General features: G+C 37.7%; 1 protein-coding gene, 1 long non-coding RNA gene and 1 pseudogene across 3 annotated transcripts in view; all 3 read left to right on the forward strand.

Moving 5' to 3' along the window:
• LOC118806037 overlaps positions 1-2160 on the forward strand; it is a 3030-nt gene extending 870 nt beyond the window's left edge. Inside the window, exon 3 of the long non-coding RNA XR_005007078.1 lies at positions 2061-2160. This is a non-coding gene — a long non-coding RNA (uncharacterized LOC118806037). The remainder of the gene's footprint in view (positions 1-2060) is intronic.
• Positions 2161-17359: 15199 nt separating this feature from the next.
• On the forward strand, positions 17360-43071 carry LOC118804944 (annotated as a pseudogene).
• Positions 43072-70033: 26962 nt separating this feature from the next.
• The window catches only part of LOC118806034 (cytosolic phospholipase A2 gamma-like), a 17437-nt gene continuing 15381 nt past the window's right edge, over positions 70034-72089 (forward strand). For both annotated transcript variants that reach the window (XM_036567297.1, XM_036567298.1), the window contains exon 1: positions 70034-70099. The gene's annotated coding sequence lies outside the window, so the exon portion shown is untranslated. The remainder of the gene's footprint in view (positions 70100-72089) is intronic.

A 72089-nucleotide genomic window follows, 5' to 3' on the forward strand; every position in this document is an offset into this window, starting at 1 on the left:
TCCTCTGAGAAGGGTCGCTTGGGAACCGGCTGGAGCTCACACGCTGGCGTTCCGTCGCTGGACCAAGAGGCTCGGTGGGGCTTCGCACAGGCGATGCACCGCGGTCGATGACCAGCTCAAGGCGGCTCGACCATCCGATGATGGAGCTTGGAACCTGGGCGGTCGTTTGGTGTTGACCCGCTCGGCGGTTGATGTGTAGCTCAGGAAGGGATTCCGGATCCTGGCTTGCTTCTTGAGGCTGTACAGCGAGGCGGCACTTCGGGTCAATCTGCCTGCAGATTGAGGTGTGGCTCGAAGGGAATCTCAGTGCGCCCTACCAGGGAACTCCCTCCTTTGTTCCTTCTAGGTTTAAAAGTTTAATTCGATTAAACAAAACAGTTTTCAGATCAATTAGGTTACTAAAATCCATAACCTACAAACGTAACATTTAGGTATCTACGTGCAGTTTCTACCCACATTATCTGAGAACAACTATGGCAAAGGCAGAAACAATTTTATAGATAATCCTTGGGTGTCTTTTCATTGCAGGAACTTTCAACACAGTAAAATCATTACTTCAAATGAGTAAATCAAGTAAACGAGAAGAGTAAAAATAGAAGGCTAAATAAAACAAGTGAAAAGAAAACCTAGGTGCATACTTAGTGTTCTAAAATCACTACTTTAAATGGTTATTTCGGTAACTTTCAGACAGTTATCCCACACATTCCTAACGTCTGGTAAAAGAAAGGATGAATACACACTAAGTAACTGAGTATATAAATACAAGCATCATCACTTGTAAATTAGATAAGGTTGATAGTCAAACATGCATTTCAATGAGTTTTCCTGGGGTCCTTTGTGAGTAACAGTCCTTAGGTGGTGGCGTGGTAATTCTCGTTTTTCACCCCTTGGGGGGGTGCTGTGGGTCCATGCTTGAGATCCTCAGGGAATTTAGGAAATTTAAATTTTCAGTCCAGATTGTCGTATCAGTTCCGTTCTTGGTATGTCTAGTTTAGTTGAAAAGAGTTCTAACGAATGGTTACAGTTTGGATTGGATGTATATATTAGAAATGTACTTTCTGTCACTTCGAGTTGTCCACAGGATTTTGGAGAGCTATGCAGCTGCATTCCAGTGAAGGGTCCTGGTGCCCCCTAGGTCGAGGGAGAAGGGTGCAGGCTCTTGATTCAGCCGTAAATCTGACTGAGCTTGGGGTTGGGGGTGTTAAGCTGACAGATTTACACCTTCACTTCCAGACTCGCTGGAGCCAAAAGGCTCTTAGCTTTTGGTTGTTGATGAGTTTAAGTAAACACTCAACTTGAAGTAACGTTTCAGCCAGTGTTTGCTACAAAGTTTAATCCTCTGGAAGTTGATCCAAGAAAAGGTTAAATTAAGAACTTGATCACTATAACAAGGCCGCTGACTGCCTTTCACAAGCTTGATGGTGGTCAGCTGCTCAGGATGCAGTCACTAGTAACTGTAGTAGTAAGATTGACCTACTGGTAGTTTCTTTGTTCTCTGTTGCACTGTCCATGTGGTGCTGGAAATCCAAAAAGGCCAAATGGAGGAGGGGTTCTCTGCTAGAAGTCTAACCCTTTTTATAAGGGAAAGGTCAGAGAGAAAGAAGTTGTAGGAACCTTCTTTCGACCTTTTCCCTCATAAAAAGTGTTGGGAGTGGTCTTTCAACACCTGGGTATGTTTGCTACTAGACACACCCCCTTTCCTTCTTTGAGGGAAACTTGCTTTGAGCATTTCCAGTGGTACTGACACCTACTGGTTGGCAACTGGTTCCTACAACATTTAATTCTTTTCACTTTTTATTGTGCTGAAGTATTTAAAATGTATTTGTGCATACAACGACATTTACAATGACCATAACTAGGTCGAACTCTTTTCAGTTCAGAAAAGAAGTTCACTTCTTCTCAGTCAAGATAGTCAGTTATTCTACAGGTGTAGAAAACTGAGAATGAAAGGCTTGAATCTCATTACATGCAGGTATTCTAAATTAATTAAAGGTATTACCTGTTTATTACTGTTATAACACACTTCTAGTACTAAAACCACTCCTGTGTAATGTGTGTAGCTGCGAGGTGAGAATTGGTCACTCTCTGAGTGAAGTGGAGAGGCAGCATTTGGCCAGAAGGACAGAGACTGTTCTACAGTGCCTGAAGCAGCATGGCATACAGCATGTACTAAAATTTAGTGAGTGCAGCTGGCTCTAGTTTGTGTTTGAGTTAGTGTAACTTGCCATTTAAAAGATTTTACCCTCAAATTGGCTAATGTGAAATGGAGAGATGCTAATATACAGAGGCACTTAGAGCACAATTCAAATGGATGTTGACAGAAGAAAAGAGAGAAAGAAGGAATTCTCTCTAAAAGAGGGGGAAATTTTGATGATGGAGATCCCGGCTGCTAACAGATAAGCACTTCCATTAAAATTTGTAGTTCCTATAATTCTCACTTACAACTTTAGAGTGGCAGCACTTTTCAGAGTAGTTGTGTGTCCTTCACTCTGCAGTTCACATTAGTAAATTGCTCGAAGATGTTAATTTTCATAATCTTCTCCCTTAAAATGTATATCCATTGAGTCAGGTGTGCTAAAACCTGCAGCTCAGTGGCGACCTCATTGGCAGATGAGGCTTTGGTGCTTTTGTCTGTGCAAAATTCATTAGGGACATCGCAAACATTTAGTAAAACTGGGCTTTACCTAGAAAACTATACTACAATAAACTGTACTGCAGTATAAACTGTATTTTAGTGTAATGCTATCATTATTGTCATAGATAATTTCTTATTTGAGTATTTAAGATTACACAATACCAGATGTATTATGAACAACTGCATTATTGTTTGTATCTAACAACACATTTAATCATACGTCAAGTTTCAGTGATGCAATAGAAATACAACTGTTTTTTTTCAAGTGTTTATGATTTGTGTTTCAATGATGGCAGGATGACATGCCCAACATTGCCATTTTGGACTCTGGTGGAGGTTTGAGAGCTATGGTTGGACTGCTGGGGTCACTGAGTCAGCTGAAAGAAAAGGGACTGCTGGACTGCATCATGTACCTGTGTGGAGTTTCAGGATCTACCTGGTACTGATCTAGAGCACATCAGATATTTAATGTACTTATTTAGGTCCAGACATTTAGACTAAACACATTTATATTCATAAGCAAAATATCTAGGCTTTATGATGTGGCATACGTGCTTTATGGTGCAGGGATGATAGAAGGTAATAACAATAAAAAGGCTAGAAAGTACAAACCCAGGATGTACATTCTGAACAATTTTGATATTCAAGTATCTAGAAAAGCATGGTAAAGTCTGTTAAAAACATGCTCCTTCAGAAGAGCTAACGAGCTAACACTAATACTAGAGCTAACCAGAGCTGTGATGATGAGAATTAGTGCTTGCCATATTTAAAGAATAGACTAAAAGTACCACATAAACCATTTTTCATCTAATCATGCGATCTGATTTCCCTCGAAATACTTTGCATGTGAGAGCGAGCCTCAAACTCCCATGTCTCTTTTGTCCAGGCATTTGGTTCATACTGATTGGCTGCTTAAGAATAGTCAAGTGCCCTGTTGTTCTTTGTTATAAGCTGTAAAGAGGCAAATGTTGCCTCTAAAGCATCATTTAAGGTGGACTGGAAAGTTTGAAAAAGCATGGAAGTTGTAACCTGCATGGGAGTTTTAATGCAGTTTACTAGTATTGCATAAATCTCTAAGAAGATGGCTCATCCATTACTCGTAGGTTCTTGTTGTAGCATGTGTTTTGTAAAGATTTATGGCAGCACAGCATGTTTTTTTCCCCACAATACGATAACCTAGTGGCACAGGTCACTAACCAGATTCTGCCACATTTTCTAAGATGAGCAGACAAAAATGGGGATGCAGTGATGTGGTGTGGGAGGGGGTCTTACAAAATAACTGACGAAAAGTCAGTCTAAACACAGAATAAACACAGACTGAACATCTGCTCCACCTGCAGACTTCAAATGTCAGAGTTTAAACTAGTGCTGCCATCAGTGCTTTACCCAATGTGGGAAAGCCAATGTACACCACCATTAGCTTGGTATTTGTCTTTACTTTACGCTCTCCAAGCTGGGACTGACTTCTTTGGCACTGACATTATAACATGTTATCAACACTACTTATAATGCATTATATTAACTCTGTCCCTTTTTCACTAGGTGTCAATGACCTTCTGATTCTACCAGTATCTGAGCTTAGGACTGACTTTCTCTCTAACCTATCGGTAGCTAGCGAAGATTCTTTCTCTGGATAGACAAAGCACTTTTTGTAAGTCGCTCTGGATAAGAGCGTCTGCTAAATGATGTAAATGTAAATGTAAATGTAATTCATAATGTATAATAAACATGGCTATAAAATGTAATCCAGTGTAATTCATTTTTATAAATGTTTATATTCATGTTTATAATGCCGTATGAAGGCATTATAACATGTTATAAATGTGTTTATAGATGCTTACAAACATGACATTCATAGAAAGTGTTACCGTAGTTTCTTGTGTTCAGATCTGGCAAGAGAGGGGCAAAGTTAATGTCTCTATACTTCTTTCATAATTTTTTCAGACAAAATAGGAAGCAAAGAAGAAAGTCAAACATCACCAGATGTGCACAGCAGTTACCAGGTCCTCTTACAACTTGTGGAACTGAACCTTTGCATGTTAAGAAAGGAGGATCCTACAGAATACCTCCAAACAATGAAGGACCTACTGAAAGGTAGTATTCACTAACATATCCCATAATCTAAAGAACACATGACTGTTCAACTACGCCAACATTAAATAGACTGTTTTGTAATAATATATTTTTTAGTATTAACTAACTTTTATCACTTGTTTGTGCCAGTAAATACATGCATATATAGTCAAATCCAGAATTTTTGGCACCTTTCATAAAAATGAATATATTAAATAAACCACACATGCAATGACTGATATTTCGGGCTTCAACAAATGAGTAACTTTTTTTTTTTAATATTAATTTATTTTCCAAAAAAATAAATGTGAAAAATATTGGCAACCCATTATTACTTTTTTAATTTTTGTGCAAAATGTGACCTAAGAATTTTTTTGTGTGTGTGCAGATCTACAATGTTCTGTCCCATTTGAGTTGACAGCTGTTTGTTTTTATCCGTGTTGATGGATGTTCAAGAGATTTTAAAGGGGGTTACCTCATGTTTAAAGCACAGGGAAACAGGAAATGGTAACAGACAACAGTTCCTGGAAACTAGAAGCAATAAAAAGATGTTTTTCCCCAAAAGTTGTTTTGAATAAACATCACTAAAATTAAACAACACTCTTGTAGGAAAGATTTCTGTTACATAAATCGTGCAGAATTTCTCCAAACATCTTTGAGAAACTTTTGAATCATTATCTGTTTTGTTTATTTTATATGATTGTATTTGCCTGGTTTCTTGAGGGGTGCCAATAATTCTGTATGTGTGTGTATGTGTATATATACTGAAGAAAATCTCTTTCATTAGATAGGCATGATGAAATAGAAAGGATGACTGTTCATCTGGAGAAGGTGATTTCAGAAAGGACGATCTCCAAGGAAGAGTTAAATGAATACACCCTGCAAGTATGCAGTTACATTACTGACATGTTCACGGTGCAGGATTTTTGGGATGGTGAGTAGAACCATTCTACTGAAGCATTTTTAAAACAATGCACCTCAGATTCTTCTGCTGATTTAATTATACTGAAATTAATTTTAGTATTAGTATTAATACTATAATACCAGTATTAATTTAGTAATTAATACTAAATCGTCTGCGTGTGCCTTTTCCTGAAATAGATTTATACATCTCACAATCTTTTCATTGACTTTACCAGTTATTGTAGTCTAATCACAGACTGTATTAGAAATCTGGAGTCAATCTATTTTTTTATTTTAATCTTATTTTGTCAGAAATTTGGATTGCCATTGTGAGATCCATAGAGAGGATTGTGGGCTGGATCTGGGGAACAACTTATGACTTCCTCTACAGAATGACAGGTGGGAAATGAAGTATAATTAAATGTTAGGTGTGGGATAGATCACATGATTGCCTGCTTGACAAACAATTGGCTAAATTTTTCAGGCCATTTATTTAAGCTGCTACTGTCCGGTAGTTTGCCTGGCATGGTCATTTTGGTGGTCTTTCTATGAATATTACATAAGTAATAGGTCCTGCTTCTAGATTATTCAGGGTAAGTACACTACTTTAGTATATACAGTAGCCTGCTGCCTCAGAGAGTAGTAGTAACATGGCTACGCATAGTAGTTTGAGTTTAGCAAAGCTTGTGCAGCTGGCTCAGCAGGATAACTATGCCTTCATGATGCAAAAGAAAGTAATTAAGGGTTTTATTTCATTTGAGTGTAAAATTGGTGTCCTTTTTAATTTGTTTGCATCTCTAGAAACATGTAAAGTCAAGTTGGCTGCCTGAGTGAGTTTTAAACAGAGAATATGTCTGTGGTTTGGTAGTGCTATACAGAGGGGAGCCATGATAGCATCTGGCTGGTGGTGAATTCATCCAATTGGAGTGTTGCATGTTTGGCATCCAGTGACATGGGGGAACGAGCGTATGTCACTGTTTTACTGCTCCGATGAATTCTTAAAACTGAAGTGAAAGTTGTTGATAGAGTGGTTCATATCGGTTCTGTGATGCTGTAAGCTTAAATTTGAGGTTCAATAATTAAAAGCTATTCCAATTCACAGAGTAGCTCTTTATGCCTCTCAGGGGAAACCTGTGTTTCACTGTCTAAACCTGTACACATGCATTGGCCTGCCTGTGCTTGCTGCTTTCTCTGTAATCCTCTATGCAACGTCCTGCTGGCTTGAAGTTGCCTGGTATGGTTGTTGTTTGGGTCTTGCTGCTGTTCACCCTGCTTTAGGCTTTCCATGTATGTAAATGGAAGAGCAGAGAAATACCAAAACTGAGCCATACTGCAAATAGAAACAAAGTATTTTCTTTTACGAAGTGGTCTTTACTGAAATTGAGCACAGATTTAGTTCAGGCAGGCCACAAAATCAAGCTCAAGCCCCAATCACAAATCATGCTGAGCTATACACAACAGTGGAATGATGACCACAACCCTGAGCTGAGTCAACCAACCAATGATAAGATAGTCTTATCATTTGGATATAGAATCAATACCCAGAAAATGGCTCTTTTATCACAGATGAGAATATTCTAGGTTGCCCAACTCATCACAGATTTCTTTCGAAAAACACAAGGAATTACATTAAGATAAAAAAATAAAGAGTGAAATATGTGTACTTGAATATATTATAAAGTACTGTTTGACCTTGTTATCAGTGAAAGACATCGCCCCAAGTGTCCTTGACTCAGAGATGAGAGAATACGAAGACGCTGGAGCGTTAATCAACTCACCCTATTTCTCAGTGCTGAGACAAGAACGAAAGATCGACCTCATCATTTCCCTTGACTTCAGTGCAGGAAATCCCTTCGAGGTACTACATATACATACATACATACATACATACACACACACACACACACACACACACACACACACACACACACACACTGTAAAAAAGTAGAAGCCAGGTAACTGATAACACTGCTGTTCTTAAGTTTACATAAGGGCAATAAAGTTTTCCCAACTTAAAATTATTAGAGTAGTCAAAGGTTCTCCTAACTCCTAATATTATTTAATTCTGCATCTCTGTTAGGTAAACAATATGAAATGCATGTTTTTTTTACTCAGTGTCCCCACTAGCCATGACTCTTTCCATCAAACAATCCCACCAGGCATTTTCTCCTCTTAGACTCCCAGTTATAGATGGCTATGGCATCATTTGGGGTTTAAACTCACAAGCTGCAGGAGCTCACAAACTCCTGAATTACTTTTGAATTAACTTTCAAAAGTATTGTGGCGCAATGAATTCACCACAACATCAGGAGATTGTGAGTTTGAATCCCAGCGATCCCACAGCTGTCCATATTGGGAGCCCAAGAAGAGAAAATGCTTGCTTTGGTTGTGTGATAAAAGTCCCAGCTAGTGGGAAACAGAGTAACAAACCAACTCTTTGTTGTTTGCTTAACTGAGAAACTAGAAATAAGAGTTAGGAGAACTTTTGACTAAACTAAGACGCTTTTTATACAGTACACAGAGAAAGTATCATTTTGCGTGATCTTATTCATATATGGTTGGGAATGTGATGTCATGACGCAGTGTCTTATGGGTTAGTCTGAGATGGTTCAGGAATAGTTTGAATAATGTTTCTTTTTGACATTCTTTCCTTGATTTTGGCTGATCTGCAGGTTACATGTAGACATGTACTGATCCCAGTTTTTCTCTTACAATATTGATTCAGATACCTGAACTCTGGGTATCTGCCAGAGTACCAAACTGATATCAGTAAATTTTATTTCAATTCTGTATACCTCATGTGTCTAACACGAGGCTGCAACTAGAGCAAAAGAGTAATAAAAGTAAAAACTAATAAAAATGAAAAACTTGACTGAAGTATTACAAAAAGCTTTACTATTAATATAGAATTCTGGATAATGCACCAGCAAAATAAACCATAATTATAATTTCAGAGTAAACTTTCCAGTGCAACAATTAAGCTGCAAAATCTAAATATTCAAAGAAATCTAGAATTTTGCCCTTCAAAACTTTACCTTTGCAAATATTACAAGTTGCTGCACGACTAGCAGCTGTATCCAGTGTAGCCTCCAAATTGCCAATTTTTTATGAGCCTGCATGAATCGTGCTGCTTGTCATGTTAGCTGATGTTTAAATTGAGGACTTTTAAAATGAAAAACAAAAAAAATCAACATCTGGTTTACTCCACCACTGTGGTTGATAGCAAAAGTTGGAAAAATTGATCTGTAGATGGATCATTCTGCTCTCTGCTGCCACCATTGCTGCTGGGGTGGCAGAATTTTCCATTGCAGCTATTTTGAAAAATAGGCAATATCTGGTTTGCCATCATCTGTCTACCGCAAATGTATGAACACACACTCTATTGATGTATATCAGATCTGGCCGACATCACATTTATTTAATAAGGTCAGTTTCGGAGTTGAACCGATCCAGAGTGTCGGATTGGTGCCTCACTAGTCACGTGACTGTCAGATCAAAGATCACAGCTAATTCTCAAATTCTCAGCATCATGAAGAGGAAGACATTCAAACTTAAGTTGCAAAGCTCTACAACAGAAGTTGTAAAAGCTTTTATGATTTTAAACTTGTCATAATTTGGTATTTACAAAATAAAAAACAAACAGTATTTTCATGAGAAATTACTGATTTTCTCCCAAGATGATCAAATACATATTATAAATTAACATTAATATTATTAATATTAATTTATAATATTATTAATATAAATTAATATTAAGTTTATTTAATATGTATTCCCACCACATGTATATTATGAAAAAAGTGCCTATCCCTTACAGGAACCTTTCAGGAATAGAGGGTTGATTTGTCATTATGCCCACACTTAGTATCATTTCAACTGCTTTTCATATTAAGCTATATATCACTAAAATTACAGTGAACTTATGCAAGTTGTCAATAGAAACGTTAATGGACTACACAGTGCACAGCAATATCAACAAATCAGTCACTTAATGATAACAGTAAAAAACAGTTTCAGACAGTTTAACCTAAAACAATTACTTCATGTGGTAATAAGCAATTTAACTGGTTTTATTCAACAAAAATGAAACTTAGATGAACAAAAGCAATACTTTACACTTCAACAACACTGCAAATCAACTTCTGCCCTGTTCCACTTTTGGGTAAACTTGCAGATAATCTTTTACAGAAAGAGGAGTCAATATATTACATCAATTCAAACCTTAAAAAACTTCCAAACTTCCTCCTTGTTCCACTTTTCACAGTGTTCTTTATGTTGTCAGTTAAAGAATGATAAACTTATTACAGTTACAAAACAAAACTACATTGTAAATCATTCTTTACTACTTTACACATGTACATAAAATAGTAGATCTACATTAATGACACCAGTTATTGCTGTTTCTGAGGTTTCTGTGCTGCGATTGACAAAGTATTCTTATTGTAAGTATGCTAGTGTTAATGTTTTGATGGGGTGCGTTTATTTTGAGATGTTTCTGCAGCTGTGTTTGTAGCTGTATTTTAAAAAGCATGTAAAAATCACTTAAAGTTGGAAAAGCATGAAGATATGTGTTTTTGCTGAGAGGTGTGTGAAGAGTTAAGTAATAAACCTGGTCCTTTAAATTGTGATTTCCTATTCGTATTCTTGCTGGTAAGTGTTTTTTTGGCTGGCTTTAATTAACCTTATTTGCCTTCTCTAAGCAATTTTTCCTTTACCATTTTTTCCCCTTCTCAGGATCACAGTGGATACTGACAGCTCTATTCCTGTAGGAGGTAAGGTAAGTATACGTATCTCTTTTTTATGCATGCATTTGTTTTATTATATAACCCGTGTCTATTTAGAGTCTTTGGGGTGTGTTGCACTAAAAACATGTTTGGATGATTAGTCAGCATCCTCTGCCACAATATGTTCCAATATTTCAGTTGAATAATCCATGGGTTCAAAAAAAAGGTGCCATATTTTAAGTTGTGTAACATACCTACATGTAAATATAAAAAAAATAAAAGCTAAAATTGAGATCTATTATCTCATACTGATTTCATAAACACCTTCAGTGTGAAGCAAAAACAAAAGAATTGGCCTTGCCATTCCAATATTTTCAGAGGAGTCTGTATTGTCTTACGTTGCTGCCCATGTCACACACCCACTAATACAGGTGCTATACATTCATATGAAACGCTTTCATTAGTTTGCTTATGGACTTCAGCATCCACAACTAAAGGTGTGTACTTCAGCTCAACTTCATTACATGCCAGCACCAGCAATTACTGTAAGTTTGACAACACTGTAAAAAGCAGAACAGGGCAGAAGTTGATTTGAAATGTTTATAAGGATTAAATTGATGTAAATATTGCTTTTATTTATCCAAATCAAAATGGTATTTAAAGTAAGTGTTATATTTAAGTATTTATTTGATTTGAATTTAACCAGTCAAGCTGCTTGTTACCAGAGAAAGTTTTTTTTTGGTTGAACTGCTAAACCATTTTTGTTAATACTAGCTACAAATAAGGGAAGATGCAGAAGATGAACTTCTAAACTGTATTACTGTACCCAACTAGCAGTTGTGGCAACACTGGCTGATTAGATATCTTGTCTGCCTTATCTTACGAGTAAACATTAAGTTGTGCTGAGATTAAATTACAGAGGGTGTACCAAGCAATAGTTTTTTGGTAAATGCGGACACTCATAATCAAAGATATACTAAAGCTTTTCTTTTCTTTTCTTTCATTTTCTTTACTTTTCTTTTCTTTTCTTTTCTTTTCTTTTCTTTTCTTTTCTTTTCTTCACTTGCTTCCTCTACATCCTCATCACACCTAATGTCCTCTCTTACTTATACATGTACCAATCAGAAGTTGGTTATTATGTGCTGGGCTCATAACACCAGGAGTGCTCCCTTTCATAGATGGTCAATACCTACATAGGACTTCAGTTCAGGTGGAAATTAGTTGTTATTGGCCTGTTTACATACATTCAATCAGCAGTTTGTCTCTATAAATATATTTTTGGGGGGCTCAGTGTAACAACTGTGCAATAGTGTTTGCAAGCATTTGCAGCTTGAGCTACAGAAACACACAGTATTGTTAAAAACTGACACTGAGTGAGAAGCAATTAAAAAAAAATGGAAATTGCGTTCACTGAATGGACTGTATGTTTGTTAGCATTGCTTGTTAGTACTGATTTTGTTCATCTAAAGTAAAATTTTGTTTCATTGAAAGTATTCACTTAGTCGAATAAAAAACAGTTAAATCTCGTGTTACCACAATATTTTTTTTATTAAGGTTGAACATCCATTGTGAACCAAATAACTCCAGAAATGGCCATTTTTGTAAACTGTCACACCTGAATAGTCTTGGGCAGTGAGCAGAGCCGACAGCAAATTAACTTCATAGATTGATTTAGAAATGGAGAAATGGTGGGAGTACTGGTGAGAGCGGAGTGTCTGGCAGGAGAAGGAGAGTATGGCAATAGAAGATTTTTCTCAAGACACTATATACACTACAGACAATATATAATTAAATAATTATAATACATTTTATAATAAAGTATTTAATAAGTATTTATTATTTACTATTTCCAGAAAAGTTGGGACGCTGTTCATTTAAACCTGATGCTAATCATTCAAACCTTATATTTCATTGAAAATAGTACAAAGACAACATATCACATGTTGAAATTGAGAATTTGTAATAATTTTTGAAAAATATTTGCCTATTTTGAATTTGATGTCAATAACACGTTCCAAAAAAGTTGGGACGGGGCAACAAAAGACTGGTAAAGTTGTGTAATGCTAAAAAAAAAAATAATAATTGGCTACAGGTCAATAACATGAATATATAATATAAGAGGTATAAAAGGCATAAAAGAGCATCCCAGAGAGGCTGAGTCTTTCAGAATAAAGATGAGGAGGCGTTCACCACTCTGTGAAAGACTGCACAATCAAATAGTGCAACAATTCAAGAATAACGTTTCTCAACATAAAAGAGCAAAGAACTTTTGCTTTTCATTATCTATAGTACATAATAACATTAACAGACTCAGAGAATCTGGAGAAATCTCTGTATGCAGGGGACAAGGCAAAAAAACAGTATTTGCTGGTTGTGATCTTTGGGCCCTCAGGTGACACTGCATTAAAAACAGACATGATTCTGTAGTGGAAATCACTGCTTGAGCTCAGAAACACTTCTGAAAACCACTGTCTGTGAAAACAGTTTGTCGCTGCATCCACAAATGCTAATTAAAACTCTAAAATGCAAAGAAGAAACCACATATAAACAGGATCCAGAAACACCACTGCCTTCTCTGGGCCCAGGCTCATTTAAAATGGACTGAGGTGAAGTGGAAGTGTGCTGTGGTCTGGCAAATCAAAATTTGAAATTTTTTTAGGAAATCATGGACACTGTGTCCTCTGGGCTAAAGACCACTTAGCTTGTTATCAGTGCACAGTTTAAAAGCTAGCATTCATGATAGTATAGGGGTGCATTAGTGCACATGGCCTGGGTGCCGTGCACATCTGTGAAGGCACCATTAGTGCTGAACAATATATACATGTTTTGGGAACATATGCTGTCATCCAGACAACGTCTTTTTCATGGAAGGCCTTGATTATTTCGGCAAGACGATGTCAAACCACATTCTGCATGTATTACAACAGCATTGCTCCGTATTAAAAGAGTCTGGATGCTAAAGTGCCCTGCCTGCAGTCCAGACCTGTCACTACTGAGAACGTATGGTGAATTATGAAATGAGAAATACAACAAAGGAGTCCCTGAACTGTTGAGCAGCTGAGATCCTACATCAAACAAGAATGGGAAAACATTTCACTTTCAAAACTACAGCAGTGTCTCCTCAGTTCCCAAACGCTTACAGAGTGTTGTTAAAAAAGAAGAGGTGATGAAACACAGTGGTAAACATGCCCCCGTCCCAACTTTTTTGGAATGTGTTGTTGGCATCAAATTCAAAATATGCATATATTTTTCAAAAAACACAATTATTCAGTTTCAGTTATGTTGTCTTTGTAGTATTTTCCTTTTAAAATATGGTTTACCTGATTTGCATATCATTGCATTCTATTTTTATTTACATTCTGCACAGAAGATGTGAACTGTCCAAATCAAATTCTGAAAAAAACATTAACATTGTTTAGGCCCATCAAAATGTACAGAGCCTCTGAAAGGACCTGCTATTTTTTGTTTTTGTTTTTTGCTTTGTTTTACAAATATAGTGAACACCAGATACCATCAGGTAAGCATTAGATACTATAAAGTGAACACCAGATACTCTCAGGTGAAGACCAGATACAATGTGTTGAGCACCAGATACTATCTTGCAAAGTGGTTCTTGCAAAGTAGAAAAAGCGCACACAGACACACACACACACACACACACACACACACACACACACACACACACACACACACAGACACAGACACACACACACACAGACACTTCAAGAACAGAAAATGCAGAAGTAGTTTGCAGAAGCTCAATTCTGGATTCATAGGGGCTGCGGGTCATAGACCATATATACATGACTAAGCATGATACACATATATTTACAAGTTAGAAGAGATAAATTTAGTATATACCTTGTAATCCCAACACATTTCTTCACTGTCTACACTAAGAGTTGATAAAGCATCATACATACCCATAGCACTGAATATGGTGTATAAAGTGAACCAACAAATTCGGGAGCCGGTAACATGCGTTGCATATACATGTTTCATAGATATATTATTGGAAAGGGGTCATTTTCCATGTCAGGTGCCTGTTCATAGACATAGTTGTGTCTAAGGTCAGCAGTAGGGACTTTCTGAACTAATTACCATGTATGCTACCTACAGTGTACTTCAATCAAAGGTATAGAAGTCTGTGTCTTAGGAGCTTCACATTAGACAGCAGGTGATGACTACCTGATCATCTATCTTGATTGGGTGATTTGTATTGCCTACACCAGGTATTGTGCTGTTTTACTGACAACTTCAAATTGCTGCAAATTAAAGACAACTTTAAACTTTATTTCTTTTATGTGTGTTCTTCATAAATGAACAAGGTTCTGCTTGTTGATTGGGGATCAAAATTTATTTTCCTATCAGAGCATTTCATAATATTTTTCCTGCCTTTCTCTCTATGTTTGACAGATGCAAATTCATCTTCCAGACTCATACCCATTATACCCATTATAGATTAAATGTGTGCAAATCAAATGCAATCATAACGTGACTTACCACATACTGTTTACTGTTCACAAGCTTTCTTTATCTGGTCTGTATTCTGCATTCTCTGTACTGTTCTGGCCTCATTATGCTGAACAGGTTAGTAGATAGCTAACTGACTTCCCCTCAGAGACAAGGTTTAATGCAAAACCGTTTCTGAAGGACTCATTATAAAACAAATAATAAGTAAAATATTACCTGCATTTCTGTTAAAAGCTTATAATATCTGTGTTTAAGCTAGTTCTTACATAATAATGCACTGCTTACAGCTTGCAACTAACATAACACTGCAAGTTCCATAGGGGCAGAAATTAGCATTACCATTAAGAAGTCAATCTGCTGAACAAAGGCTACTGTAAAGTAAGTGATGAGGTACAATAAACATTGCTGTGTAATGATGTGCAGCTAGAACATACTGTGTGACTGTATTCTGTGATCTCTTAAACTTAACCAGGCTTTCCTCTAATTAGTTAATGAAAAATACTGTCACAGGGAAAATGAACTGTATTACGTTCCACCTCTGACCCAAACTAACAATGTATTTTCTTCCTTCAAGATATGTATCAAACTGTCTTAGGACAGTCCCTGGCAGACCAACCCAATTTTAAAGGTGGAGGACAGTATGATCTCTTGTCAAATGCAGCACTTAAATCTAGAAGTGCAGAAACTGAAACCATATTTGACTCTCAAATCAATTATTATTTTTGGCTGTGCTATTTCTATGCTATGATCTGACCAAGATCTAAATCATGTAATTATGTAAATATTACTTTTTCTAGTATTTTACATTTTTTAGAGTAGTAGATTTTAAAAAACCTCAGAGAAGACGTGACATAAACATAACGTAAAACTGTAAAAAAAAAAAATAATAATAAAAAAATAATCGCACCACTTTAGCTGAAAATATGAACAACATGCATCATCCAGAAGATGAAGAATATTTAAATCATTTCGCTAACCATGTAGATGGTTTCAGCATCGCTCCAAAAATGTTTTGCTGCCATCTCGCGGCAACGCTGCATGCTTATTTCCGGTACTGCGGTCTGTTTTTCAATCTGAAAGAAATCAAGTAAGTAAGAGTAAACATGTACTGAGAAATCAGATTACTGAGCTAAAATCCACTGATTTTCTATCTCAACATGGCAGAAGTAATTGACTCTTACATCAAAACAAAGAGTCAAACGTGCTACAAAATAACACATTTCAAAGCTAAAATTTCTAAGTTTTCTTTATTTGCCAGACAGGATGCAAGGATGAAGTAAAAACAAGTCAGCAAATGTTTCAACAGGCTTTCGCCAGAAACATATTATTATTAAGTGCCGTCAAATCGTTTCTGACTCCTGGTGACCATGGATAGTATTTCTCCAGAATATCCTGCCTTCTGTTTGAGTTTTCGTTTTTTTTAGTAACATGATTCATGATTCCTCTGTTTCTATCTATCTATCTATCTATCTATCTATCTATCTATCTATAGATCTATCTTGTAGCTGGTCGTCCTCTTCCTCTTTTACCTTCCACTCTTCCAAGCAAAATGGTCTTTTCCAGTGAATTTTTCCAGAATGTGTCCAAAGTAAGATAGCTTCAGTTTGGTTATCTGGGCTTCCAGTGAGAGGTAAGGCTTGATTTGGTCTAGGATCCCTTCCTTGTCTTAGTAAAATCTGGAAACAATCAGAGGTATTAGAGGGGAGAAAAAGGTTAATTGACATGGTAAACAAGGTTCAGGGAACCCAAAAGGTATGCTGACATGAACAGTGCAGACATCTGTTGAATTGATCTTCAATTTGACAAACCACCCTTTGAATCAGCTTTGAATAAAGGACTTTCATTTATTCCCACACCCATCCCAGATTCTTCCCAGCCTAAGGGGGGTTTTTTCAAGTTCTACAGCATTAAGCTGAAACACGCAAACAAGCTTTCCAGATCCACCTATCCATGAACTGATTTGCACATGTATGTTCCCAGCAATAAACACTCAGAGGGAGAGGAAAGAGTGTAGCGCAGTGCGTTAATTCATCTCTTCAAGATGAATGAATGAATGAATGAATGAATGAATACATAATATTTGCTGTGCAGTCTGCAGTAGTAGCCTTATTTGCATGTACACTGTTTAATCATTCTCTTTTGCATGATTTGCAGTGGAAGTATTAGACTTCTATCTGTAAGAAGCACGTTCACGGATTGTGCAGTCACAGCACACTGTCAGAAGTAAAGGTTCTGTGCAGGAACATTTTTTGTTCATTAAAGTACAAACAATGTAAATGTACCCTCACGGATAACAATGGTATAACAATGGTATAACAATGGTTTTAAGGTCCAACTGTGTATCTGAAATACTTTTTCATTAGGGAAAGGGTGTCTATTTGTACATTTTCAAAACATGTTTTAAAACAGAACAATTAAATACAAAGCCTGCAGTCAAGACAAAGTGTGTGGAGTCAATACAACTTAAAAAAAATATATATAATTTGATTGAATATGGTGACAAGAGGGATACTACCCCAGTGACAGTTCATTACTTTTTTTTCCTGAGAGTTCAGGCCTGGTGGAGTGGCACATGGGGGCAGTCAGCTGCCTGATGCTGTCTCATTCATTTACTGTGAGTAATGTAATGTCCTGACTTTATTTTAAAGGTCTAACTTACAGCAATCCAATAGGCCTACATCAGTGAAAGAAAAAGGCAGTTTACCACATGAGAAAAAAAATGATTTAGCCCCATCAGTAATAACTTACTCCTATACTATTCTTACAGAAAATGTTCATTATGAGGCTTTTTTCTCTTTGGTGAGAGTTCATTGCTCGCCACTGTGTGCTGTCTCCCTTCAGCGGAGCAACATGAAGTATTTCATGGCAAGATGTGTCCCCAAAATACATGCATAGGCTGTATTTCCGATAAGGTAAATCTAGTGAAATAAGCCAGGGTTCAGGGGGTCATGTACTTGCTATCTCTGGGTGATGTCATTTGAAAACATAATATAAATTTTCATAGCTATGCTGATGATCAAGACTCTGTAGACACACTGACCAGCTGTGTGTCAGATATTTCTCAGTGGATGTCGCAAAACTTTCTACATTTAAATCACAAAAAATAACAAATACTGATTGTTGGTACAAAAACTCAGGGAAAGCTGCTTTATGAGAAACTTGGTTCTTTAGCTTCATATACCAAACCTGAAGGATGAAACCTGGGTGTGATCTTAGACTCTGAGCTCTGTTTTATCCTGCATATAAACGCAGTCACTAAAGTAGCTTTTTATCATCTGAGAAATATCGCCAAAGTTCTGCCTTTTCTATGTCAGAGTGATGCAGAGAAACTTGTTCATGTATTTGTTATAAGCAGACTTTATTACTATAATGCTCTTCTTACTGGACTTCTTAAGAATACAATCCATTCTCTGCAACTCGTACGAAACACAACAGCACAGATCCTAACAAAAACATAAAAAGAGAGATCAGATCACTCCTGTTTTAAAAGAACTGCACTGGCTACCTGTATCAGTCAGGACAGCTTAGAGCTGTGCTCTGTTTTCTCTTTGTTTTCTCTTGTTATCCTTTTCGTCTCTCTCTGTCTCTCTCTATCTCTCAGATTAGAGCTTTGCTCTGTTTTATCTTTTTATCCTTTTCTTCTCTCTCTCTCTCAGCTTAGAGCTGTGCTCTGTTGTCTCTTTTTTCTCCTTTTACCCATTTCTCTCTCCCTCGCTCTCTCTCTCTCTCTCTCTCTCTCTCTCTCTCTGAGGAGGAGGTTGAGGTGTGTGGTGAGAGGGTTTCTGGGCTTTGATCCTGTTCTTTTTCTCTCTTATCCGTATTATACTGTTATTAAAGTGGGTATTATTGGTCGTGTTATTGTACAGTGTGTCAGTGTCGGATAGTGAACGATACTTGGGCTTCCCGCCGTCTCTGTCACTCTGTCATGGGTCAGGTGTGAGCCGGGGTCGGGAGAGACAGTGGAGGAGGTTCTGCTGGGAGTCGGGGAGCTAAAAGCTGAACAAAGATGAACAAAGCTGTGGTGATCTTCCTTAAGGAGCAGAGCTTAGTGAACCGCTTGGTTGAGAGTGGGGTGGGATTTGCAGAAGGGAGTTATAATAGACGCCCCTGTAGAAGATGTAGCAACTGGTGAAGAGGAATTGGATGATGAGGATACGTGCTCGGTGCTTTCTGGAATTTCTGAATTTGGATCTCAGTCAGAAGAAGCTGATCTTTATTCTCTCCAAGAATTTCTTGGACGAGACTTTTGGTAGGGCGGTTGATATAAAGGATTTTTTCCCGGATGTTGACAAATTTGTCTCTTCAGTAGTGCGAATTCAGCGGAATGTTGGATACGATGCCTTGAGTGAAAAGAGATTTCAGCTGAAAAAGTTCTTAACTAAATTACGGAGGGGTAAAGGCCCTGTTTCACTAAAAAAATAATATGCACACACTGCACAAGGTGTACTTCTTAACACTGGTCTTTTCTCTGGGTCTGTCCTTCCTCTTTACCTTTATTTGTATGGAGCTTCTCAGAGTGGGCTCTTTAAATATGAATGGGGGTAGGGATAGGAACAAGATAGAGATGCTCTCAGAGATGATTAGGATTAGGAAAATTTATATAATTTTTCTACAAGAAACCCATTCTGATAGTGAAAATGACACTGACTGGGGAATATCGTGGGCTCCTATACTCTTAGTCATGGGACTAACTCTAGTGCAGGGGTTGCTGTGCTGTTCTCCAGTTCACTAGATGTGACTTTGCAATCAACCACAGAACTTGTGAAGGGGAGGGTGCTTTTAATCAAAGCTGAGATCAGGGGGTTTTCCTTTCTTTTTGTGAATGTATATGCACCGACTAAGGGCACTGAGCGTTTAGAGGTCTTCTCAAATTTACACCATGCTCTTTCAGGATATAGTAATGCAGATGTGTGTGGTAATGGGAGGGGACTGGAACTGCACGACGCAGTTCACAATTGATAGGAATGGGGAGGAACCACATGTATAGAGAGATAAAAATGAGGGAGTGAGGCAGTACACATGGTTAAAGGTAGGTGATTCCAGAGTGTGTGGGGCTAGGTTGGACAAGTTTTATGTAAGCAAAGGTTTTAACAACAGGGTGGTGAGAGCAGGAGTAATTCCTGTGGGGTTTTCCGATCATCATATGGTCACTGTGGAAATATAGCGTAATGGCTACAACACGTGCAAATTGCTACTGGCATTTTAATGTTGAATTATTACAAGACAGTGTTTTTGTGGTAAATTTGCACTTTGTTGGTATAAGTGGAAAGCTCAGAAGCACTCTTTTGAAAACTTGAGTCAGTGGTGGGATGTAGGGAAGGTACAGATTAGACTTTTCTGCCAAAGTTACTCAGCACATACTGCCTCATCAGCACGCTCTGCTGTAAAGAAATTGCAACAAGACATTGAGAACCTGGAGAAACAAATAATTGGAAACAGCAGAATAGGGCTTCATAGGGAGCTAGCGGAAAAAAAAACAAAAAAAAACAAGAGTTGGGATTCCATCTACAAGAGCAGGTGAAAGGGGCTTTAATACGGGTGAGGATTAGCTCGATTAAGGACATTGATGCACCTAGTGCTTACTTTTTCAATCTAGAAAGAAAGACTGTACAACAGAAGCAGATAACTTTTTTAAAGTCTACCAATGAGACCTTGACGTCCGACCCTGCTAAGATGAGGAGGCTGGCGGTGCAGTATTATGCAGAACTGTATGGTGCTAAGGACTGTGACTCTGACAGCGCTGCAGACCTTCTTCAAGACCTTCCACAGTTGAGTCCAGGTCAGAGGAAGAAGCTGGATGCTGATATTATGCTTGAATAACTTACAGCCGCAGTGAAGCAACTGTCTGCTGGTCGATCCCCGGGGTTGGATGGATTACCAGCTGAATTTTATCAACATTTTTGGACAGATCTGGGACAGGATTTTTATGAGGTGGTACTGGAATGCTTGAAGACCGGTTTGCTCCCTACTAGTTGTCGGAGGGCAGTTTTGTCCCTACTACCTAAGAAGGGAGATCTAGGTCTTTTAAAGAACTGGAGACCTGTTTCACGGCTCTGTGTGGACTATACAATACTATCAAAGTGTCTGGCTAATAGATTGAAATGTTATTTAGACTCTGTGATTTGTAAAGATCAAACATATTGTGTACCAGAGAGAACGATTATGGATAATTTGTTTTTATTGAGGGATGTAATTGATTTGAGTTTAATGAATAATGATAGATTAGGGATTTTATCACTTGATCAAGATAAAGCTTTTAACAGAGTAGATCATGGTTATCTTTTTAAAACTTTGACAGCATTTGGATGTGGAGATAAGTTTGTATCTTGGCTTAAGCTTTTATATGCTGACGCATCTGTCATGGTAAAAGTGGGTGGGGCTTTGAGTGTGAAGGTGCCAGTACAGAGAGGTATACGGCAGGGCTGTCCCTTGTCAGGTCAGTTATATAGTATTGTGATTGTCATACAGGGGGAGAATGCTGGTGGTGAATAACTTGGCTGCCTCTACGTTGTGGCATAGGATAATGGTTTTAGAGCCTCCTGAGGAGCTGATTGGAAGGCTACAGAAGAACTACAGTCATGCAGAGTGGTCGCTAGACTGCTGGAAGAGGTAAAATCAGCCCTTCCTGGGTGTTATAGAGAACTGATGGCAAGAAGAGGGATACGGAGACAGCAAGCAAGAGGACTTTGGAGGTCACATTGGCGATTCCGGTGGATTCAGGGGAGGAGAGAGTCCCACCAGGAACGTTGTTTCACATTTCGGATTTGGGACAGTTTCGAGCGCTCTCAAGGAAGGCTCTGTACCATGCCTGTGTCAAAGTTGCACACCAGACTGATCTGCAGCATCAGAGAGTGGTAAGGTGGCTGGAGTTGTTCGAGCCAGACTTCCTCCTGAGGGACAGGTGGAGGTCCCTGTATAAACCCCCTATAAAAAAGCGTTCAGCCGGTCTACAGTGGAGGATTATTCACGGGGCAATAGCTACAGACAGACACGTGGCCCACCTGAATCCATCAGTGGGGGGGCAGTGTAGACGAGGAAGAATAAGGCCACAGGTGCTGGCTGTGTGAATCCTGAGCTGATGTTAAAGTGGCTGATGGCAGGGCGGATTAGAGTGGAATATGAGTATTATAGGCTGGTAGACCAGATAGAGGTATTCAGCAATGTGTGGGGACTGAGTGATGTACTGTGCTGTGTTGATGATGATTCTCACCTAGTCTTCAAGTTTTAACTGTGTTTTAACTTCATATATCTGGATGGATCTGTTGTGATAAAGGTGTAATTATATTGATGTAATAAAGATGTGTTAAAATCTCTCCCTCTCTCTCTCTCTCAGCTTAGAGCTGTGCTCTGTTGTCTCTTTGTTTTCTCTTTTTACCCTTTTCTTCTCTTTCTATTCTTTTCTCTCTTTTTCCCCCTTCTTCTTCTTCTTCTTTTTCTGTAGATACAAACCACCAAGTACCATACCGGTCACCCCTCTTCAAAGGTGTGATACGAGTGTGCTGTTTGCCACAGTCTTAAATGCTGGTAACAGGTGTGCCTGGTTGGCACTGATTCTGGGATTTTGAGTCTCCTGGAGTAACGGTGCCTCATCACTGTTGCCCTCTGCTGGCAGCCGGCAGCACAGGCTGACCCTTTCCACTCGTGAATAAAACTGGTTATATTGCAGAAATTAATAGGCAATTATTGAGTGTGTTTCAAACCAGTGCTGTACATATGACCTAAAGTTCCCTTGCACATGTAACAGGTACACCTATTGTTGCACTTGGTTCTTTAACTGAACTTTTATCTAATTATGTGGATACATGCATATGTCCTCTTGTGACACAATTGCATATATATACTTTAGACACATCACAGATTTTCTTGAACATGGTTTTGTTATTTTTGATGGTAAAATATATTTAGTTACATTAGATGTTGGTCAAACATTCATAAAATTATTGGTTTGGTTTGAAAGATCCTGAGCCATGGATAAATTATGGATAAATATTTATTTCAGTCTTTAAGATTACTTAAATGGTACTCCATCATAAATATCAGCATCCATGAACAAAGTGACGTCCTTGAACAACACAACTGCTCTTCAGTAGCAGCACAAGACAAAACTGAATGTTTACAGCAATGCAATTTCACACAACTTCACTGATGTAGCAGAGACACAGATGTTAGAGTATTTAAGATTTGTGTTTGAATGATGCAGGATGAGGTGCCGAACATCGCAGTGCTGGGCTCTGGTGGTGCTTTGAGAGCTATGGTTGGACTGCTGGGGTCACTGAGTCAGCTGAAAGAAGATGGACTGCTAGACTGATTCATGTACCTGTGTGGAGTTTCAGGATCTACTTGGTACTGATACAGAACACATCTGATGTCTGCATTAATTATGTATTATAAATTATTTAAGTGCAAACATTCAGACTAAATACATTTCATTTTGCACACACCCACATACCCACATACACCTGTAGGAAGAGACAGGTTTTATGTTGTGGTTTATGAGACTGAAAATACTGTCACTGGCCAAAGAAAAATAAGCACATTTCACCTCATTTGCTTTTACTACAAAATCTCTTAAATAGGTGGTCAACACCTGGGTAGGCTTTAGTTCAGGAGTAGATGATTGGCTTATTTACATACATTCAATCAACCGTTTATCTCAATAACTAGTATCATAATTTGTGCTTTGATTGATGTACAATATAGTATTTGTGATTTAGCAAATTGATTTACTTTTCATGTTAAGTTCTGGACATTAGTTTTGCAACAGTATACAAAATTTTGGAGGTTCTCATCACTGAATGCATTCTGCATTCGAGCAGGGACAAAGCTGTTCCTGATTTGATTGTGTTGTTGTACTAATTCTGTGAACAGTTTTGAAAAGGTGGACTAATTACTGAAAACTACTAGCAAAAACTATCAATCAAAACACTCACCCATCTGTTCTCTGAAGGTGCATGACATCACTATATAAAGAACCAGACTGGTCCACCAAACTGGAGACTGTGAAAGAAAACATCATCCGAAAGCTTGCTGATGGCAGAGTCAGCTGGTGGAAGATGGGTCAAAAACTGATGCAATACTATTCAGAAAAAGACAACTTCAGCCTGACAGATGTGTGGGCAGCACTGATTGTGTCTAACATGGTCAAAGAGGTAAGACTAGTGCGCTGTCGTCAGGGTTGCCAGATCCAGCAAAAATCCTCTGGCTAAACTGTGCTTAAAACCAAAAGTGAAAATCTATACCAAATTTTGAAGTATCCAATCACAAAAGAAAAGGATGAAAATAGATATAGGTGCCCTTAGTTAAAGTATGATTTATTGATTTCATGTGTGAAAATAAGTAAACATCCTCTATATGTGTACAACTATGGTTTTGCTGAATTTAATATATATGGGGAAAAAACAAACATCAAATAAATAAATAAATAAATAAATAAATAAATAAATAAGGCCATGCAAAATGCTTCATTCATTGCAATTTGATGTGTGCGAATGTGTTACATGAACCATTTCCACACTTCTCCTTGAGGAAGTCTGGTATATATAGTTTATATAGTATATATAATATATATAGTCCATCCAATACCTGCTTCAGCTAATCAATATTTCAGAAAATCAAGTGCTGCTGATGGAATTAAACAAATCCATGCAATGACTGGGATGCAGTGAGAAGTCAGGAAACAAACTTGTGCTCATCCAAAAGTTAGTTTGCACAGTACTCTTGTGAATGTGATGATGACTTATGAGTGAAGCAACATGTCCAGGTATGGTCTGTATTATGTTGTGCTGGTACCAGTGGATCAGACACAGCAGTTTTTAAACACTGTCCACTCACTGTCCACTCTATTAGACACTCCTACCTTGTTGGTCTATCTTGTAGATGTAAAGTCAGAAACAGTAGCTCCTCTGTTGCTCCACAGTTTGTGTTGGTCATTCTCTAGTCCTTCATCAGTGGTCACAGGACGCTGCCCACAGGACGAGTTAATAGAATCTTTCACACACAACAAAGCATCTACAGGGGACCATCCAAATAAAGTGTTACCTATTATTTATTACAGTGTGCTTTAAAATACTAATAAAAATTTGGAAAGATGACAAAGAGATGACTAAAACCTTAATAAAACTCGATGCAAAAAAACTTTTTTTTATTCAAAATATTTTTTATTTTTAAAAAGATTAATGCAGGTGATGGTTAAGGCTGTTTTACATTATAATGAGGGTACTGCAGTATTGTATTGGTCTTATTTGATCTAATATTTCCTATTTCACAGATCAATGAACACAGGATCTCAGAGCAGAGGAGCAAATACACCAATGAGGGGGGAATGGCAGGGTGCATTCTATAATCCTTTCTTTTGTTAACATTCTATAATCCAGTTTACAAAGTAATCTTTCATTTTTTTTTAGCTAGACAACAAATAATTTCGTGATAACATACTTCTTTACTTCTTTGACTATGGAAACTGCATCAGTAATCTACAACGTTCGACTCTTGTTGATTGTTTATTGAGAGTTTATTGACAGGTATAGACAATGCTAGCTTGAAGCTGGGGAGCTTGTTCCCATCTCTTTTCAAGAAGCCAATATTAATTACAAAATGCCAGACTAAGATGACAATGCTAGCTTGAAGCTGGGGAGCTTGTTCCCACCTCTTTTCAAGAAGCCAATATTAATTACAAAATGCCAGACTAAGATGACAATGCTAGCTTGAAGCTGGGGAGCTTGTTCCCATCTCTTTTCAAGAAGCCAATATTAATTACAAAATGCCAGACTAAGATGACAATGCTAGCTTGAAGCTGGGGAGCTTGTTCCCACCTCTTTTCAAGAAGCCAATATTAATTACAAAATGCCAGACTAAGATGAAAATGCGAGGATTACAAGAGTGAATTAACTTGTTAAACTGACTGCAAACACAGCCGTATAGTAATTTAGTTTTACTGGTTTTATTAAGAGACCAAAGAGACCAAGATGAAAGTCGCATTTGGTAGCACCCTTATCCTCCACATTGCAGACTCGGGGTTCAATTACCTGCCTTTAGTAACGGTTCTCCTTACTACGCAAACTAAACTATGCAAATAAAACACATTATTATATATATTATATAATATTTTATTATACTTTCCCTAAAGCATGACTGATCGCATCAAGTGTCACAACAATGTGCTACATTAGTCATTTTCTGTTATTTAGCTGCAATTTTGAGACTCATGGTGTATTTTATGCTGTTTGAAGGTTTTGTTGATATTCAATAGAGATAAAAAAGCTCAGTTTTTAATCACTTCAGATGGAGGCATCACACTCTGCTTACCCCAAGAACGAGACAAGACCAAATTTGCTGTCTTTATCTATGTACTCCTTAAAATTACTCAGTAACTGATTGTTCTACAACAACAACAACAATAATAATAATAATAATAATAATAATAATAATAATTAATAATACTAATAATAATAATTTTATTTATATAGCACTTTTCATGCCGGAGGCAGCTCAAAGTGCTTTAGAGACAGGTGATAAAACATAGTTATAGAAGAGATCATTAGTATTTATTTAGAATCAGAAGAAAATGAAGAAGATTAAATTACAAGATAAACACCACGAGACATTCAGTTTTAGTTAAATGCTAATTTAAAGAGATACATTTTTAGGTTCTTAAAAGTGAGCACTGAGCTTGACTGTCTAATAAAAGGTGGAATTGAGTTCCACAGTTTAGAAGCATAATAACTGAAAGAGGCCTCTCCATGTTTCCTGTATTTTACAGAGGGTATTTGCAGAAGGCCACTATCTGCAGGTCTTAGATTCCGGAACATAAACAGACACTCTGTGATGTAAGCAGGTGCTAGGTTGTTTTGAGCTTTAAAGACTAGTAGCAGAACCTTGAAATCTATCCTGAATGATACAGGCAGCCAGTGCAGTTCTTTCAAAATGGGAGTGATGTGATCTCTCTGTTTTGTTTTTGTTAGGATGCACGCTGCTGCATTTTGTACGAGTTGTAAGGGATGTTTAGTTTTCTTAGGAAGCCCAGTAAGAAGAGCATTACAGTAATCAAGTCTGCTTGTGCAAGAACAAGTTTCTCTGCGTTGCTCTGAGATGGAAAAGGCCGAACTTTAGCAATATTTCTTAAATGCTAAAAAGCTACTTTAGTGACCGTGTTTACATGCGGGGTAACACCCAGGTTTCATACTTCAGGTTTGGTATATGAAGCTAAAGAACGAAATTTCTCAAAAATCATTTTTCTCTGAGTTTCTGTACCAACGATCAGTAATTCAGTTTTTTCATGATTTAATTGTAGAAACTTTTGCGACATCCACTGAGAAATATCTGACACACAGCTGGTTAGTCAGAGTCTTGATCTTCAGAAGGAATAGAAATGTATAGCTGGGTGTTGCCAGCATAGCTATGAAAAGTTATACTATGCTTCCTAATAACATCACCTAGAGGTAGCATGTACAAAGAGAGAAGCAAAGGCCCTAAGACTGAACCTTGGGGGACTCCACAAGAAATGGCAAATCGTTTTGATGAATGATTTCCAAGTGAAACCATGAACTGCCTATTACTTAAATATGATTTAAACCATTCTAAAACTGTGCCCGAGAGGCCGACCCAGCATTCAAGACACTGGAGTAAAATCTTGTGGTCAATGGTATCAAAGGCTGCGTTAAGATCTAATAAAACCAAAACAGAAGGATTTTGTGCATCAGCGCTGAGCCTGAGGTCATTCATAACATGAATCAATGCTGTCTCAGTACTATGGTTAGAACGAAAACCTGACTGAAACTTCTCATATAAATTGTTTGATATTAGATACATATTTAGTTGTTTGAAAACAACTTTTTCTAAGACTTTACTTAGAAAAGGTAGGTTTGAAATTGGTCTACAATTATTTAGTAAGGATCCAGGCTTCACCAGGGCAGTTTTAAAAGCATCTGAAAAAACACCTGTTGACAGAGAACAATTTACAATAGTTAAAACATCATTGTGAACACAACCAAAAACCATCTTAAGGAATGAAGTAGGAACAGGGTGAAGATCACATGTGGATGAACTTTTTGTTTGTTTAAAATAGTTGTGAGCTCCTCATAGTTGATAACAGAAAAAGATGTCATTACTGATGTAGGTGGCTTATCAGGAACATTTATAGGAGCTTGTTTGAGTGTGCTGAGCTACACCCTGTTGTATCAGGTCTATTTTATTTTGGAAATGAATTGCGAACTCTTCACAGATTTTAGAAGATAAATCATCATTAAACGCACTAGCAGACAAGTTAGGGTTAATTAGTTGGTCTATGGTGGAAAAAAGGATTTTGGTATTAGTTTTGTGTCTATTGATTACACTGGAGAGATATGACTGTCTGGATATTTTCATTGCATTATTATAGACTGAGATCTGCTCTTTTTATAATAATAATAATAATAATAATAAGAATATTCCTTTCATTTATAGAGTACTTTCATATGACTCACATTAACAGTAACAGAAAGTGTTAATGTTAAGTTGCAATTATATATTATTTTGTAATTATGTATTATTTTGGAATTTTTACCTCACATTTACCTGGTTTTACCTTGAACTGTAAAAGAAAGAATTCCCAGTTCTCAGTGTTGTTAATAACTTTGGTTCTTTTTCAGGTAGCACTTTACAGATCAGTAATAAGTGGGTAATGTTATGGCAGCATCATAGTAACAAGTTGGATTTATCCATAAATCAAATGTCAATTGCGTAGTTGTTATGAAATAATAAAATAGTAATTGTAGCGGGAACAAGTCAGTAATAAAATGGTAAAATCATGGTAACAAGTTGTACTTACCAAAATATTACTTGCATACTTTCCAGTTCATAATGAATAATAAGCTGGTGTTTATAATGATAACAGATTTGTAATAAGATGGTAAAATAAAGGTAACAAGATTAAAAAATTACACGCTTATTTTCTGGTTGTTAAGGAATAATAGATGAGTAATTGTAGCAGTAACAAATTAATAATGAGTAAATAACAGTAACAAGTTGTATTTACCTAAAAATTACATGCACATTTGTTAGTCATTAAAAAATAAGTTGAAGTCATTGTAGCGGTGGTCAGTAATAAAATAGTTAAATAATGGTAACAAGTTGTACTTACTTAAAGTCAGTAACTGTAGTGAAGACTAGTTGATAAAGTGGAAAAATAATGGTAACAAACTTTAATTGCCCATCAATCAAAAGGGCAATAATATTATTATTAGCCCAAAAACAAAGCAGTAGTTTTGCTGAAATTATGTGGTTTCAGTGCTGTAAAATACTAATTCACTTGTTTCTACTTCGTTTCTTACCTGTTATGTCTTTAAGTGGTCAGGGGCAAAATGATGTTACAGGCTGTAATTACAGTTAAACTAAATGGTATCGGAGCTGTAAAATGCAAAAATGCTTCTTCCCATCTTTTTTCCCACTTACTACATCTCTCATCATGTAATAACATCAGCTCTGCAAAATAGTCTGGGTAACTGCACTGAATCTATGACTAAATTACTGCATTATAATCTCTCATGGTTGTTCTATTACTTTTCATGCAGGCCCACCTATAGACAAGTGTACTTACATAGGAATAGATGAGGTAAATGTACTGAGATTACACAGAATCAGGGCTGGAAAATGCAACATCACATGTTCCCTTTGTGTTACCTTTTAACAAAATACTGTTACTTTACTATAAAGCACAGATCTGACAAAATGCTCAGAAAATAGTTCACTGATGGAAAAAAATCACAGCCACACCACGCATATCTTTATACAACCTCTTTATCTTTCCTTGAAGATTTAAAATGGGACACTAGTAAATAAGAAAAAAGCAAATTTTTTTCAGTTTTACCTTTCGAATTTGGAAAAAGATATCCAATTTTAACATCATTTTTGGACATAATGACAAAGAAAGGGGGAAATAACAAAATAAAGGCAATCATCCCATTCGGTAAAATAAGGGCAAACCCTGTATGATCAAACAGCCTCCCTGGAAAAAGAGGGCAAACACTAAATAAGGGCAAACACCCTGTATGGTCAAACAGTCTTTTGGGAAAACAGGGCACAACACCCTCTAAGGCTAAATAAGGGCAAACACACAGTCTCCCTGGAAAAAAGGGCGAACATCCTACACATACCTGGCTAACATTTAACTTTTGACTTTGCAAGCTACAGGTAGCAGCTCTGCATTAGCTTTCATTTGTTTTATTTTTTCCTGAAGCTGTGGCTCATTATCAAGAAAGTCTTGCATTCTTTAGCATAGGACATTAGTTAGGAGCCAGAGAATTTTGGGATGCGGGCTTCTTCTTCTGTGGCAGCAATGTAGACTTCAGCAATGACTGCTGTCATGGCGATGGTGTTGCGGTCCACAGCGTGGCGCTCACAGCTTCTGGTGACACTACGTGTTTTCTTAAATGTTTTCAGCACTGCCCGATACCTATTCACCACATCTTCTGGAGTTTTCACTTCAGAGACACAAATAAAGAATTATGCAATTACATCTGCCTCTAAACATAAGCATTGGGTTTCATTCACCAATCTCTTCATAAGTTTGTTCTTAAATGTTTATTAATTCCAAATAAGAAAACATTAGTGAATGTCAGAATCTTCATGAAAACTGCATAAGTGGGTTTTAAATAGTGCTGGCTTTTGCCATATCGCCCACCTCTAGTTTTAAGAAAAAAATTCTCCTTAAGAACGGTTGGTGAATGAGGCCTTTTGTTATATAATGTACTGAAAGTTTAGAGGAACATTAGCACATCCCCTTGGCTTAATTGTTTTTCCAAACTGAGCATGTTTTCCTGACTTTGTGTGCCTCTTCTTCCTCTTTTTTTTCCCTTGTGCATCAGAGGAAGAGGAGGAAGAGAAAGTCGAGGACGAGTCAGAATCTGATCGTATCTCTGAATCCATCCTCTCTGGACCTACATGTAAAAAATACTTTAGAAAATGCTTTACAAACATACATAAATTACCAGTAAATTTTATTTATATGAACTACCGACCAGGGGTGGGAGCAGAGTGGGGATGTTCCAGTGCTAACTTCAGTTATTGCCTGAGAAAGTCTCTCTCTTCTTTAAGTGCACAGACCTCCTCCTAAAGCCTCTTGACAAGTAACTGGGCTGTTGGAGCTGAAGGCTTAGAGGGGCCCTCAGCTATCAAATCAGAATAAACATAACGTTATTCGGGTAATTTTATATTTAAAATCAATGCATAATTATCAATGCATAAAATCTGCTAATATGAACCACACACACACACACACATGCACATGAATGGCATCCTAAAAACACAGCACTAAGAAATTAGGACAAGTTTATATGAAGGGGAAAACATAATGATTGACATTCATGTTTTTTGTGATGAATTATGTAAAGATATAGCCATGGGGAGGGTAAAGCACAGAGAACCTGTAATTGTTTTTCATATAGTTTTCTATTAAGCTTATTTAATTTAATAATCTATACAGAGTATCTTTACTGGATGTAAACTATAGTTCAACTATTTTATTTACACTGATTGCTAGTGTTGCGTAATTGTGCATTTTAAATCTACCATACCCTAATCCATATGGAATATACATATTAGCACATTCTTACTGTGTTATATGGCTTTAATTAATATTTATGTTTATGAACATGTAGATCTTTTAAATCTAAATCATAAATATGGTGATTGTCACAACTGATCTGCTGTATTCTCTTTGCTTTGAGGGATCTTATTACTGCCAATAAATATCTAATGGTAACTACATAAATATAAATGTCTTCTTATTTCTGTCATGAGCTTATTTACTTAAATTTTGGTGATTTGTGTATAAATAGCTGTTGGTAACCTAGGTGTTTTACAAATAGGCCTAGCGCGATGAAAACTGGACATTTAAGTTAGCAGCAACATGCAAAAACATCTGATGTTTACAACAACAGAAAAATAGTGAAAATCAATTGAGTAATAAGAAAGGTAGAGCCTATGTACAAGAACTCTTCACGTACCCAGTATTTTGTTTACAAGCAGATTTTGACAGTTTCAACCAGGTAGACTCGCAGACACATCTCTGTGACTGAGAACAGACAACGCAGCACTTATATATCTATATCTATATCTATGATATAAATAATTTGATGACAATGACAATATGATGTTACTACTTGCACCAATCAATGCAAATGCATTAGGGAGTTAGTTAACTGTAGTACCTTGAGATACATCTTCAACCTCATCCTCTACAACAGTTGCGGCTGCACGTGCTTCCTTTCTTTTGGTTTTAGCCCCAGGCATCGTGGCAACAAACAGATTGGAGATTCAGACTCTGCCAAAATATGTAAATATATAAGTTAGTTTGTTTACTGGTAAACATATTAGCAAGGTATGTGTTAGCAAGCAACACTGTACTTTCATCAGTTAACGTTACCATATTACACAAAACCATGCACGCCTGAATCCATATGGTTAATATATGTAATTTTAGAATTCTGTTTTTGGGATGTCATAAAAACCAATACATTACATAACAAGTTATATCTGCCTTTAGCGGCATGCTGAACAGTACCAAATACAGCCTGTTTAATCCTAAAGGATAAGAGAGGTTGGAAAATAGTCAAGCTATAATGATTTACAACTCTTGGTACATAAACAAACCAAAAAAAAATCATAAATAAATAATAAATAAATATACTACACTAAATGTGTACAATGTGGGCAATTTAATGTTACCTAGAGCAACAGAGTTCTGTTATAAGCATGTCAATATTAGCTAGCTAACTATCTATGGAAAAAGCCATAGTACAATTTTCATAGGAGCCAAAGTTGCTCACTAGTGGGCAATTTAGGTTAGCTAAGTGGTTAAATTCAACCGTGCTCGGTCATTTTTGACCTAGCATTAGCACGCAATCCCACGCTAATCACCCAACAATCCTAGCAATTTAGCTAGCTAGCTAAGATTCACTTAAATACTGCCACCTAGCCTAGCTAACAAGCTAATGTTTTGCTAGCTAGCTGAACTTTAATGTTAAACACCATCAGAATAACTGACAGCAAACAAAACATGCAACTTTACTGCAACTTTATGATATGCACAATGCAATACACTGCCTGTCACTCACTCATCAAACTCTCTGATATGACCCCATTATTCCCTTAGCTCGCCAGTTAGGTTGTCAACTTGACTCGCAATTTCTGCTCAGACAACTTCAATCCGGCACACGCAGCGCCTCCTCAGGGTCCTCGGGGATGAGCGCAATCGTAAACGCCGTCGAACGCCAACATCCCCGCGGTTGAAAGGTAGCAGCCGATAATAAGATAAAAATATGACTCTTGCAAGAACATTAATTCAGAAGGTGGCGAGGGGAAAAAGACGTCGTCCACTGGTTGCAGAAAGTAAAACTACTGTCCAAGACGAAATTGTGTGCAATGCGGATGAAAATGCGGAGAAGCAGCAGCACTAAGGATGGATACAGATGGTAAGTTTTGCCTATTAACACAAATACATAGGAGAACTAATATTATTAGTGGACGTATGTGTACACAGAGTGGACACATGTATGTTCATGTGTTATAATGTTAGACTTTTAAAGTCTGCAAACAAAAACTAGTTAGGATACTGAACAAATGGTCTTTCATTGTTTTTGGATGATTGCATTGAGCTAATGTAATTTTTTTTAAAACAAGCTTTATTAATTAATGCTAGCTGCTACTGCTACTAACCTATGGCAATTACTACTGCTAATATGAATATAGATATTATATATAATATAGATATTATAGACAATCACTAGCAGGTCGCAGTATTTATGTTGATCCTTTTTATATAAGATCTTGTTTTTCCAGGGTGTGTCGGAAACACAGACGATTTGCGTCAAAGTCAATAAGAGACAAGTCCATATTTTCAAGGTCACATCTACCAATATCGTCTTGGCTAACATTCATGCACAGGTCAGTTTACTACCTTATAAATTAGCCTTTTCCAAAATATTAAAGATTCAAAAATTAAATTTTTAACATTAAAAATCAACCTTAAATGCTTTTGCCTTCCAGTTTTTGTTTTGCTAAAAATATCACAGGGTAAACAATAAATTTAGGAATCAAAAATGTAAAATAATGACTTTTGGTCACCACCACTTCTAATTTTCACCACTATATTTAGTTGTGACATTATAACAGAAGTGTGGACATTTAAATAATCCTTATAGTGTGAAAAAATACTTCCAATTCGTATAACATCACCCATTATAATATTTTATGTTTTTATATCTCTGAACATATCAATAATCATTTCAATAGGTTTTCACAAGGACCTAGACTGCGGCAAGTGGATTTGCTTGATGAAGGAGTTGCGGGGAGCAGCCGCAGTCTGTCAAAAATGTCAGCAAAACTTAAGGAAGTCTGTGTCCAGTTATTGAAAAGATTGGAGCGGAGGACAGGGAGGAGGCTAGGTGGGAGAAATGCCTTTGTCGTTTTAGATGAAAGCAAATTCTGCCATAAGATAAAGGTAAGGCTCCCATATTTAATTTCTGTTATGTTAGAAAACTGAAAAAAAAAATAGATTAGATTTATGTATTTGCATTGTGTAACAACATAATCTATGAGGTAGACTTAGAGTTTTATTTAATATTTCAGTATGCACGTGGACGCTTTGGGGCAACTTGGAGAAGATGTGGTTGGGTCTTCGGAATGTTGGAAGTGAAAGGGAGACACAGAAGGCCGGTGTTAAAATTTGTCCGTCAAAGGAGTGCACAACACCTTATGCCAATCATCAGAAAACATGTCAGACCAGCCAGCACAATCCTTAGTGACTCATGGCCAGCCTGCAGAAGCCTTCAGCAAGAAGTCCTCATCCATTACCAAGTCAACCACCAGGTTCTTTGTGCATCCTAGAACTGGTGCTCATACCCAGCACCTTGAAAGAGCATGGAGAACATACAAAAGGGATGTTTACCATTACAGAGGCAACATTTCTGTTAAAAGACTGAAGGATAATCTAGCATTCATAGAATGGCACTATTAGTTAGCTATATTTATATATCTATATATAAATATGAATTATTAACTATTAAAAAATTCATGTTTAAGCTCTGTAGTTATGGAGTGAAGAAAAAACATGTATAGTTTAAAAGGTTAAAATATGTTTAGTGACATTTTATTAAGTATTTTTTTTTCTGCAATGTGATCTTGGAACTGGTGTCCCATTTTAAATCTTCAAGGAAAGATAAAGAGGTTGTATAAAGATATGCGTGGTGTGGCTGTGAGTTTTTTCCATCAGTGAACTATTTTCTGAGCATTTTGTCAGATCTGTGCTTTATTGTAAAGTAACAGTATTTTGTTAAAAGGTAACACAAAGGGAACATGTGATGTTGCATTTTCCAGCCCTGATTCTGTGTAATCTCAGTACATTTACCTCATCTATTCCTGTGTAAGTACACTTGTCTATAGGTGGGCCTGCATGAAAAGTAATAGAACAACCATGAGAGATTATAATGCAGTGATTTAGTCATAGTTTCAGTGCAGTTACGCAGACTATTTTGCAGAGCTGATGTTATTACATGATGAGAGATGTAGTAAGTGGGAAAAAAGATGGAAAGAAGCATTTTTGCATTTTACAGCTCCGATACCATTTAGTTTAACTGTAATTACAGCCTGTAACATCATTCTGCCCCTGACCACTTAAAGACATAACAGGCAAGAAATGAAGTAGAAACAAGTGAATTAGTATTTTACAGCACTAAAACCACATAATTTCAGCAAAACTACTGCTTTGTTTTTGGGCTAATAATAATATTATTGCCCTTTTGATTGATGGGCAATTAAAGTTTGTTACCATTATTTTTCCACTTTATTATCAACTAGTCTTCACTACAGTTACTGACTTTAAGTACAACTTGTTACCATTATTTTACTATTTTATTACTGACCACGGCTACAATGACTTCAACTTCTTATTTTTTAATGACTAACAAATGTGCATGTAATTTTTAGGTAAATACAACTTGTTACTGTTATTTACTCATTATTAATTTGTTACTGCTACAATTACTCATCTATTATTCCTTAACAACCAGAAAATAAGCGTGTAACTTTTTAGGTAAATACAATTTGTTACCTTTATTTTACCATCTTATTACAAATCTGTTATCATTATAAACACCAGCTTATTATTCATTATGAACTGGAAAGTATGCAAGAAATATTGTGGTAAGTACAACTTGTTACCATGATTTTACCATTTTATTACTGACTTGTTCCCGCTACAATTACTATTTTATTATTTCATAACAACTACGCAATTGACATTTGATTTATGGATAAATCCAACTTGTTACTATGATGCTGCCATAACATTACCCACTTTTTACTGATCTGTAAAGTGCTACCCTTTTTCATTTCTTTGGAATTCGGACAGGCCTGTGTGGCAGCGTGATAGCAAATAAGGAAGAGCTGCTTAAGGCACTTCACCAAATGATACCAAGTATGAACCTGTGTGTTTAACAGTCTTCTCATTTATTTGTCTACCAAAGACTACCAAGCAGAAATGTTTAGTTAATGGGGAATTAAACAGGTTGTGTTATGGAAGTTTGTCGCAAAATACAGTGCATATTAATGGATGCTGCAACTATCAAACACTAGTCATGTAGAGCACACTTACTGTACAATATGAGAAAAAAGCTTTAGCAATTTTAGAAAATGTTGTGTAATTAAATCAGTACACTTGGAAAAAAAAAACTTTTTGTAAAAAAAAAGAATAAAAGAATAAATGCTAGACTGAGATGATAATGTAAAGTTTACATGAGTGAATTGATTATTGAGTGAAATGAATTGAGTGAATTGACTTAAAGAAGAAAGAGAACAAGACAAAGCAAATGGTGGAATTGTTGCCTCACATGACAACAAAAGTGATTGATATACTGCAATTCTCTCTCTCTTTTGCTAACTGTCTTGAGATATGATTGTCACTTTTAAATTTTATGGATAAAAAGGTATTATGGCTAGTCATTTTAAACTTAAAATGACTGGTACTAGAAAGTTTTGATTATTAATTATTACAGCCAAACTAGTTTTATATTATCTAAAACATTGATGGGGATTTTTTGAACATTCTACACTTTACAAAAATTCTGTGTATCTGTAAAGGACTGAAGTGTAAACCAAGTGACTTATGAATCTGCCATTAATGTAAATATAAACAAAGTTACTAAAGATTTGGATTAACAGTTCATGTTCTATAATAACCTCTATTATATTGGCTAGTGGTACTCAGCAACCCTGCAAAAGAAAAGCAAATACAAACCTTTCACCTGTACAGCTTCAGAGAGGTAAGACTGCGTCTCAATGTCTATTTTCATTGATACAATGTGGGTGCATCAACTTTGATACAATCTGGATAAAGACTTGACTAACGCTTAGTACAAACACTTAGACCAACTGTGTGTACTTTAGTTATTATGAATGCCGGCTTAGGTTATAAACCTATAGTTCCTATTCTTTAAATACAGCTGTCCATATGCTGAACTAACCTTGTGACTCAAGTAGCTCATTGTGTCCACAAGTACCCAACATCACTTCAACTACCAGCTCAGCTACATCCTGGAAGTGCATCAGGATTACCAAGTGCTCTTAACTCTCTTGGGTCTGCGTGTGTCTACCATGGCAAAGGAGAATCCTAAATTTTACCTCAATACCACGGATGACCTACTGAAATGTTGTATTCACCAACAAATCACATGCTCAAAAGAATACATGACAGTTTAACTATCCTAACATTAAAAGACTGCTTTTTTAGTTTATAATGATTAGCTAGAATTTATATCTCTAGTTATACATATCCCTGTTGTCAGAAAAAAAATTGGTAACTTTACAGGAGAAGGAAAAAACCTACTTTATTTTTAATGTAGGACAATGGAACTCCAAGTAATTTTGGGCCATTTCTTTTGGTCCATTCCTAATGAAATTTACACACAATGTAAAGAGCAACAGGCATTTTCAAATTATGTGAAAAACTGAAAAATGACAAAAATGGAGATATGAGTTTTATTATATATATGATCTCTCTTATATAATTAAATAGAAAAGACGAATTCTCCTGTAGACCTAAAGACATCAGAAAGGCCAATCTCCGAGACAGAGCTCAAGACGTACACCCAGCATGTATGCAATTCTTTCTCTCATTTGTTTGAAGGAAGGCTCTCTCCAAACAAGTCAGAGAAGTTTTCATCCAGTGAGTAGAACAAAGTACCTTCTTTAAATCTTTAAATGTAGTGCACAAATAAGCACCTAAAATTACAATCTAGTCTCGGCTCTTTGTGTGGCTTTCCTTAAAACAGATTTTATCAGAGTGACTGTGTGTGTTTAACTCCTTAAATGGCCAAGAACCATCGGAAGGTCTAAAGTTTTAATACACACTTCTATAACCTACGAATTACCCAGCCACTTTGCATTGTAGCCCATGCATTTACTAAATAACAAGTCTTAGTATGTTATAAACCTGGAATTTTAAGGGGTCAGTGCATGTGGCGGGCATGTGGACACCGCCTAAAGAAGTACAGAGACAGCAAGCTGTAGGGGTTCACCTGCCACCACCGAGATCGCTGACCAATCCAAACAACACATCACTCCCTACTACTGTTTACCTATTCAGAATCAAAATATCTGACTAAGCCACTCTCAGCTGAGGGATGAGAGCAACCTATTTATTAATTATACTTAATAACAAAAATATTAAGCACTTACAATCTTTAAACCTTCCCCAGGTTTGTTCAAATAAACCAATGTCAGATAATGGATGCTGTCCAATGAAATATCACTAAATAATGGATATTTTCTTTCTTCAGAATTACAAGCATGCTTATATTGCTAATACAACTTTCGAATTTTCCTAAGCATTAAAGGCATACCCACTAGAAGTTGGTAGTTAGCACTCCACCCAAAGTGACACACCAAATATATAATTTGATCTATTAATTATTACACTTTGCAACCTATCAAATTAAAAAAAGAAACACTTTACCCAATACACAACATTCAATTCTGTATAGCAATGGGTTTAAGCACTACCAGCTTGGGAAGTTGCAAATTACATCATTAAAAAGAGATTAAATGTTATAATTTTAGCCTTAAGAACTCCTAGGCTTTGTTGAAAGACCATCAACAGGCTTTACACTGGTCCTGGATAGTAATATGAGGCCTTGATCCCAAAAAAGGAAATAAGGAATGCAAAAGGAAGATATAAGAAAAAGAAATAAGAACACTACTTAAAGAAAAAGAAAACAATACTATCAAAGTTACATTATCACAAAACTGGAAAACAATAATACAAAACAGTTGCTAGTGCTAAGCTATTATGCACACCTGTTAAAAAGATACAAAACAGATGTACTATTAGAATCTCCCTCCCTTATAAAACATTAGCCAACTAGCTGCACTGCTGCATCACTTCTCATACCTGTATAGTACTGCAAAACCTTGTATCTCTTTTTTGTCATTTCTCATTTATAAGTCATTGATATGATGTGCATTTTTGTGTCCAAGTCCATTATGTTCCCAAAACATAATTTAATAAGTACATGACATATATCAAGCTTTTCGTGTTTTATTACCTGCTACCCATCACACATATTACTTCCACTCAGTTTGGCTATAATCTCCTGAAAATTGAAAGAACAACCTGATTTGTTCTTAAATTTTCTCTTATGTTGCTTGTGTTGTTTTACCAGATACTTTTGGTGGGAATCCAGAGACATCTTTGGGAGAGAGTGCCAGTAAGTGCTCCTCTGAACCTAACCTTTGATACATGATAGAGGTATGAAAGAAAAGCTAGTCTTGCTTTCCAGTGTAGTGAGCAGACATATCCTGCCTCCTTAAGTAGGAGAAATCCTGTCACACATCTGACATATGGGTTAGCTAATTTGCAATGCGAATTACCAGTAATATTAAAATAAGAACATGCGGTGTCACCAATGAACAAACACTACTACTGACATCTCATTCCCCTGATTAAGTGAGCATTTCTCCTATCAGTAAACAGTTATTCTTGAACTGCAACAGCAGCAGCATCACATGTATTCTGTAGAGTGTGTTTCAAGTCTTCTCCTTCACAACAAAACTGAAAATGACTGAAAACGTGCATTCTTGAGATCCTTCAAGTGTGGTATCTCATCAGTCTCAGGATAAGAATGCAAAGTGCCATTTTGATGTTTGCTGTCGTTTTCTTGATTTTATTCAAGCAAAGGTACAAAACATTAAGCGGAACATGATTCATAATATAATTCAATATCCCTCTCCACTGGATTTAATTCCCATAATGGTTCAAGATTCTTCATTTAGATGCTTTGTCGAGATTAATCAGTCTGTAGTGTCTGAAATTGTGTCTAAAAATCTCCTAGAAACCTTTCATTCCAGATAGAGAAGAGGTCAAAGGAAGTAAAGTAGATGAAGTAAAGTACAGTAATTACAGAATAATTAAATGAAGCAGTGGGAGAGCTTTAGTATCTTTATATAGTGTTGTTTGACTGTGTCATCAGTGAATGACGTCAACCCCAGTGTCCTTAAATCGAAGACGAGAGACTATGTAGATGCTGGACTGTTACACAACTCACCCTATTTCTCAGTGCTGAGACCGGAACGAGACATCGATCTCATCATTTCCCTTGACCTCAGTGCAGGAGATCCCTTTGAGGTACTACACACACATGCAGTGAAAAGCAATCTTAAATCATACAATCACAGTTATATGTAATTTGTACATGAGTAACTTACAACAAGGCCTGTGTGATATAATTTCCTGTTAATTTGGAAAGACGCCAGAGAATAACCACGTTTGGTTCCATAAAGAACCTTTCAATGGTTGATTCATTATAGAGCCAATTTTGTTTATGAGATGTATTGAAGTTTAAAGAACCTTTGATAAAGGTAAATGTTCTAAACCAATTAAATTGTTTTCCCAAAATGGTACATCCAGTCACAGAACTAGATAATTACATTTTTAATTCAGAAGGAATGAATACTTAATGAAGCAGTCAAGGCTAAGATGGAGACACCACTGTAGGGGTGATCAAAATCTGTATTACATATGACTATTTTTAAATCTTCAGCTGAAAAGGTGAAGTCTGTACAAGCCAAATGCCAAGGATTTTATTGTTTTAAACTCAAAGTATAAGCGTGACGCTGCCACATGAGAAGTCTTTTTAATTTTGTTGCACATATCATAAGAAAAGGGTTTAAATTAAAAGCCTTGCAAGGTTAAACCTTTTTTGGGAGTGTAAAACAATATTTGGCAATAATCTTTTTAGTTGCTAATCAGTGCATTTTATCACTATCACTGTATCACTGCAGTGGCAGTGGGCAAACTGTCTACAGAAGAGTTAAATATACCATTCACTGCACAGTACATAGGAATGTACCTTAATAAACAGGTCCTTCACTTGTGTGACTTCTATGTGTTTAAAGATGACCAAAAGACCAAAGCTCCAACTGTGATTCACATCCCTCTTTTCAACGATGTAAACTGCAAAGGTAACTCAAACATATTGAAAAGAATTACTACTGTATGTAATTAGATTCACTATGATGGTACTAAACTGTGAGTAAATTAAGGGGCAGTGCCAGAATTTTTTTACAGGCATGCTATAGGGATATGGAAACATTTGAAGGGGGTGTTAAACCCATAACTACTGTGGAGGATGTTTTTCGACATATGTTTGAGGGTGTGAGGTAATGTGACTTCCGTAGTCACACTACACACTAAAAGAAAATTCAATAGGAAGTTTCAATATTTAAACACACATTGGGCGGAAGATCATTACAATGAATGAAAAAAAATCACGTATTCAAAAAGTGTGTCGACATTCACTGGGAGCTTATTACATTGGTTGAAAAATTCGTAAACAAATAGGCCTACTGTCACCTGGGTGTTTTGCATGTCCCTCCCACGTCTTGAAATTATGCAAGATCACAGGATGGTTGTCAAAGAAAGTACATAGCTGAGTCAGATATCAGTTATTACATAGCCATCAATAAAATTTCAAACTCTAATTAAAGACAACATATATTACTGTGAAATTTTGTTATAGTCAGTAACAGCAAAAAGAAAGAAGCACTAATCTGTCTTGGAATAGTTGTTAACATTTCTTTCCTATAATACTATGATCATTGACTTTTGCTATAAAATTTATATTTATTTATTGGGGTATTTTGCAAAAATATTTACAGTTATAATTTTAAGAATTGAAACAATGTAAATAATTTTAGTGAAATAATGTAAAAGAAAAAATGCCACTGAATCTCTACACTGATTATGTAGGATATTCCTGTTAATATTACATTTTTTGCTTTAATATTGACATATAAAGCATGAAATATCAACATGAAGAGTAGTTTTAGGCACACTTTGTTCACCCACACTCTTAAAAAAGATGGTTCTTCAAGGGTTCTTTAGTAAAAACAATGGGTCTATATAGAACTGTGATCACTCAAAGAACCATTCCATGATTAAAGGGTTCATGCATTGTGAAATAGTTCTTCAGATTGATGCAGTATTTAAAAAAGGTTCTTTGTAGCAAAAAAAAGGACTCTTCTATTGTTACAAGTTTGACATCATAACAATAGCAGAACTTTAGCTTTTTGGTGCTATGAAGAACCCTTTTCAAAAAGGTTCTATATAGAACCATATACAACACATTCACCATCCAGAAACCTTTAATTATGCAAATGGGTCTTTGAGTGTTCATGGTTTTATATGGAATCATTTTATTTACTAAAGAACCTTTGAAGAATCGTCTTCTTAAGAGTGTAGTTTTACATTTGAATTGCTGTATGTAAGCTGTAGGCTCCTAAGGGTTAGTCCTCCCCCCCACCGCTCGCATGCGGAGTCAAATCACAAATTAATATGGCAAACAAAAGCTGAGAACATGAAAGTATTAAGGAAGAATGAACATGCATGAAGGGAGAATGCAAGTACATTACAGTTCTCGCTGTATTTGTGTTCTCCCTTTATGTATCTGCATTCTCCCCACATGTATACCCCCCCCCCGCCCCAAGTGTCATGCTTGTGTATAATGTGATGTAACAAAAATACAGCAGTGCTCTAAATACTAAATGTCTGTTTCCTCAGGGAAAGTTGAGAAGTGGGGGCAGCGATATAAGACTTTTCAGATGAGCTACAGTCATGAAATGATCACAGATCTTCTGGAGAAAGCAGCTTTAAACATCAAGAACAACAAGGAGAAACTGCTCAAGGAGCTTAAAAAGATCCCTGGAAAAAATAAAACTTCTAAACATGGAAAAGTCTGATGTATGAAATAAGACAGAAGTATGAGTACTTCAAGAAAATGTGCTGAACAAAAGTCTTTTTAGAAAGTTAAATGATATCGGGGTTATGTGGGTGGACTTTTTGTGACTTAATACCTTTTTATAAATGTGTTTATGATTTGTAGCTTAGTATAAGTGATGAAGAAAACAGTAATGCTTTACAGTCTTTTAGTTAACGTTACTGCATTAGTTAATTATAACACCATGAACACCAGAATTGATAGGCAAAATAATGTTACTTAATTTCAGCTAAATAAAGACATTACCTAAATATAAGGCTAAATGATGATGAATCTTCTACAAAAAAGACTTAAAACCACTGCTGACATGTCCAGGCAAAGCCATCCCAGCAAAGTTAACCCAAGAGCAGAAGGTGCTAAAAGAAGAACCCTAAAATTTCGTCACAGGATCTGCAGGTAGCTCTTCCCACTATTGATGTAAATGTGTGTGCATCTACCATTAGAAAAAGACAAAATTATCTACATGGGAGGTGTGCCAGACTGCATTTGATCAGAAGAAACTCACAACAACTGCAAAGCATGGTGGTGGAAATGTCATGGTTTGGAGCTGCTTTGCTGCATCAGGGCCTGGCCAGCTTGGAATCATACAATCTACTGTGAATTTTCTTTCATACCAGAGAGTGCTTGAGAAGAATGCGAGACCCTCTGTAAAAAAGTTAAATCTGAAGAAATAGACCATCCAACGGGATACTGATCCCAAACATACAAGAAAATCCACCAAGGAATGGCTCCAAAGGAAGAAATGGAAGGTTATGGAATGGCCCAGTGAAAGTGCAGATCTGAATTCCATTGAAATGCAGTAGGGGGATTTAAAAAAGGCTGTACATGCAAGAAACCCCTCAAACATTGCACAGTTGAAAGAATTCTGCACGGATGAATAGGCAAAAAAATTCTCCTATAGTGTAAAAAATGGCTCGTCAGATCAACTTAAAAAATTTACTTCATGTAGTAACAACCAATTCGACTAGTTTCATTCAGCGCTGAAAATAAATTGATTGAAAGAATTGTTTATTCAAAGTGTTTATTAGGATGGATAAAAGTGAATTTACTTCTTACCACTCAAAGTCATTTTTCAGGTTGATCTGATGAGCTATTTTTTACAGTGTAGTAGATGTCAGAAATTGTTAGACATTTGTAAGAAATGCCTATAAAAAGTTGTTTCTGCTTAGTAAGTTGTTACTTTGTAAAGTTAGTGGTGTACATACTTTTTCAGGCAAAAATGTCATCTCAGTCATTTTTTTAATTAATGATTATATAGTGAAATTTCTATTGTTTTCTATTCTGTTGCATAATGTTTTTCTATACATACTGTTTAACTTAAGATCAAATACTGACCATATGTCCACATATGTCAAAAAAGGAAAAACTTTTTAATGGGGTACTTATTTCTTCACATGGCTGTAGTTACAACTATTATAAGGTATTTGAAAAGATATATCTAAATATTTATTGGACTTAAATGTAATACGTTTATGAACAGAATTTATGGCGCTTAAATTATTTATGTTACTGAATAAATGATCGTTAATTCACAATTTGCCCAAGTAACAACTATATGATTTTTAACTATTAACAAACTATTAGATAATTATTATTATGCTATTATTATGCTCTTCTGATGGGGTAGCCTTTCTTACTCAATCATACTGACCAAAGCACTACAATAAAGGTCAATAATAAAATACTCTGTGATCTACTTTGTGGTACTTTTTATTTTTTTACTACTAGCACAAGTGCTCTGTGTATGTGTATTGTAATTACTTACAAGGCACATATCCTACATTTTTTTTATATTTTATTTTTTCTTCTGCTTATTATATTTGTGTTTTTATAAACCAAAAAGAGTTATACTTCATAATTGCATGACCATTTTCCACCTTCTCTTTATTTCTTAAACAAGCTGTTTTTGTTACTGTGCCTTTAAGACAGATATATATATATATATATATATATATATATATATATATATATATATGTATATATATATATATATATATATATATATTATATATATAAATATATATATATATATATATATATTATATATATTAATATATATATATTAATGAACTCTCTTTTGATTAGCTGTCCTGTATTGAGCTATTTTCAAAAAGCAGTCTGGGCTGAAACACTCCTTATAACTTCAGTGTGAATAGATGGGCCTAACCTGCTACTGGCTGAATAGGATGAAATATGTAAACGCATTGGCCTTTATGGAATTCAAAAAAGTGAATTCAAAATGGCCTGTTTTACAGCTTAGTTTCCACATCCTGACTTTCTATTTTCTAATCTTTCAATCATTACCTTCCATCAACCCTCCACCATATGGTTTCACATAAAGCACATAAACCAAATCATAAAGCCTAGATGTTTCTGCTTATAAATTAAAATGTGTATCATAAATATATGGATCTTAGTAAGTAACTGAATTATCTGGTATGTCCTGAGCCCAGCACTGCGATGTTAGGCACATCATCCTGTATCATTCAAACACAAATCCTAAACACTTCAAACAAAGTTATGCTTCTGCTGTATCACTAAAGTAGAATAAATGTATTGCTACATGCACTGAATGCAGCATATCACAGTGTTGCACAGTACAATAGCAAAGCAATAGTTATATTGAAGATTATGGTATACCTTACAGTCTGTACCATGCTGTTTCAGGTATTGTACGATGGTCTCTCTCCTTCTGGTCACATGCTGCATCTCAGCTTCACTCAGAGAGTCACCCTTTCTCACTGTGGAGCTATACACATTACACAGGAGTGGCTTCAACAGACAGTACCTTTAATGCATCTTTACTGAGCACTTTATTAGGTACACCTACCTTGTATCTCCATTTATTGCCCATTTTATCAGCTCTGCTTACCATGTAGGAGCACTTTGTAGTTCTACAGTTACAGACTGTCGACCATCTGCTTCTCTGCATATTTTTTTATCCCACTTTTACCCTGTTCATCAATGGTCAGGACCCCCACAGGACCAGCACAGAGCAAGTATTATTTGGGCGGTGGATCATTCTCAGCACTGCAGTGACACTGACGTGATGGTGGTGTGCTAGTGTGTGTTGCGCTGGTATGAATGGATCAGACACAGCAGTGCTGCTGGAGCTTGAAAACACTGTCTCTGTCCACTCACTGTCCACTCTATTAGACCCTCTTATCTTGTTGGATGTAAAGCTGGAGACAATAGCTCACCTGTTGCTGTACAGTTTGTGTTAGTCCATGTCAGTGTCACTGCAGTGCTGAGAATGATCCACCACCCCAATAATACCTGCTTTATGGTGGTCCTATTGGGGTCTTGAGCATTGATGAAAGGGGGTAAATATGGAATAACAAAATATGCAGAGAAATAGATGGACTGCAGTCTGTAATTGTAGACACAACTACAAAGTGCACCTATATGGTAAGTGGATCTGATCAATTTTTTAAAGAGTTTAGATACAAGGTAGGTTTCACTGGTGCTTACTGACAGCTGTAAAAGGATTAACTGGCTGATACAGGCTTTATAGTCATTGTGTTAGACAGAAAAGAACACAAACAGTGGAAAGAGTTGGTGTTTATAATTACAGCTTGTCTCGAACTGTATTCTCAAAATTAATGTAAAAAAATTACATAGCAAAAATACCTTTTATTGCAACTGGTGTCATCCATCTCTGCAAAAAATAGAGTGAAAAGAGCAAATGTGAGAATCATCAGAGACCATGGGATCAGCTTTAGATAATTCAAATTGATCTGCAGAGCCAGATGATTGCAGTGCTTTAAATAAACTCACAACCTGTCTATGCAGTGGTGTTAATTGGATTAAATAAAGTTAGAATACAAAATAGAATTCATGTTATCGGCAATAAAACAAAGAAAGAAAAAATTTGAAGTGGGTTGGAAAAATTGGCGAAAACATATTAGACCTATTTTAGCATCATTGCACTGCCTGCTTCTTTTAGAACTTATTTTATAAGGTTTTTCTACAGTTTATTATCATTATGATTATTAGCTGTTGCAATGACATAGTCCCCTTATAAAATTCAGCCTATATTTTATATCAAAACAAGATTACATTTTAAGATTTGTCTTCGTTAAACATTTCAAGGATTAAAAACCTAAAGAATGCACCCACGGTCACATACATTTCACACGTGAAGTGTGCAAAAACAAGTTGAAATTAATCATATGTGTAAATGTGATAACATTTTTTTTTCACATGATCAAATTTTTTTATGTGATTGAATTTTTTTTCGAGTGACCATGTTTTTCACACTTGATGAAATTTTTCACATTTTGTGTTGTACACAACACTTTACAGTAAGATCACATCTATTAATGCCACTCAAAAGAGTATAAACATTACTAAATGTTTAAGTAATGTTAGTTAATCATTAAATAATGATAGAAATAGGAAAAACTACTTTTTATATTTTATTAGGTAGTTTACAGTATTTACTAAATGGATAAGTGACATTGCAGTTACTCATTAACTAATGACAGTAATGTTGACCAGCATATTATTTTAGGAATTATTAAGTACTTTTTAAATGTGTTTATTGATGTGACTCAACAACTTGGACAGTAAGAACTAAGGGAGGTGGCCTGGCTCAAAGGCCTCATGGAAGTGTCGGTGCACTTCGGTGGGGAGGACTGCCCCTACGTGTTCCAGTTCAATGGGAAGCAGCTGTCCAAGTTGAACACAGAACTGAGAGCCGTGTGGCATCATGCCGGGATGCCCGGCCAGATCAGCTTCGGCCTCATACGGACCGCCATCGCCAACCAGGTAAGGGAGCTGTTGTCCGTGAAATGTGGGTCTGTGGCCGGGCTCCATCGTTTTCGCACTTGCCCCTCTGCCCAAAAGCTCCACTCCTTAACGCCGTTCAATTTTGTATGCCTTGCATGTGAGGAAACACCTGCCTGCCAAGGAGCGGAAGCTGGTGTGCGAGGGCATGTGCCACGACGTCACGACAGCCGATCGCTTTTACACAGCGGTACCCGAAATTCAGGACCTGCGCATGAAGGCCATGGAACAGGACAGCCTGGAGCCCAGCAACCAGAGTTCGGCCAACGAGGATGAGGATGCGGACAGCCGATCACCCACGAGCGACAGTGTTCCAGAGACATAAAGCTTTCAAATAAAGTGTTTGAAAAGGAGTCACTGGGTCCCGTTTGTCCTTTTGTCCACACACTAGCACAAAACACCAGGAGGTGGCTTACACAGGTTTATAAGGCGGGGAGGTGAGCCAAGTCTCCCTGCTTGTGTCTTTCACTCCTACGCTCCTACATCCGGGCGAAATGACCGGAGGGCAGAACACTCGGTTCGGGCTAATTGGCTTGCCTCTCCCCCAAGAGGAAAGTGCTCGCACACTTGCTCACATCAGCACCAAATGCTGTCGGCCGGAGCGGAGGCCACAACCTCTCTGCGCGCCTCTGTTTCGGTTTTGACAGCTGCCTCCCTTTTCAAGTTCCAGGGCCGACCACAGTAGCATGTTTACCCAACTTCGGAGCCTCTGATCTCGTACGTACTTTCATTCTAAGGTCCCTAACGTCACACGCCCTTTCCAATGAGCCCAGCCGCGTCTCCCTAGCCCCTTCCCATCCCGAGATATGACCCCGGGAACATCGCACTTTAGCCGGGGGGAATGTGAAACTTCACCGTGGCCCTCTGGAACGTACCACCGCCACCAAAATTCAACAGCTTACATCCGAGACCCACCACTTCGTCTGACAAAAAACCCAGTGTCGATACACATCACCCTTCCCAAGATACGATCGCTTTCCCCCGTTATTTCCATTGCCCGTCGCTCCGGGGATAAACCACCCACCACCACCGAACTTCACCGGCCTGCTCTCTTCCTCCACCTGCTTCCAACCACCCATCGACTGGTACCCTAGTCTGCTCTGCTCTGGAGATGCCCAATACCCACCCTCCCATACCACCCCAGCAGAGACCCATATATCTTCGAGGCCCCCTTTTTCCCCTACCAACCTGCTCTCCTCCTCCACCCGCTTCCAACCACCCATCGAACGGCACCCTAGTCCGCTCTGCTCCGGAGATGCCCAATACCCACCCTCCCATACCCCCCCGCAAGACCCATATACCTCCGAGGCCCCCTTTTTCCCCTACTGGCCTGCTCTCCTCCTCCACCCACTTCCAACCACCCATCGACCAGTACCCTAGTCCACTCTGCTCCGGAGATGCCCAATACCCACCCTCCCACACCCCCCCCACAAGACCCAAGACCCCCTTTTTCCCCTAACCTTTCCCTTATCGGCCTGCTCTCCTCCTCCACCCGCTTCCAACCACCCATTGAACAGCACCCTAGTCCGCTCCGTTCCGGGGATGCCCAATTCCCACCTTAGTCAAATTGTCCCACATTTTTGTACAGACCACCGATAACCCAGAAGAACTTAGCTGATTTTTCTAACTTTTCTCCGGCCACTGGTTACCCATAAAAATTTAGGATTAGGATTAGGGCCTTTCATGTCTGAAAAATGCTACATCGGTAATGGAAAAAAGTAATGAATTCTGCCTGCTGCATCAGTCCGTACCAGATTCTGTAGACTGATCTCTCAAGGCTGATGTTAATTAATTTCTTTCATTAATTAATTTCCTCGTTGAATTTCTGTTCCACCTTAATAGTGTAGCAGTTACATTCTGGGTATCTGAATGTAACTCTTACATCATTTAAGGTGGAATGGGAAGAGCCTAACTTCTGCTTTATCTAATCTCTATCTACTGTACAAAACTCAGCTACAGTAAGCAAACTGTTTGTTCCACTTGAGAAACATTATCCAGTCTTGACCTGGGCACATCATATAGTTGTGCTGACCCAGGGTTTTTATTTTTTCATGTTAACCTGACAGCAGTATGTTAAATAATAACAGCTGTAGAAAGGTAGATTTATGTAGCTGTGGAACAGAAACACGAAGTGGGGAAGGGGGCGTTATTTTAACCCCTAAATTACTATGTATGAACACTTGGATGCAACTTTTTTGTCTTAACGTTCTTGTGGTTACATGTATGAGTTCATTCATTAGCTCACAGTAACCAGCCCACTATGAATTCTCCCCACTGTTCCAATAGTAGAGGGACAAAGGGCCCTAAAAGTTGATATAACTCTCCTTGAGGTAGAACAAAGTACAAACATGTTTGTATATGACTTTGATATCTCTAGTTTGTGAAATGGATTGTTGTATAAAAATATCTTACTGCAAAAGTTTATTAGGCATTATTAAAAGTTTATTAAGCCATTCAGGACTGGCTTAAAGAAGAGTGTCTGCATTGTCTCTTCTATTTTAGAGAGTAAAAATCAGAATGTGGTCAACTTCAGACTGACTGCGCAAACATGTACTCTATGTCACAAAGAAAAAATGACACCAATATCTTTGTCCATTTTTTAAATTCAGTCCGTAAAACATGTGTGTGTCATAGGCAGAAACTGACTTAAAAATTTGGTAACACTTTCTATTGATCAGGTATCCATAATGCCTTATAAATGCATTCAGAAAGTTTTATAAAGCATTCATAATGCTTTATAATGATTAATATAAGCCTTTGTAACTGTACATAAATGTTCATAATCACACACATAAAATGTTATAACACCACAGTATAAGGCTTCATAGCACAAAGTGACATAATGCATTATAACACATAATTTTTCCTGTTCTTAACATTGTTGTGAGACCAGTATCATAAAGCTTAATAACAAATGTTCTGTTGATTCACATAATGCTTTATAAAGATCCATAGTGATAAAAGCATGCCTTCACTCTAACTTACGTACTCACTAATGTTCCTCATTATCTTCAAAATGAAAATGATTTTTTTAAGTGCACTTAACATCTAATGAAAACTTATAAGCGCTTCTTAAAGACTTTACGTAAAGTGATGATATTGATCAGCTCTATGAAGTAATCCATGTTAAGCACATACCAACTTAAGTGCTCTTCACAGACTTTAAGTAATGTGAGATTCCCCAAATAAGACACAGATGGGCCATATTATATCCTATATTACTGTTGGCAGACATTTATGATGTATATTGTCAATAATAACCATTATTTAAAAATCCTCTTCAGAGAACACATTTTGCACATTTTATATTTTATGTAATCTTTTTTTACAAATGAACAGAAATTGTGTACTAAAAGTGTTTTAAGTGTGTTTTCTGTAGAGGATGTGTTAACTTAATTTCAATAGCAAAATCAACAAAACATAATTTGATCAGGACCGTTCAAACATTTGCATATGGCTGCACAAGCACAGATAATTAAGGCTATGAACCTTTCTTTTGTGTGAGAATTTACTCTCATCTATCATCACAAAGTGGTGTGGTCCCCCAACTCGCATTCCTCCATGCTGACGAAGTTTTATCATCCCTGAGATGCATACCTTGAGCACAGACAAGTTACCATGGCAAGTTTATTATTATTATTATTATTATTATTATTATTATTATTATTATTAGCATCAATTCATTCTATTATGCCTGGTAAAACAACCCATCTTCAAGAAGATCAATCTGTCTCAGTCTCAGTCCCTGAGAAAATCTAAAGTTTTCATAGTGTTACTTGTAATTTTTTTTCTTGCTGTTGTTCACCAGTATTAACTGTCAAAAACTTTCATGGTGCCATTCAATTTACAGAATACATTTTCTATATTTCATACAAAAAAAAAACAAACAAGATTGTTCACCTGCAGATGAATTCCAGGTGCTGTTGAAGAGATAAACGGGAACATACATAGAGCCCTTCCGGACTGAAGCTGTAACATCTTGATGGCGATGTGCATTCCTCGTGCAACACCTAGCAGAATAATTGTTTGGACAAGCAACACAACATTGGCAGCTTGGGTGCAGTAGTTTACACTGAATGTATCTATACAGGATTCTCAAAGAAAAAAAAAAATTCCAACACTTCCACCCAATGACTGCTGGGATAGGCTCCATCTCCCCCCGTGACCCAGAAGGATGAGCGGATAAGAAGATGTGTGTGTGAGTTGCATTTCATTGGTCTGCACAGAATCTGTTTTTTCTGCATCCTTCACACAATTTTGCATCTATTTTGAAGGTTATCCTGTCCTCTTAACAATTTGAGAATTTTTCTTCGGATTAACGTCATGTTTCAAAACCTCTCTGTCCAAATTTCTGTTTTGGTTCTGTCTGGAACTCGCTCCTTTCCCACGTTTGACTCAAAGGACGAGCTCTAGTCATGTGGTGCAGCACAGAACTGTACCACGTCATTTCAGGCAGGGAGAGTAAAGCAGAATTTTTCAAACTGCTGCTTAAAAGAGGCAAGTGAGGAATACGGCTGTGTTTTGACATTTTAAGGCATCGTGTAAGATCTGTAAACTTTACTTTTATCTATATTCAGCTAAAATCTTACCTGTGGCTAAGTCAACATAAGCAGCTGTAAGTGCGTTAGCTGGCTAGCTTGTTCATTATGCCAGTGTGGTACTACCCAACTGGCAGCATAGACTGATTTGCTTTAGTTAGCTACCTAGTTTGACTCATTTTTACCCGGATGTAAGAGTGTAAAAATTACTGGTCTAGTCTAGTGTTTTCTTGGTTGGAGTTAAAATGGACTATTAATATAGTTAGAAGACCAATTGAGCTAATATTAGCTAGCTCCAGAACGCAGTGCTAGGAGGATTAGCGATAGGTAATTTAGTTAGCTAGCTAGGTCATATTAACAAAAGATATGCTAAGTAAATGTAGCTGCCCAAAAAAAGTTGTAATGTGTAACTTAAGTTCAAACTGCTGGTTTACTTTAGTTGCTACAGAGTTCATTGTTATCTTATAATTTAATTCCCCTAGATGGACATTTGTGGGCAGAAGTCGAAGAAGGCTGAGGCAAAGTCAAGTACTTCTAACGTGACTCCAAGTGAAAGTTCTGCCTGACGATCCACAGCACTGCAGTTTCAGCTAACTTACTCCTCAAGACACCTAATGCAACCCATGAATTAAACTTAAGTTTAAGATGAATATGCCTTAACTAAAAAGGTAACCTGGCTGAGAAATTTTGAATTCATTAAAATTAAATAGTAAGTCAAAAGTAATCTGTACCTTACATTTTGTTAACTTCCAATTCAGTAATGCAGTCAGCTTGCTTACTTAGTTAAGTTAAAGCATTCTTGTGGTGCAGAGAATAGTTGAAACTATGCAGGGCAGGGTCTTTTGGTCATTTGGGCTGTTTATACTTAGGTGTTGTAGCGAACACTGGCTGAAACGAACACTGGCCGAAACATGACCTCAAGTTGAATGTTTACTTAAACTCATCAACAACCAAAAGCTAAAAGCCTTTTGGCTCCAGCGAGTCTGGAGCTGGAGGTGTAAATCTGTCACTTATCACCCCCATCTCCCAAAATCAGTCGATTTACGGCTGAATCAAGAGGCTGCACCCCTCTCCTTTGACCTGGAGAAAAAACAGGACCCTTCACTGGAATGCAGCTGCACGGCTCTCCAAAATCCTGTGGACAACTTCTTATCCCAAGTAACAGAAAGTACATTTCTAAGGTACTTGTCCCCTCCAAACTACAACCATTCATTAGAACTCTTTTTAACTAAACTAGACATACCAAACGGAATTTGTACGACTTTGGACGGCAAAATTACAACTTTCTAAATTCCCTAGGGATCTCAAGCATGGACCCACAGCACCCCCAAGGGGTGAAACCGCAAATTACTGCATCACCACCGTAAGGACTTGTGCTTATAAAAAGCAAAAAACTTTGTGCTTTGTCTGCTTGATTCTGCTTGATGATTCGTGCTTTGTTTACTTGATTATCGACGTTTCTATGATCTGTAAGTAATACTACTTGTGGTATTAATCTTGTTGGGTAGTACCTAAATATTACCTGTATCTTTTTCTATCGTTAAGTGCTAGAAATACGTAGAGTATAACTTTGATAACAATCAGACCCAACCAGTTAATTGCTATGAGTTTAGACCATTGACCAAGATGTATCCTGAATGTGGTTTTCTTTTCTTTCTTCCTTTGTTCCTTTCCTTTTATTGTTGATTTTATTTTTTTTCATGCATTGGGTCATGTTCAGAGTTGATAGCCAAGTAGTACCTGTGTTCTTTGACATGTATTGTGTATCAGGTAACAAGGGTTAAACACTCTCTTAGAAACATGCCTGAATATCTAAATTGTTCATTCCTTGATTTTGAAAGTTAAACCAATTGGATGATATAGAAATGTTCTTTTCTTTGTTTAAACTAGCTGAAATAAAGGAGGCAGTGATTTTGGGGAAGGCATTCCTCAAGCTATGCACAACCAATCAGAGAACCTTAGGTGAAGAGAACCTATCAGCACTCTGGCACCACCTCCAAAGGGTAGGGCCTCCAGCCGAGCAAAACCAGAGTGCACCGCAAATTCGGAGAGTTCCTGCGTTCGCAACAAGTTTCTAAGTTTGTGCCGGCCTAGGTCAGAAAGACAGGTCAGAAGTATTAGGACGCTAAATTTTCAGATCTGAAACCTTTGTTCGCCTACACACCTTAAGTTTGAACCACCCTCAGAGAAGGAAGGTGGATATTTCTTGTCTGGCCCGGGAGGATATATCCATAACTTTCGATTCTGCTAAAGAGAGGTAGTTAGTTAAATTGGTACCACCAGCCTCAGAACCCTGATTGCAACCTAAACCTTGCCAACGGAGTGGGAGCGGTTCTGACGCCACGGAGACCCAGCCTCGCACCCAGAGCCACGCACTGATCTGTGAACAGATCGACCCTCGAAAGGCCGCCCAAGCTCCACCGTCAGACGGCCACGAGACGCCTCCGCCCAATCACTGACGGAAAGGCGCGTGCCCGCACGGAGATGCAGCATCCACGGCCAGCTAGGAGAGGAACCACCGCGTGAGCTCCAGCCTTCGATCGAGTCTGTCCTGAGACGACCCCGCCTGAAGTCAGCCCCCGACTCCCACGTAAGCTGGAACCATCAATTTGCAGTCAGGGCCCTGATGCCAATTTATTTAATAAGAGAACTTTTATAGGTACATCCAGCCATATAGTTCTTCCCGTCCAGGCTTAGGTTAATTCTCTAGAGGCTCTCCTAAGTGACTCCCCAAACCACACTGCCTCATACCATTTAGCCGCGAATCACTCTTAGCTTACTCAACTATTTTGTCTTTCATTACTATCACCTTGTTTTGTTTTGTTTTCTTGTTTTATTTTCTATTGTTTATCATTGAATGTAGTCCAAAAGTAGTTTGATATTTAGCCAATAAATTCTCTTTTCTGAAGCATCCTTGGTGCGAGCGTTTCTCTCTCTTGCCCTGGTCTGTAGACTTCAAATAAATCCGGGTTACCTCACACCCTCACATAAGGTTCTAGCAATAATAATATTAAAAATTGCAAAACCCGTTACAGTGTTGTGATACAAAAAACCTAATTAAAACTAAACCAAAGGAAATTTAAATGCCAATTTTATTTAGATTTCCTTTTTCGGTTGAAATGAAATGTAATTAGGCTGCACCAATATTTTAGAGTGAGATTTCCCTTAAAGGTACTGTTCACATACCAAGAGCCAGTTTCTGCCGCAGGGGCCTAGGCCACCAGGGACCCCCCCCCCCGACAATCTCCCACTGCCTGCTGGACCTTGCGGGTGGTGGGCCCACATGGTCTCCTCACGTTGCCTCTTCGGGCTGAGCCCGACTGGGTTACGTGGGCTGCCCGGCCACCAGGCGCTTGCCGGGGGATGCTACCCCCAGGCCTGGCTCCAGGGGTGGGTCCTGGTGACCCTCTCCCGGGCAGGGTACACGATTGTCCGTGTCCATTTTTCATAGAGGATTTTTGGATCGAGTTAGTCTGAGTCTTCACTCCAGACCAGTTTGCCCTGGGAGACCCTACCAGGAGCATACTGCTCCCGATGACTTAGCTCTGAAGATCCCTAGATCACACAAGCCCTTCTGCCTCAACAAGGCCCCGATCCATCTTGTGGGAGGTCCTCCGGGAGTATGGGGTGCCGGGGCTGCTACTCCGGGCCATTCAATCTCTGTACTCCCGGAGTGAGAGCTGTGTTCGTGTACTCGGCATTAAGTCGGACTCTTTCAGTGTTAGCGTTGGACACTGCCAGGGTTGTGCCCTGTCTCCACTCCTGTTTGTGATATTCATGGACAGGGTGTCAAGGCGTAGCCATGGTCAGGAGGGCATTATGTGTGGAGGCCGGAGGGTGGCGTCTCTGCTATTTGCAGGCGATGTTCTTTTGGCTGGATCACATGGATGCCTCCAGCGCGCACTCGAGCAGTTTGCAGCTGAGTGTGAAGCGGTTGGTATGTGGATCAGCACCTCCAAGTCTGAGTCTATGGTCTTAGCCCGGAAAAGGATGGCATGCCCACTCCAGGTAAGGGGAAAGGACTTGCCCCAGGTGGAGGAGTTTAAGTATCTCAGGGTCTTGTTCATGAGTGATGGGAAGAGGGAGCGTGAGATCGACCGCAGGCTGGGACAGGCGGCAGCAGTAATGCGGTCGCTGTACCGGACTGTAGTGGTGAAGAAGGAGCTCAGCCGTAAGGCAAACCTCTCTGTTTACCGGTCGGTCTACATCCCGACCCTCACCTATGGTCATGAGCTATGGGTAATGACCGAAAGAATGAGATTGCGAATACAAGCGGCAGAAATTAGCTTTCTTCGCAGGGTGGCAGGGTATACTCTATTTGATAGGGTGAGGAGCTCGAAGTAGAGCCGCTACTCCTCCGGAATGAGAGGAGCCAGCTGAGGTGGTTCGGGCATCTGATCCGGATGCCCCCTGGACGCCTCCCGGTGGGGGTGTACCAGGCACAGCCTACAGGGACAAGACCCCGGGGTCGTCCTAGGACGTGCTGGAGGGATTATATCTCCAGGTTGGCCTGGGAGCGGCTTGGGGTCCCAGGGAATGAGCTGGAGGAAGTTGTGGGGGACAGGGTCATCTGGGATTCTCTGCTCTCCCAACAGCTACTGCGACCCTAGCTGGACTAAGCGGTTAACGATGATGATGATCATGATGATTTCCCCTAATCAAGGACTCTTTCTAAAGTGTCGCATGTGGTGATTTAATTTGATAAGATCACAGCTCTCAGTAATTAAAGCATTAAGAGTGTATGTCTCATAGAAAAATAAGAAGCTTAACCTACCCACAAATTATCAGAATGAAAGAAAACTGTACATACATTTGTCAGATTGTGCTGGCTTTCCTATTTTTCTGTGATGCACACAAAAGCTATATCTAATCGCCTCTCCTCTTCAGCCTGCTATATGTGATGATTGTGCTTGTGCCACAAGACCCATTGAAATGTGTGCTCAGCTGGATTCATGCTTGTTCTTTTTTCCTCACTGTGAAATCATCTGCCTTTTTAGTTAAACTATGTTTAAAACTCAAACTAAGTTAGATTAACAAATCCTTGATTAGCCTCTTGGTGCAACCCACTCTGAAATCCATTGGATTACTTTTTGCAAATAGTTAAGTACAATATGACAAAATCAACAGATGTACATAAATATATAAATAATATTGTCAAACAACTGACAGATTGTGCCAAATGGCTAAAAATTAAATATTGTCGGTCACCTATTTCAGTCTCACCAACTGCCTTGCAAGATTTACAAGTTGCGAAGATGCTCCTTGGGGCCAAAAGGGAGAAAGTTAAAAGTCTTCAGGAAACAATAAAACATCTACAAGCAGACAAGGAATTCCTAAAGGATCAGCTTTCTCGAATGACAGGTAGATGGAAGGGTTAGCTAAACAACTGTACATTTGAGCATATATATAAACTTTTAATTTGACCAAAATTAGTGTCTGTAATCATGATATGCATATAACTGAATAAAGTAACTACTTGGATGACTAAATGAATATATTTTCTGTTTTCTGTTTTATTGTAGCCTCATCTTCAAGCCTTTCAAGGTCCTCAAGCATGTGCGGATCATCTACAGGTGCTCCAAAAGACAAAGGTAACTAGCTAACCCACTCCCTCTCCTTTTTGCCTACATGCTCTTGTGTAGGGTATGCTGTGCAAGCATAACTTGGTTGACATTGATAAAACTAAATTCTTTGCATAAAACTGTCCCATTGTGCTAGTTACTTTTAGAAGCACTGAGGTTATTTAAAATTAGTTTTAAAGACTTCATTGGTCTGTTGCACTGAAAAAAGTGTTGTTTTCAATAACTGTACATCACATTCATACTGATAATGAACACATTTGTGTGCTTACAGCACAATTGGTATCTGTAATAAAACAGTTTGTAACTGTACATGGCGATTCATACTCATAATCGTAAATTTGTGTTTCTGTGTTGCTGTTTGTTGAGTCAGGTCTTTGCTATATGTAGGAGGATTAACTTTTCCTTTGATTACTGTATTTAACGCCTGAAAAATCACATCAAAATGGCAGCAAACTTATTTTATCTGCCATCACTCGTTACTTTAATTTATCATAAATACACCCACTTGAGCGACAGATGTGAAAGCACTTTGGTGAAAAATCACAAGAAGTTACCATTGATGCACATTTCTGCACATCGGGGGTGAAGAGTTCCAACAAGAACTCATAAAATGCTTGTATGAATATTGTATGAAAAAAATTAAAATGGGGTTATTTATATTAATTTTATATATATATATATATATAATTAACTGTGCAGTAATTACTTTATTTTATAAGATCATTAATTAAAGTGATAGCATTAGACCCAGTTGCAAATGGTTGCTATTGTTGCTTTATAAAACCTGACAATCTGTAAAGGAAGGGAAAAATTAATAAAGCAACAGTGTAAGCCTCATATAATTGATATAATGGTTAAACAATTTAATTTTTGGAACTATCAGCTTTTTTTTTTATCACTACTATGTGCAACATTTTCAGTGACTTTCCAGTTCAATACCTCAAAAGTTAAAGTCAGTCTTCCTACTTAGTAAAGCTGACTGGTATGGAGCCCCGGAGGGGATAGAGGTAAAAAAAATAATTAATTCGAGTGAATATTTTGCAGTTCGTACGAACATTTTCTTGTATTCATAGTCATGATTTCTTAAATTGCTCCCTCATTTTCTTTTAATCATGTGCACGTTTTCTTTACTTCGTGGGTACTTTTTTTTAATTTGTTCTCTCGTTTTCTTTTAATCGTGGTCATGTTTTATTTTGAACTGAACGCACATTGTTTGTATTTTGTTTGATTCGTGCACAAACAAAATCAATACATGAGATACAGGCTGCCAACAGCTCTCTGACATTGTTTGATGGGTTTTAATGTGTTAGATTGATGAGATAATGAACATAGATGCTCTTTAGGCTTGATTTTGATTTGGGGGGTTATGAGGAAACTGCAGCTCATCTTCACAGCAAATGGCCCACAGTGTTTCTGACACCGCAGCTTGATGCATCACACAATTACAAGAAGAAAATATAGCCGCAAGCGGCAATGAGCGGGTTCAAGCATGCAACGGCAGTATGGGCCCTTCTGCAGGTTTAGCCCATTAGGCCTAAAAAGGCCTCAAGCTGTCGGTCTTATTCATAGGCAGAGTGAATAGAACTGAAAGGAACTCAGTTCATCAAAAGGCCTTCAGTTGCCTTAAACAATGAGTAGAGGTCTTTAAACACATTATAGGTTTACATTAATATGTACTGATCTACACTGGTTTGTAGAACATTCAAGAGGTTGTCGTCATAGATGTCAAAACTACATGACTAATGGCAGCATTTGTCACATAGTAGCACTTCCACAGTGGATTGGTTCAATATTTAAGCCATTGATTTGATCTAGGCCATAATGAGGCCCAATGCACTCATAAGAGGCCCCATTGGTGTGAGGAGCTCAGTGAAAGTGGGTCAGAATTAGTGAAAAGGCCACAGTATGGTATCATTCTTGATCAGGGACCATATCCAAAGACGTTCACCAAGTTTTGGTCAGAATGACCTTTTGACCTTTGTATAATAAGTCTTTGTATAGTGAAATCTTTGAATGAATAAGCCAAAATAAAAGACAAGCAGTGCAATTTTTGACATAACATGTAATTAGAAAGTTATTTATGTGAGTGAACTGAGTCACATGGCACCAATTGTTTATATGTCGACCTTGTAATAACATTGTAATAGCATTTCAATTGATTTTTAAGTGTTTTTGAGTGCTAAATCGTACCCTAAAGGCCTATCTGGAACAAACTTGGCATACTCCATTATAGTCTCAGTTTGTATAAAGTTTGGAGATGATCTGACCAATGACTGATGAGTTATAGCTGATCAGGCTAGCAATGCCATGGCCACAGTAATTAATTGATTGATCCACATGATCTTGAGTAGAAAAGTCAACATGTTTTTGATAATTATTGATGATCAGTGTCTTCTGAATCTTATGGTACTAATTTGATGAAAATTAGCAAAAGATCCAGAGACTAGTTCACAAGAATAGGGTTTTCACATTATGCAAATTAGCTCAAAAACTAAGGGGGTGGGGCAAAAAGTGGGATGCACTTGTTCAGCAAGTCCCAAGGAATCAGCAGAAAAAAGAATTTTGTCTCTATCTCACTCTGATCAAAAGTTACAGGCAAAATATGAGTAAAAGTTGAAAAAGATGAAAAGTTGAAACATAGGACTAAAGTAAAGTATGAGCTCAGTGAAAGTGGGTCAGAATTAGTGAAAAGACCACAATATTGTATGATTCTTGATCAGGGGCCATATCCAAAGATGTTTACCAAGTTTTGGTCAGATTGACCTTTTGACCTTTGTATAATAAGCCTCCATATAATGTAGTCTTCGAATGATTAAGCCAAAATACCAGACAAACAGTACAATTTGTGACAGAACATATACTGACAAAGTTGTTCATGTGAGTGACCTGAATCGTATGGCACCATTTGTTTATCTGTTGACCTTGTAATAACATTGTAATAGTATTTTAATTGATTTTTAAGTGTTTTTGAGTGCTAAAGCGCCCCCTAAAGGCCAATCTGGAACAAAATTGGCAGACACCATTACAGTCTAAATATGTAAAGGTCTTTAAAGTTTGTACAGGATCTGACCAATGACTGTTGAGTTATAGCTAATCAAGCTAACAATGCCATGGTCGCAGTAATTAATTGATTGATCCACACGACCCTGAGTAGAAAAGTCAAAATATTTTTGATAATTATTTACCTACATATGTCAAAGAATTTTTCCAAACCAAGTTCAAAAAGATTGGATCAAAACTGCTAAATGCTGATTGGCCGATGGAGACCATGTACTTCAATTAATCAAATTGTCCTTATGGATTCACTTATAGTCTGGCCAACAGATGGTATTTACAAAGTTTCAGCCTGATCGGATGTACGGATGCTGAGAAACAGCCATGTAGCATTAACTCCGCCCCCTAATGACGTATGCATACAAAAATGCATAAAAAAACCCTAATGATCAGCATTTCAACATCCTCACATTAATATATCTACATCTAACCCATTGATCTGTTAAACTCTCTTGCCATTTGACCTCATCCCACATCAATGTTTCCCTGTGTGTTTAATTTGTGTTTGTTGATCTTTTCTTCCTGTAACTGTGTGACGATCTCTAATACCGCAGCTTGTCGTCATGGCACGCATTAGGATCTCGTTCCCACGCTTTACTAAGTCATGGCCACGACTTAATCATCTCATTCCCAAGTCTTGGCCACGCATTATTTATACAGGATGTCACCAGTGGGGCTCCATAAAAACGTTCACTCTAATTAATTAGGGTTCAAGCATGCAATGGATTGAACCCTATTGTAATTGTCAAGATTTTTCTTCCTATTCCTTTTCTGCCCTGAAACGGAACGCGCAGCCCAAACCGTAAGTCCTAGAGACTTGAAACTTGGTCAACAGGTAGTAGTCCCTCCCCCTACTCAGGCGTAAGGAATCAGCCCAGTCGGCCACAAGGGGGCGCTATAGCGCAGGTCAACGCGTTTGGGTCTGTAACTCCTAAACCAGATTTTTGTCAGACAAGCCATAATTTTTTCCAAGTTCCTTGGGTCCAAACAAACAACTTTGCTATTTGGACCATTTAGCTCCGCCCACAAAGATTTTCAGCTAATGTGCATAATATGCGAAACCTACTTTTGTGAACTAGTCCTACAATTTTTGCCCGATCCTCATGTTTTTGGTGTCAAAAAATTCAGAAGAGCCTGAACCTCAATAATTATCAAAAACATTTTGACTTTTCTAAACAACATGGCTGTCATATGCAAATAAACCCTTGTGGATAAATTCAAAATAATTCGGAATTAATTTAAAATTCTGTAACTCCACAACCCTTCAGCCAAAAATTTCAAACTTGACAGACACATTTGGGAGAAGATTCTGAGGTAGCCATTCGATTTTTGTATGCATACGTCATTAGGGGGCGGAGTTAATGCTACATGGCTGTTTCTCAGCATCCGTACATCCGATCAGGCTGAAACTTTGTAAATACCATCTGTTGGCCAGACTATAAGTGAATCCATAAGGACAATTTGATTAATTGAAGTACATGGTCTCCATCGGCCAATCAGCATTTAGCAGTCTTTTGACAGGCCTAACATTGACCAATCATCATGAAACCTGAATGATCTCTACATGTAGCCACTTTCTAACAACCAATAAAGTTTGAAAAAATTTGACCACTGGAGGGCACTATTCATAAAAATTAAAATATTATTACATATTATTCCTATTTTATTACACGTTTGCTTGAACATCCTTGTGTATCATATGTAGTACGTTGTTCCAAACAATTTTGCTAATGCATATTTATTACAAAAGTGCATAGTTTTTTTGTAATCGGTAACTGTTTAAAAAGCCTACTTTTCGAACTAGTCCCTGGATTTTGATCCAATCTTTTTGAACTTGGTTTGGAAAAATTCTTTGACATATGTAGGTAAATAATTATCAAAAATATTTTGACTTTTCTACTCAGGGTCGTGTGGATCAATCAATTAATTACTGCGACCATGGCATTGTTAGCTTGATTAGCTATAACTCAACAGTCATTGGTCAGATCCTGTACAAACTTTAAAGACCTTTACATATTTAGACTGTAATGGTGTCTGCCAATTTTGTTCCAGATTGGCCTTTAGGGGGCGCTTTAGCACTCAAAAACACTTAAAAATCAATTAAAATACTATTACAATGTTATTACAAGGTCAACAGATAAACAAATGGTGCCATACGATTCAGGTCACTCACATGAACAACTTTGTCAGTATATGTTCTGTCACAAATTGTACTGTTTGTCTGGTATTTTGGCTTAATCATTCGAAGACTACATTATATGGAGGCTTATTATACAAAGGTCAAAAGGTCAATCTGACCAAAACTTGGTAAACATCTTTGGATATGGCCCCTGATCAAGAATCATACAATATTGTGGTCTTTTCACTAATTCTGACCCACTTTCACTGAGCTCATACTTTACTTTAGTCCTATGTTTCAACTTTTCATCTTTTTCAACTTTTACTCATATTTTGCCTGTAACTTTTGATCAGAGTGAGATAGAGACAAAATTCTTTTTTCTGCTGATTCCTTGGGACTTGCTGAACAAGTGCATCCCACTTTTTGCCCCACCCCCTTAGTTTTTGAGCTAATTTGCATAATGTGAAAACCCTATTCTTGTGAACTAGTCTCTGGATCTTTTGCTAATTTTCATCAAATTAGTACCATAAGATTCAGAAGACACTGATCATCAATAATTATCAAAAACATGTTGACTTTTCTACTCAAGATCATGTGGATCAATCAATTAATTACTGCGGCCAAGGCATTGCTGGCCTGATCAGCTATAACTCATCAGTCATTGGTCAGATCATCTCCAAACTTTGAGTATTTAAAAATCAATTGAAATGCTATTACAATGTTATTACAAGGTCGACATATAAACAATTGGTGCCATGTGACTCAGTTCACTCACATAAATAACTTTCTAATTACATGTTATGTCACAAATTGCACTGCTTGTCTTTTATTTTGGCTTATTCATTCAAAGATTTCACTATACAAAGACTTATTATACAAAGGTCAAAAGGTCATTCTGACCAAAACTTGGTGAACGTCTTTGGATATAGTCCCTGATCAAGAATGATACCATACTGTGGCCTTTTCACTAATTCTGACCCACTTTCACTGAGCTCCTCACACCAATGGGGCCTCCTATGAGTGCATTGGGCCTCATTATGGCCTAGATCAAATCAATGGCTTAAATATTGAACCAATCCACTGTGGAAGTGCTACTATGTGACAAATGCTGCCATTAGTCATGTAGTTTTGACATCTATGACGACAACCTTTTGAATGTTCTACAAACCAGTGTAGATCAGTACATATTAATGTAAACCTATAATGTGTTTAAAGACCTCTACTCATTGTTTAAGGCAACTGAAGGCCTTTTGATGAACTGAGTTCCTTTCAGTTCTATTCACTCTGCCTATGAATAAGACCGACAGCTTGAGGCCTTTTTAGGCCTAATGGGCTAAACCTGCAGAAGGGCCCATACTGCTGTTGCATGCTTGAACCCGCTCATTGCCGCATGCGGCTATATTTTTTTTTACCTCTGTCCCCTCCGGGGCTACGTAGACTGGCAACGGTAAAGGTTTCATCAGCAATTGCTTGGTTTACCCTGGGAGAGTGGTTCTCTCTTGGAAGTTCTGTAAAAATAAACACAATCTAATTTTAAGTTTTGTGAAAACAGGATTCGTACCTGTAATGACAGATACTGTAGCAACAGCTGATCGATCGTGGTGTATGGTTACAGTGACAGGTACAAACTGCTATGTGAAAACACAAGTTTATTGATGCCTTTATTGAACACTTGACAATTTGTTGAATTGTAGCATTAACATGACCCTATCAGAATGCTTAAACTTGATTTATTCTACACAGTAAAGAAAGCTAATGGAACAGAGGAACAGTCAAGTGGAGAGATAGCGGGTAAGATGAAAACTATCACTCACTCAATTATATATACAGAATTTAATACAGCTAGCAATAAATATTGTTCTTTTTCTGTGTTTTAAATCTTGAGACTGAAACAGTAGACAAGATGGCATGTATAGTAAATTTTCATTGTTCAGGGAGAATGTCAGTCTACAGTGCTGGTTCCCCCATGTTTTCCCCAAATACGCTCGGCAAGTGAGCTGCTTTCAGTCATTCAGCACAGTTTTCTCTCCATAACTGCTTCTCTTTCTCAGCTGCTCAGCCAGTGCCTCTCCACTGCTGTAACGTTAGCTCCTGAGGACAGAAAAAACCTCTGAGTACAGAATCAAACCGATAAATTATTTACAAATAAAAGACGCTACTTAACAGTCAACAGCCAATATTTTAATTTGGTCTCTCTCACGTTTTAAAGAGCCAGCGCGTTTACACAGCTAGCTAACTAACATTAGCTTCACCTAATGAGTTAGCTACAAATGCAGCCTGCCAGGTCGTGTTAGACAAGCGAACTGCCAAAATTTACCACAGGAACAATTTCTACAGATCAACAAACGCAAACATGTTCAATAATTTACACAAATACAACAATCAATCAAAACAGTAAAGACAGAAGTGAAGAAATAACTTACATTTGTAAACTCCTCAGTCGTCAGAAAAGGCCACTTTGTCCGCCATGTTGATCAATCTGAAGCAATGGAACCCTCGGCTGGTGAGGAGGTGAACAGTATTGTGGGACTGCCTTCGTTGAGAAGGGTACATGTGATGCTGCCTTCAGATTTGGTCAAATTAAGGCACCTTAGAAGATAGCTGCCTAATGCTGCCTTCCGAATGGGACAGCCTTCTTCTCGGGAGTGTGCAAATGCTGCCTTAAAATGCTGCCTACTTAGACAGTTGCCTCCTGATTGGAACACTCCATATTTTTCATTTTATTTTGGGTTTGAGTCTGACTTAAAATTAATTTGGAATAACATAATTAAGGCAACTAGTAAATCCAGTGGTCTCTTTTATGGGATTTTTATTGTCGTTTTGCCATCGTCCAATTTGGAAAAGTGTTTCTGTTACAGCCTATCTTGTGGTAGCAGGCTTTAGTCACTTAACCCATGTGTTTGTTGTGCTTGTTAGCTTATCACGTTTTATTGGCTGCCAGCTGCTGAGAATTAAGATTATGCCGTTAAAATGATACATTGTGCCTTGGAAACTAATTCCGTTTAAAAAGCTTCAATCACTGTCAATCAGTATACTGTGATATTTTTACTTGACAGCAGTGCTATTTACAATACAAGGTTGACTGATGGTATCTTGAAATTATTATAATAACACTCTTTTGATTAAAGGCAATCGAATGGCCTCTAAGGCTTTCTGCCCAGCCGTCCATGAAAGTGTGCCATTTCTAACAAACAGCAATCATGTGAAACATGAGAAGGAGTCACCATAGAAGGAAACAGAAATTATATTACCTAAACAGGTAGTGAGTAAAACATTTATAATGGTGAAAAGCAATGCCGTTGTCAATGCCACCAGAGTAGGGTCCAGCTAAGTTTAAGGTTAGCTGAAGAAGAAAGAAATACTGCATCGTGACACAGGCCACTGGATGGAGAATGCTGCGAAGATTATCTGTAATTTAAATATCATCAGAAATACACGTTAGCCATTTATAATTGTACATAATGGAGACAGTTTGTGGTAGTCAGTGTTATTAGTTAGCCTTTATCATTAATTTTATATAAATCTCTGAATGGCCTTTGACCAAAATACATTGCTGATCAAACCTAATAAGTCTCTCCGATCACAAGGGACCAGTCAGTTAGTAGTGCCCATAATCAAAACCAAACAGGGTGAGGCAGCATAATGACTGAATGTCAAAAAATCCTGCTTAGGGCCCGCAGAAGGCTAGAGCCAGCCATGTTTGTGAATTAGACACATATCTGCTTAGATAGAAGAAGAACAGAAAATGCATAAACAAATCAAAACAGTCTTGTAACAGAAGCTAATGGGAAGTACTTTTAATCTTCATTAATCCCACAACAGGGAAATTCACCGCCGCATTCAACCTATCTGTGCAGTCAAACACCGTCATACACACTAGTGAAGCAGTGGGGATTAGGTGCCTTGCTCAAGTCACATACTGTCGGCTCAGGGGATTGAACTGGTGACCTTCCAGTCACAAGGCTGGTTCTGTAACCTCCAGCCTACGACTGCCCCAATAAATGATGCTCAGAAAGTGCTCAGTAAGTCTATATTAATCATCCCCAGAAGGAAATACAGGTTGTCTTTTTTAAAATATCACACTAAAAATCAAAGATGGGATTGCCTAGGATTCTACTAAAACATCGTGCCCTTCTCTGTGGTAGGAACCTAATCATTATTCAGAGACAACACTAATGATAATGACTCTACATAACGAACTTCTCGCTTGGAAAGCTCACACTTAGCCAGTCTCAGCTTCACTCCATGAATCTTAAGTGCTCTGAGGACATATCTGAGCCCCTCTATATACTGTTCAAAGGTCTTTGCGTAACACAAGATATCATCAAGATAGGGGAGGCAACATTCATCCCGTAGGGAGATGAGGATCTCTTCCATACCCTGTTGAAAGGCAGCCGGGGTGTTCATGAGGCCAAATGGGATTCTTACCCATTCATATAGTCCCCAAGGCATGACAAACATTGTCATATGGTGGAAGCCTTCAACCATGAAGCCTTGGTGGTATGACTTCCCTTGATCAAGAATAGAAAACCAGCTGTTTCTCCCCAGGGTGTCACCTCTATACCCATTATTTCAGCAAGTGGCCTCACCCTGTGGTTTGGCAGATATTCTTCCCTCCATGTCTGCTTCAACATGCTTACCTGAGCACCTGTGTCCAATAATACACTTACACTGAACCCATTGATGTAGCATGTAGACTCAGGGTAAAAGTCGCTCCAGTTTCCCGCTTTCTTCTGTTTATTTAGGCAGCCCACTGTTCTGTGCCCATCTTCTCCACAGATATAACAATGGCTACAGATGACCACACCCTGCTCGGTGCACCCTTGACTCTGAGCTCTTCTTGTTCTCTTTTTTTTGTGGCTGGGAGCTAACTAGTGAACACTGGCATTGGCATGACTGCGTCTGTGGCTGCTGCCTTAATGCATCAACTGCACTCATTAAAGAGGCTACTTGAGTGCTCAGCTCCTTAATTGCTCAAGTAGTGGCACTGGATGACGCTTCCTGTCCTGATTTCTCATGATCCAACTGAAAACTGCTGATATGTGTAACCTAGCTCTTGAAGTGGGGCCCAAACCCCCGTCTTTCGCTTTCATCACTCATAGTTTGAGTCACTTGGCATAAGAGCTCTTCATCCATCACAGACGTGTCAGAGAGAAAAGCTTTTAACTCCCGCCGTACATCTCCAAATTTAATACCCAACCCCTGATAAAGGGAATGGAGAAACACACACTGCACTGTCAAAGGGTCATAAGTTATGTCAGCATTGGTCTGTTTTGAAGCGAAAAGTACTTTCTGCCGCAATCCTATAAGTCATCAAAGAAACTGCTGGGGTGTTTCCTGGTCAAGCTGCTTTGCACACATCAAGGCTTGAAAGAGTTCACTGCTGTTCTGTTCATTGAGATGTGACTGAAGAAAGCTTTTTAATTCAGCGAGAGTCATGTTTTCCTTGTTAATAAGCATTTCCTTGAAAGTACCTGGATTAACAATGCGGAGAATGCTCCTGATGATTTCAATCTCACTGTCGCCCTCTCTCACCTATTTGTCTGCAGATACTGCTGTAGCTTATATCAGAGTTAATATCACCTTTTTGCCCCCCTTGGATCTTAAACTCTTTGCAGTGCAATCATGCCTGATTGAGTGTACTGTCCACTAACTGTGTGTGTGTTAATTGGACTAGGGAAAGGAGGGCTACTGATGTTTTGATGAACTATTCTACTGCTTGCTTCACCTGACACTGAACCTGTTGCATGACTGTGGTGAGAAACTACAGGTTCCATGTCTACATGTTGAGTAGTAGATGTTGTGGCATGTATGCAGCGTTTCTGTATGGTCTGCTGAACAACGTTACTTAACTGAAGCAGGAGATTCCCTGATCTTCTAGCTGAAGCAATTCATCTCCATACATGTAATCACAAAACAGCTCTCTTCACAGAAGCGTTTAAAGCGCTCAAGTCCCCATCTGTAACCTGACTAATGCTTTCAGCTACGCTATACAATTCGCTGGCTGTGAGGGCATGCAGGCTTTTTTTGATGTTCCAAGCAACTGTCTTTCTCTCAGCGTTGGCCATGGTATACAAGTATCTGATGAGGTGAGGTGTCAGGTAGCATTGGTGCAAGCTGTTAGCCACCACATTCCCAACTAATGTAAACTATTATTTTTGACATATATTCAACATATTTCTACAGGATTCACAAAAGTAAATGATCTTCACAACTTTACAGTGTGATGCACATATACAACAGGAACTCAGTGTTACTGACCTTGAAATAAGGAGAACAAAGGGAGAGTTGTAAAAAATGTAGCTTTAGGGTTTACAGGCCATTTCCTCTTTGACTCATGAGGGTTAGCCCAGTCCCTATAGAGTTTCTAGAGCTCGCCCTAGTGTCCAACCCAGCAACCAACTTTTAACTGAGGTTTTGAATGTGGATAACAAACTTGCAATAATAAAAAAACACGTTACCTAGAGAAAACATTTAAGTCCTTGCCCTTTTTCCTCTTTTACAATTATATAATCCACTGTGCATTCACATAGGCGTTAGTGTCACAACAGCACTGGTGGTGCAATGTCTTTGCAACATCATCTACTTCTCTGATTTTTCTGATCTGTTTTCCTCCTACACCCATAATTTCTCACTGAATGTAACTCAGCATTCTCAAAGTTGTGTATATAACTTCATATCAGATTGGCATGTTTACAAAAGTTACACTCATTTCCGATGACCAGTTTCTTGGTAACTGCTAACTTTTTCTCTTAAACCCCCCACCCTGCCCCATGTGACATTCTGCCCCAGTCCAATATCAAGTATTTCCTTTTTCGCTATGCCATGCCCCAAAGCTCAGTCACTATAAATTCATAGTTTCTTTAAAGCCCTCACATTTGACAAGGACTTCAGCATCTCCAAGTGCAGGTTTGTACTTCTCATTAAGTTATTTTATGCCAACAGTAGATATCTAAGTACAGCAGTTATATAATTAGTAATTACTTAGATTAATTAGGGAAATATTCTATTTCAGATAAATTACTGCAAATCCAATTTAGATATAGAACAGTTTAGATATTTATTGTACTCTTTTTGCCTTGTTAAATAACTTTGTTATTTTTTTACCTTTCATGCTTAAAAATTCAGGTTGTAGTGCAGGTGTAAATAAAACAGCAAAACACCATAAATAAAACAGAGTAAGGCAAAAAGAACATTAAAGAATGTGTCTTTATGTAAAAAAGCAAAAATTCACAATAAACAACTGATGAAATATATAAATAATAGCAATATGAAAGACCAGTATATGTGAAAAAGCAAGAACTAAGAAAATACTAACTTAAGTAAATAAGTTAATTCACTAATATTTGAAATGTTTTACAATGAAATAGCCTATGTAAATCCTGTGTTTTCTGTTATTTTACATAAGGATTGTATATTCTTTATTCTGATGTAAAAGTGGCCTGAAGTTGAAAGAATTAAGGTTGTGCTACCTCAGTAAAGGCCTGATATCAGTAATGTTGAAATCTGAAAACATGCCTCATTTCAAAAAACTGTGTAAAATATTTTTAGAGGTATTCTCAAAAGCCTTATTGTCACATTAATGGACATTATAAACAACTTTATAATTTATTACATTCATTATAACTCAAACACTGACAATTAGACTAACAGAGATTTCTTTTTAAAAAGTGATATTCATTTGAAGGTAAACAGGACTGGTTCTTGATCTTATAGACAGGCTTTTTTAAGGATGCAAAAAATACCAAATGACATATGACAAGTAGCTGAGAGATGATATACAACCCCATTTCCAAAAAAGTTCAGACGCTGTGCAAAATGTAAATAAAAACAAAATGCAATGACGTACAAATCATTTAAACAAAGACAACACATCAAATTTGAAACTGAGAAATTTTATTGTTTGTTTAAAAAAATATATTTTGAATTTGAAGCCAACAACAGAAAACACCTGGAGGTTGATTGACAACAGGTTAGTAACATGATTGGGTATAAAAAGAGCATCTCAGAGAGGCTGAGTCTTTTAGAAGTAAAGATGAGGAGGGGTTCGCCACTCTGTGAAAGACTGCACAAGCAAATAATGCAACAATTCCAGAATGTTGAATTTCTCAACATAAAATAGCAAGTAGAAGAAGTTGGGGATTTCATCATCTATGGTACATAATAACAAAAAAAGATTCAGAGAATATGGAGAAATCTCTGTATGCAAGGGACAAGGCCAGAAACCAGTATTTGCTGACCATGATCTTTGGGTCCTCAGGCGGCACTGCATTAAAAACAAGATTCTCTAGTGGAAATCACTGCATGAGCTCAGAAACACTTCTGAAAACCACTGTCTGTGAAAACAGTTAATCGCTATATTCACAAATGCAAACTCTAAAATGCAAAGAAAAAACCTTCCACCTTTTCTGCACCTGAGCTCTTTTAAAATGGACTGAGGGGAAGTGGAAAAGTGTCCAACTGTGGTCCAACAAATCAACATTTGGAATTCTTTTTGGAAATCATGGACACTGTGTCCTCTGGGCTAAAGACCACTCAGCTTGTTATCAGTGCACAGTTCAAAAGCCAGTATTCATGATGGTATAGGGGTGCATTAGTGCACACGGCATGGGTGACGTGCACATTTGTAAAGGCACCATTAATGCTGAGTGATATATACATGTTTTGGGAAAATATGCTGCCATCCACACTGGATCTTTTTCAGAGAAGGCCTTGATTATTTCAGCAAGACAATGTAAAACCACATCCTGCGTGTATTAGAACAGCATTGCTCCATATTAAAAGAGTCTGGGTGCTAAACTGGCCTGCCTGCAGTCCAGACCTGTCACCCACTGATAAAACGTTGAAATGAAAAATACGACAAAAGAGACCCCGAACTGTTGAGCAGCTGAGATCCTAT

Source organism: Colossoma macropomum, unplaced genomic scaffold, assembly GCF_904425465.1.
Source record: "Colossoma macropomum unplaced genomic scaffold, Colossoma_macropomum, whole genome shotgun sequence".
NCBI lineage: Eukaryota > Metazoa > Chordata > Actinopteri > Characiformes > Serrasalmidae > Colossoma > Colossoma macropomum.